At 56.5% G+C, this 69907-nt stretch overlaps 1 protein-coding gene across 3 annotated transcripts; it reads right to left on the bottom strand.

Moving 5' to 3' along the window:
* Positions 1 to 10078: 10078 nt before the first annotated feature.
* Positions 10079 to 47766, bottom strand: OLFM1 (olfactomedin 1). Of its 3 annotated transcripts, none has more exons than XM_038548867.1 (6): positions 47469 to 47766; positions 31951 to 32100; positions 26665 to 26820; positions 24510 to 24729; positions 17103 to 17209; positions 10079 to 11813 (listed from the first exon to the last, which is right to left on the bottom strand). In XM_038548867.1, exons 1-6 carry the CDS (start codon positions 47562 to 47564, stop codon positions 11139 to 11141), a joined length of 1404 nt encoding a protein of 467 aa, XP_038404795.1. In that variant the 5' UTR covers positions 47565 to 47766; the 3' UTR covers positions 10079 to 11138. The 3 variants fall into 3 exon arrangements, with proteins under 3 accessions (XP_038404795.1, XP_038404794.1, XP_038404796.1); XM_038548866.1 differs by lacking the exon at positions 47469 to 47766 and adding an exon at positions 33991 to 34212; XM_038548868.1 differs by lacking the exons at positions 10079 to 11813; positions 17103 to 17209; positions 24510 to 24729 and adding an exon at positions 24913 to 25241 and having other exon boundaries at positions 47469 to 47723.
* Between the last annotated feature and the right edge of the window lie 22141 nt (positions 47767 to 69907).

Raw genomic sequence — 69907 nt, 5'->3', positions numbered from 1 at the left:
CTGGATTCAGACCCTCGTCCCCTATGTGAGCCCCCCTTGCTCCTCCTCAATCCCACGGGGAACCTCCGGCTTTCAGGGTCTGCCTCCCACAGACGCCTCCCTCCCCCTCCTGCTGGGACAGCTGGGACCTGGGGGCTGGGATGTCGCTTCTGTAGTCTCCCTATGGCGAGCCCATCTCTCCAGGCAGGCAAGGCCTGTGTTCTTTCCCTGAAGCCCTGGCTACGCCCCGTGTGGAACCTGCCACCGCTGTGCTGTGCGTGGTCCTGCCCCAGTGGCCCCTCTGCACCCTGGTTCTGCTGGCCTGCTCGTCCCCTCCCACCCTTGACCAGGGCCACCCTGGCAGTGGGTCATGCCCTTGACCCAGTCACTCCGGGTGTCTCCTCCACTGAAATCCTCACTCCAGCCTCCAGAGTCATAACTCCTGAGATGGGGCCGTGTGACTCAATGCTCCGCACACCCCGTGCCGCAACCCGTGTGGCATCTGTGACCCCTCTTGGGTCACCTCACTCACACTGGCTCTGTGCCGTCTGGCTGGCCTCCTCACGGCCGTTGACTGGCTTGGCACCCAAGTGGTTAACCCCACAATCTGTTGCTCTGTTTGCTGTGGCTGCCTGGAAACAACAGAGCATCAGCAGAGCATCCCTGGGAGGAAGCAGGGGTGTGAGGCTTTGACTTCCTGGCCTCTGCGCTCAGCAGGCATCCAGTGCTCACCCCCATGATCCTCCCTCCTCGCTTCCAAGTCCCCACATCCTCATCCCCCACCTGTCCCCAATACTGACCTGCACTCCCTGCCCTGAGAACATAGGGACCAAGAGAAAGGAGCTCCCGTCCCCCTGGGACCCCACCTCCAGTCTGTCGGCCAAAGTTCTGCATTCCCAGGAGTGAGGTGCCTGGATCCCCAGATCCACCCAGGCTCATGTCTCCTTGAGTCACTCCCCCTCCAGCACTCTGGGGATTGTTCTCCTGCAACTGCTAGCTCTCTGACAGCCCCCCAACATGCTCTGGCGTCCCCCCTAGGCAGACCTGCCCTTAGCCTGTGCCTCTGCCCGGCTGCCCCTCCTTTCCCAGCAGAGCTTCTCAGAGAGGCAAAGTGCCAGGCACCAGTGGTGCTTCTTCATCCCACCTTCTCCAGTGACCTCCCGAGTGCACATCTGTCCTTCCCTCCCTCCCTCCGGGCTCCAGCCATACCAGCTAGCAAGCTCTTATACACACACACACAAACACACACACACACACACACACACACACACACACAGACACACACACCAGGCTTGCATCCATCCCAGGGACTTGGATCCCGCTGGGTGGTGCCTCCTGGGAGAAGCACGTTCTCTCCTACCCCTCACCACTTCTGCTGTCCTGCCTGACAGACCCTGGTTTCTGGCTGCCCACCCCCAACCTTGGAGGCCTGCAGAGGAAAGACTTCGCTGCCACCTTCACCACAGCATTCCCAGCTCCCCAGACAGCACCTGGCACGTAGTAGATGCCCTGGAGACACTGGGTGGAAGGGCTATTTGGTTAATCAGGAGCAGATACTTATGTCCCAGACCAAGCAAAGCATCAAAGCAGCTCCAGGGGAACTGGGCCCTTTGGCCATTTACAGGCTGAGCTGCCCCATTTCTGTGCAGACGCCTGGGTTCATGGGGCCTCTCTGCTCCCCAGGGCAGCAGGTGCCCACGAGTGGAACCCCGGAACATCAGGAGAGAGGAGCCTTAGATCTTTGAGCTTCGAGCTCTGGTAGCTCAGAAGGGGAGGTGAGTGTGAGAGCCATAGATTTGTCCAGGCTCAGCAAACCCCGCAGATGAGCCTGACCTGCAGCTCCAGGTCCGGGGGCATGCCCGCCTCTCCCTGCTCACGCTTGTGTGTCCACCAGGAGTCCTGGACAGATGCTCACAGGCAACCTTGACGAGTAACGTCATTGCAAGGCTGCAGCCCCAGTACCCTGTTACCTTGTCCTCCCATCAGGGAAACATCAAGACCAGACTGAGGAGACCCTCCACCATGTCCTAACATCAGGGAAACTTCTAGGCCAGACCAAGGAGACCCACCACCATGTCCTGCCATCAGAGAAACTTCTAGACCAGACTGAGGAGCCCCACCACAATGTCTTACCATCGGGGAAATTTCTAGAATCCTGAAGCTTTTGCCTGGTGTGTTTGTTACTGATGGCCCAAATATCCACACAACAGCTCTGCTCCCACTTTTCCCGCAGGAATGGCCCACCTCGGGGCAAACAAGCCTTCACGGCTAAGCTGAAATGAACAGTGTGACCTGAGCCTGCCCCAGACCCAGAGCCAGCAGAACTCCGTTTGGGATAGTCCCACCATAAAGGAAATCACATATTTCCAAGCAGGTGTCTGTCCTCCCGGCTTGAGCGATTGCCTTCAGGCACAGTGGTGACATCTGTGGAGGTGGAGGTCACGGGTCAGGGACACGGTCTGGAGCCAGGGCGGGGACGGGCAGGAGGGGCTCACGAGGTGAGAACTGGAAATAGAAGAATCCACCTCCCGGCGACGTACTGCAGACCTGAGCTGGTGCGGGTGCAGGTGTGTGGCCTGGGGGCCCCGCGGCCAGTGCATCCCAAGGGCCCGCGGCCTCCAGGAGCCCATGTGACAGAGCAGCGGCCGCCAGCAAGCGTCACTGAGAAGACCGAGGAGCCGCGCGGGGTAAGCCTGCTTGGAGAAACACAATTTATGGGTATTGTTCTCCAAACAACTGGTTGCATCTAATCAAATAATGTTTCTGTAACTCACCGCTAATTTGTTTTCACGATCAACCTTATGAATTCGTTGGCGTAGGATCTATTTTCTGACTCCCTGTATCTGTACACGTTCTCTCAATTCTTCCTTTCATTCCGGCTGCTCTGAATAATTCACACACACCAAATTGCTTCTAGCGCCTTCCTCCTAGACGTGGGAGCCAGAGGCTGTGTTGCCAGGCGGGCTGGGGGGCGGGGACAGAGGGAGCCCTGGCCTTCTCCGGCCTCCTCCAGCCTCCTCCTGCCTCTGCTGGTGCGGGGCCTAGGGCGAAGGCACAGAGGGTGTGGGGCAGGCCTCTGCTCCCCCAGAGGGACTTGCACTCCTGAGACCTTCTTGATCGTCCCGTGTCACCTCCTGGCTCTTGGTTTTGAGCAGCAGAGAGGCAAAGTGCAGGCTCCACCCCGAGGCCAGAGCTGGACCAGGTCCTGCTGCCCCATGGGACGGTGAGCCCCAGGGGAGGGGACAACTTCCTGGTTCCCAGAGCTAGCACATGGCGGGCACCCCCGAGGAGGTCTAGAGAGGTTTGCTCCAGTGGAATGGAGCATCGATGGTGGCCAGAGTTTGGTTTGCATCTCAAAGGCTCACGCCCAGCTTCAGCCAGGCTTCCTAGGCAGTAGAAGGTGCCCAGGCACCTGCCTAGGCAGGACTAGGTGCCCACTGTCATTCATTTACTGTGCAAACGTTTGCTGAGCACCCATCGTGTGTAGGCATGGAGCTGGGCCCCGGGGACGCACGGTGAGTCACCAACAGATTGAGGGACATGCTCCTGCAGGCTTGAGCTGATCTGCAGGTGGAGAAGTTGGCCCCTGTGAACACCTGGGAGGCAAACACACCAGGTAGAAGGAGCAGTCCACCCCAGGGTCCTGCCACGTGACGTCAGAGATGGCACCAGCAGATCCAACCTCTGCTGTGTTACTCTGGCTATCATTCTTTTTTTTTTTATTTTATTTATTTTACTTTATTTATTTATTTATTTATCTATTTATCTATCTATCTATTTATTTATTTATCATTCTGTGGCCACTGGGGCCGCTCCTTGAGTGCAGCAAGGTGAGGGGCGCTGCCAACCTTTCCCCGAGTTCGGCTGATGGCTCCGACCTGAGCGATGGGATGGCCACGGAGGTGGAGGCGTCCTGAACTCAGGGCACTCACCTGGAGCCCAGCACACTGTGCTCAGGGGTCAGGAGCGCCGAGGAGTAGCAAGCCAGGCCAGCGCCCCCGTCTCACCCCAGCATCCCCATCCCGAGGCCCTGAGCCCGTGTGTTGTGAGGGTGGGCTCGGGTGTCTGTCATGGTGGTCCCACCCGAATCCCTTTGTACGGCTTTGGAAGCTACATCCCTCCAGGGTCAGTGGAAGGGCCAGTGCCGGGGTGGGGATCTGAGCAGGTAACCCTAGCCTCCAGCATTTACCAGCTCCTCCTGGGTGCGCGGTGTGTCTGTGTCCCTTTGGCTTCTTTGTGAATATGCCCTGATTGCCATACTGGGGAGGCAGGGAACAGGAATGGGGTAGTTCTTATCAGAAAGATCACCTTTCAGACGACATTGAGCCTGTCCTTATGGAATTATTAATGGTTCGAAGAGGCTGCCTATGTCTTTCTGTTATTTTATGGTCTTTTTATGGGCAAAATGAGCTGCTGCTTTCATTAATGGAGAGGCGGAGGCTGGTGAACACCTTCTGTAACTGTCTCTGTCTCCTCGGCTGGGGCATCCCATGTAGGCCCTCAGTACAGAGCTGGGACCCCACGCGGTGCGACCCAGGCGGCATGACCCTGCCCCCCCTGCCCTCAGTCATTTCTGAGGCCTCGTGGTGCGTGGGCTGGGCCAGGAGCCGTAGAGCTGCAGGAAACTTTAATTGAATGTCTCCTTTCTGGGCCCTTCCCGAGTGAGCGTCCGCTCCTCCCATGACCCCGTGCAGCCACGGTTTTTCTTCTTTATTATGGCCTGCCACAGCCAATTTAACAGGGACAACGGGCGGCGGCCTAAGCCAGACAGGCAGCCAGGAGCTGATAGCAGAGCCTGTCCACTGATGAAAGAAAGGCGGTGGTGGTGGGGCTGGGCGGGGAGCGCTGCGGGGGACGTGGCCACCTCCATCTCCGTGCCTCGGGATGGCCGCTGAGGGCTGAGTGGCCGGCCAGCAAGGTCCTTGCAGCAGAAGCTGCTGGAGGGAGGGAGGGGAAAGAGGGGATGTCCCCTAGGGATGGTACCGAATTCGATAAGCAAAAATGAAACAATGAAGAGCAAGCAGGCACATCACTCTCTACGACCTGATTTTTGGGCCCATAGCAGGAAGGAGAAGATCAATAAGGAAATTACTGTTTTTTCACGGAGTCAGCTCCTGGAGCCTCCTATGCGGCCATAGCCCTCCCAGCCAGGCCTGGGTCCAGAAGGAAGAAAAACGTGGCCCAGGGTCAGGGAACTGCCAGCCCCAGAAACTCTGGCCGGTTAGGGGACCAACTTCTCCATGCACAGCTCTGTGTTTGTCAGATGCCCACCTTGGGTTAGCCACTGATGAACTGTGCTAATAGGTTCAGGCATTAACCAGTCTCCCCGGGCCTGTCTCTACCTGCTAAGTGAGGACAGCTATGCCTTTATGGTGGCGCAAGGGCTGCAGGGTCACCTGCCAGGACGCAGGCTTTGCCCAGCAGGAGTGGGATGTTGGGAAGGACCCAAGGGCTCCCAGCCCGGAGGTCACATGGAGCCTAAGTGCAGAGCGTCCTCCCCAGAAAGCGGGTGAACCAACCCTGAAGTCTCTGACGCCTAGTGCTCCTGCCAGCGGGGAAGGGGTGCCACAGAGCTGTGGCTGCCTCCTGAGCATGGGGACCGTCTGCCAGCATCAGAGGGGACATTGCTCTGCACCCCTCCCACAAGGCTGGTGTCAGCCGAGGAAGCTGAGACCCCTCCTCCACACCCAGTGGGGATGCACGTGGTGGAGTCAGGGTGGAGCCCTTCCCTGGCTGCGGTGGTACAGGGTGCATGTGGGCTGCGAGGCTCAGAGGACCAGGCGGGTGGGATGAAGTCTTTTGGGCAGAAGCCTCCCGGTGAAGTGGGCGGGACTAACTCCCACTGTGCCATGAAGACTAGTCCTGGGAAGGGCAGTGAAGTGAGCTTGCTAACCTGCTCTGTGACAAGTGTGTCTTTGTGTGTGTGCTCACGTGTACGTATGTGTGCACACCTGTGTTGTCGCATTGTGCACATGAGTACGCATGTGCACCTGAGGGGCAGCAGGGTGATGGGCACAGGGAGGAAAGTCCTGCTCTCCCATCTGCCAGCCTCCCCGCACAAGAGTGGAGCAGTGACGGACACCAGCCTCCCCTCCCTCTGCCGCCCTGCTCCGTGTCCAGCAGCAGTGACTCACCGGCACCCGGGGCTGGAGGACCAGCCAGATCCTCGTCAGGCACACCGTTCTGGCACCTTCCACTGCCTACTGTGTGATGAATAAGCTTCGAGTGACTCAACAGCCGGAGGACATGCTGTGTGTGCCTGTGGACACGCCCAGGGCCCAGTGGCCCCTGGGTTCAGGGCCAGCCTGCCACACGACAGTGGGTTCTGGTGGCCGTGTCCTCTCCCTGGGTTGGCTTCTGCAAAACGGAAGTAATGCAGCACCATGCAGGATGAGGGGTTTTCCCAAAGATCCCTCAGAAGATGGGATCTCACCTTGCTCTTCGAGTCCTGGCAAAATCTCTGGATTCAGGCCCCCTGCTTGGAACAGCAAATAATTGCTTCAGAGACATATCGCCCTGAAACCACTGTAATCCTTGCAGATCCACAGAAACTGGGGGAGGCAGAAATTCCACTCTGACTAAGGAATTGCCCCCGGTGACTTCACTGTCACTGCACACAAGTCTCTAGAAGGCCACAGAGCATGCGTCTACGTCCAAGAAATCTTGAACATTCACTTACAGGGAAACCCCACCCAAGCCATGGAGGCAAAACCCTTGGGCCTTTGCGTAGGATTTCCAGTGACAGCATCCAACGAGGCTCAGTAAGAAAAAAATCCAGAAATAGACCCAAGCGCATGAGACACTCAGCATAGGATTCAATGGGGGAAGATGGGGCCATTTATCTTTTTCTGAAACTGTGTGGATCACTCCAGAAATCCCAAAGCACCGAGGGTCTCAGTGTTAGAGGGGAGACCACACATGTCCCCAAGGAACATGAGTGTGTACCCTATAACTGTCCTGTGACTCAAAAGCCAAAAGCATTTAGAAGAAATTTGATAATTTTGACTACCGCAAAAAATCCTACCACAGCCCAAATTGAGACAGAGGATACTTGCCCCCTACAGAATCACAGGCACAGTGTAACCCCTGGCCCATGAACAGAGGTCCTCACCTTGAGGAGCGCCAACGACCCAGTAGGAAGGCCAAGCAGGAACCGAGAGGTCACCGGTGGATACTGCCAATGACCTTGAGACATCGGGGAAGGTGCTTCCCGACTCGTAACAGGGGAAATAACAATTCAAGCACAGGCTGGTGTTCAGGCACAAAGGACTGGACACAACCCCTAGCACTGCCTTGGGGACACGGGTTCCATGCGCTGTGCTACATCCGCACGAGGGGAGCCACGCAGCCGTGCAAAGAAGCGAGGCATAGTCCGTGCTCCAATGTTGCCTTCAGGAGGAGGTGCTATGTGAGGACAGCAAGAGGCGGGGGCATGTACAAGTAGGGTGCGGCCACCGTCGACGCCTCTCCTTGCTGTTGGCTTCAAAGGACTCCATGTGTTGCCTGTGAAAATAATGCCTAACGATGGACTCAGGAAAGCAAAACCTTGCTACAGGAAACCCTGTAGGACACAATCTACTCAGAAAAGTGAACAAGATTGTTCGGTGGAGGTGGTGTCCTTCGGTACCGCAGGTCTGGGCCACCAAGGAAGGGACACCTTAACTGATGGCGAGCGGGTGTGCCCTGACCGCTTCACAATGAGGAGGCTCTGCTGTGCGGGGGTCGGTGAGCTCAGCATCAGATGGACCGTCTGGCTCCTGGGTTCCTCGGGCTCCCGGGCAGCCACCCTCCAGCGCACCCGGGAATCCTGCCACGGCCATGTCCTCCTGGTCATGCTTCTTCAGTGGAAGGTGCCACATCTCTCTGGGCCACACCAACCAGGCAGCTGGGCAAGGAGCCAACCTGAATCCTCCCTCTCCAGCCTCTGGCAGTTGCCTCTGGGGCGCTCATTCCCCCACGAGCACTGAGGACCCACTCACTGTCCTCGGCTCAGCCCTACTCAAGCGTTCACTCGCCGCCTCCAGTGACCTGTGAGGGTCTGGAAGGCATGGATGCCTCTCAATGTCTTGTGGACGTGGACGCTGTTTCACAGGTTGGAATCTCAACTGCCCCAAGAGATGACTGGGTGCCCTAGAGCCCGAGTTCCCCGGTCTGGGGACAGGGGGTGGCACCTCTTCTACAGGTGGCGGGAAGTCAGAGGGGTGCGTTGGGGCAAGACGCATGCCCAGTTGGCACCTCACATGGTCTGTGCTCAAGCGACTGCTTGCGACCTTTAAATGGAATTCAGTCAATCGTTCCAACAGAGCAGCAATCTCCTGCCTGTCCTGTGTGCTCAGTGACCTGTAGTCACCACGGCCCCTCATTTTTGGCTCTGCTCAGGGGTGTGGCCTGGTGTCTACAGGGGACCCTGAGCTCCCCAAGGACCCAAGGTGACTGCCGCACCCATGGCAGTCACCTGCCTCCAGCTGGCCTGTGAGGGCGTGGGCAGGGAGAAGGGCTCCTCTCAGGGCCTCATGTGGGTTCTGCATGGGCACCAGGGGCCTAGGGGAGCCACAGTGGGTTCCATGGGCACATGTACACATGGGATCATCAGTCTCAGTCTTCCTCCAGGAGTGGACTTTAGGAAATGGGGAGAACCCCAGGCCCAGTCTCACTCAGAACTAAGTGTCTCATGCCCTGACCTCTAAATCCCTCCAAAGAACCATGGGTTTGATGCCAAGCCAGACTTTCATTTAAAAAAAAATTAAATTTATTTATTCATGAGAGATACAGAGAGAGAGGCAGAGACACAGGCAGAGGGAGAAGCAGGCTCCCTGCTGGGAACCTGATGCAGGACTCGATCCCTGAACCCCGGGATCACGCGCTGAGCCGAAAGCAGATGATCAACCACTGCGCCACCCAGGCGTCCCCCTTAAGCCAGACTTTTAATAATGAAAATTCATCCACAGCTACTCTGTCATCAGCCAATATATTCAGTTATTGGAACCCGGGAGATTTAGTGGCTGGCCGCTTGTTTTATTTGCTCTCCAGATGGAACCATTTCTCTTGTGTATTTAATATCCTGGAGGAGTATTTTCCCTAACAAATATTCCGTCCGAGACAGTAAATCCATTCCGGACCTCTGGGGTCATTATTTTGTTTGGGAACTCAGCACAGATTCCTTCTATCTCACATATGCTTTTCCCACCGTCATTAGGAGAAAGTGTGAAGAAGTCAGCCCACAGTGGCCACTGCGATTACAGGGCAGCCCTGCCCAACGTGCTTGGCCAGGTCCCCAGCACAGCAGGAAGGGCCAGTGGCCCCGTGGACTGGACTGTGCCTTCACTGAACCTCAGGGCTTTTATACAAACAACCAGCGGGGAGGAGTTTGGATGGCTCACTCCAAGTACAGTTGTGAAGACATAAAAGTATGAGCCTGTCTCTCCCTCCTAGAAGCTTTACCTGCAAGCTTGTCCTGCGGTGGCGTGGGGGTCGTCTTGCTCACGGCGCCGTGCAGCTGACGAGGTTCTGATCCAGGCCCAAGCCTCCCCCTACCTGCCCTCTTCTCCTGATGTCACGGCTCGGGGAGTCCCTGAGCACCCTGGCGGAAGGACACCGAGGCATCAGCAGCAACAAGAAAACAGGGAAGGATCTGGTGTGTGTGTGGGGGGGTGAGGCAAGACCCACCTCCTCATCCATAGGCACGGCCTGCAAGTTGGCCCAGGCCCCTTGGACGAGCAAGGTCCTCTGTGTCCTAGGTCCCAGAGAAGGCCGGCCGCTGACCTCTTGGACCAACCACAGCCCCACCGAGCCAGCCGGCCAGGGAGGGCCTGCTTTACCTCTGCTGACATTTTCTGCAGGTGGCTGTCCCAGACCCCATCCAGAGGTGCCCTGGGGGAGACCCCATGGCGGTGTGAGGTGGGGTCCCGGGGGTGTGGCCTCGGGTTTGATCCACCCCAGGGATGCGGAGCCCCAGGCTGGTCCTCTGGCCTCCGGGAGACGTGGGTCAGAGACCCAGTGGAGAACGTGTCCCAAACGTGGCCTCTCAGGAGACGCCCACCCGGACCCGGGCTCCGGAGGGCTCTGTCGTCTTTAAAACCTCAGAAACGACCAGCAAAGCGAAGACATCTCCTAATATCTTTATTGTTCCTTAGATAACGGGACGGTACAAAGTTCCCCTCGTTTTCACTGAGGATTGTACTTTCCGCGCGCTGTTGCCTTGGGCTCGTTCCTCTTTCAGCGGAAACTCGGTTTCCCTAGATAAGCCCTTCCTATCCGCAGTTACATTATTTAGATAATTTAACAAGAAGAGAGTAATTCCTTTATTATCCACATGAACTTGATAACCTCATTCTAAGGGTGAACACTGAAAAAAAAATTTTTTTTTTTTGTCTTTTTGGAAACAAAAACCATCCACGTATTAACCCCAAACTACGGCACGGCATTTACGACATTCATTGCATAAACTGAACACACAGAGCTACCACCTCAAGGAAACGACAGACAGACGTGGCACAGTATATCTACGGGGGACGCGAGCTCAAACAGGTGGGTGCTGCCGCCGTGCACGCCACGTCCAGCAGGCGCCAGACACGGGTCCGTGGGGACGCGGAGCCTCAGTGCAGCTCGGCTAAGACACAACACGCGGTCGAGAGACAGCAGCTGTGATGAGATGAGTCCCACTAGCCTATGGTGGCCCCTGCGGACGCCGAGCGCGGCCGGCCCGCGGGCCCTCGATGACACACAGCAGGCACGTCCACCAGAGCTGAGCGCGATCTAGGGGAATGTCCATGCGACCTAACAGTGGTTGTTCTCGGGCGAGAACGGGCCAACAGTCGTTGCCTTACTTTTGTAGGTTATTTGACCAGAATGGGGGCTGGGCCGGAGCGGCTGGGGGCTGGTGGGGGGACCAGGGATCTCTGGACTGCAGTTCCAGCTGCAAAGACGGGGCAGGGCGGGGGTGTGTGTGTGGGGGGGTCTCTTCCCAAGTGTGTCGCCCTCTCACTCGAACCGGAGGTGCACGGACATAACGCCACCACCACACGGTGCCGGAGCCCACGCTGCTGCTGCTTTTTCCAAAATTAGTATGATTAGTATCGTTAGGTTATCTCGGCAGCCGTTCCACAGGAATGTCCGTGTGAGTGAGGACCCAGACCCTCGGCCTCCCGGGCGGGAGACGGCTACAACTCGTCAGACCGGATGACGTGGAAGAGGGTGACGTTGTACAGGATCTGGTGGCCGTTGTTCCAAGCGTACAGGGCGCGGTCCTTGGGGTTGTAGTCCAACATGGAGATGTGGGAGTACTTGTTCTGGAAGGGGATGTCGATGTACTCGTAGGTCGAGGCGTTGGTCTGGTAGGCGTAGTGGACCTTGGTGCCTCCTGAGTAGCCGTTGGTGACATAGAGCGTCCCGCAGATGATGAAGGCCTCACCGGCACTGCGCTTGGGGTAGCTTGTGTTCCACGTCTGCAGCACCTGCAGGGACACGGGGTCCAGCTTGCTGATGACGATGTTGCCGGCATTCTGGTTGGTGGCGTAGACGGCCCACAGCCCGTTCTCGTCCACCATGAGGTCGATGTCCGAGTGACCGCCCCAGGCGTAGTGGTACATGTTGTTGTAGCCGGCATAGTCCAGGCTGCGCGTCTTGAGGATCGTCTCCGTCTTCAGGTCAAACCTGATGACGATGTGACTCTGGAACTTATTGAAGTAGATGGAGCCGTTGTACACCACCTGTCCCGTGCCAGACCAGGGGTGCGGGAGGCGGTGGGATGTGAAATTGTCCGTGGTCATGAAGTCGGTCATGGACTTGTACTCGCGGACAAAGCGGTTGTTGTGGTAGCCGTCCATGTACCAAACCTGTGGAGAGAGCAGCACACCCATTAGCGGCTCTGGGGGGAAGGCAGGGGGACATGTGCGGGGCTTCTCCCCCCGAGCCTCCCCTCTTCAGACTCCGTTTCATTAGCTCGGCAGCGGCCCGACCCCATGAGAAGAAGAAAGAACCAGGGGAAGATAACGAAGACAGGCAACGTCATGTCATGTCCTTCCCCTGAACCCGCAGGGCACTTGTCCAAGGGGATAGGACCGGCTCCCCTGCCTAGAATGGAGGGCCCAGTTTAGGGAAAGGATGAGGAGCACACTCTGTGAAGGGGGTCCAAGCCCTTGAGTCCACAGTTCAGGGAAGTGGGTGGCGAGAGAATCACCCCTGGGCCCCCTCTGCCTGTGCAGTGCCCAGGCAATGGGTTCCCTGCGCTCTCCCTGGCCAAGGGCACAGCAGGTGCTCACACTTATTTGGGGAAGGAAGGATCGTCATCAGTGTATGAACCCCAGAGCCAGCAAGACAGCGGTGCTGGAAGAGGAGAACACTCGCAGCCCCAGGCGGCTCCTGTGACATGGGGACCCATCGCCAAGGGCGCCAGGACAGGGCTTCTCATCCCACCAGGCTGTCACTGCGGCCCAGACTGGGTCGCCCCCGTCTGCGGGGCAGAAAGGCATTAACATGGCATGTGGGGCTCAGCACATGGCATCACTGTCACATTCAACCCCGGGGGCCTCCGCTCTAAGAGAAATGAGGGTTTTGTGCATGGCCCAGAGTGTCACAAGCCACCAAGATAACAAACCCAGGGGTGGCCCACGTTTGGGGTTACAGAGGAAGAGATTTCCGATTATTGCTTAAATGCCAGTTGACTTGAAAACTGTCTAGACTTTGTACAAAACGCTTTAGTCATTTTCAACCAATATGGGAGCAAATTAGAAAGCAATGCAGTTACTCAGAGGAAAATCTGCCGGGCTAACGCCATCCCCAGTGCATCTGTCTGGCAATAAGACAGCTGCTTTATCCATCAAGGCTCTGCTGGCTGCGGGAGAGATTACGGATGCCGGGCTTTCAGACACAGCATTACACATGCGTTAAAAATTAAAAAAAAAAAATCCTAACCTTGTTCCTGAGGCATCCATTTGGATGCTGAGAGGCAGATGCGCTTTTTGTTTTTAATGAGATTAAAAAAAAATGAAAAAAAACTAGGTCTCTTTTGAGGCTTTTATTACCCTTAGCCCCCGCAGACCAGCCCACGGTAATGCGGGTCTCGGATTAGAATGGGCGAGCGCAGTGCTGCCGGGGGGCTCCGGAGGCCCTGATCACACCCTCCTGTCTCTCCACTTGGCTTTCTCCTGAGACAGGGAGCTCACTGCTTCCTCCAAGACGGGGTTCCAACATTGTCCCCTCTAGCCCTCCCCTGACCCATGCCCGCAGGGACTGGCTCTCTCCCACTCAGCACAGAGAGCACTCCTGAATGTGTGCAAACACCTCCTCCCCCACGAGCAGGCCTGAGAACACAGGGGACCCCCAGGGTCTGGTGCCTCCCTCCTGGGGTGGGGGAGATGGGTGAAATGGGCACCGAATTGCTCAGGATTTGTAAACTGTCTCTTTTTCCCTGGAAATTAGCAAATTGGACATAGGGCACAAGGCTTCTGGAAAATGCAATTTAGGCTGGGAGGGGAAATCAGTACAAGGCCCTGAATGTTTAACAACCACAGCTGTTGGCCTGTGGCTGTAAGACACAAAAGAAGGCAGACCATCGCAGCCCTGAGGGACCCTGAGATAAGGGATCCCCTCCTTCCCAGTAGGCACCCCCTCTGGGTTCACTCCGATCTCTGGATTGGAATGCCTCGTTCTCCCCTCTCGTCCAAGTCCCAAGTTCACACAGAATCCCATCACCCCCAGGAGGCCTCACCCAACTCCCTGGCCTCGTCCAGAACCCCCATATCTAAACTCCTAGAGCTGGAACCTGGCAGCCCTCTGAGCCCCTGGGCACGCTCACTTCCTAGGACGATCGGATCGGACTCCAGAGATGGGGGCAGGCATGCGTGTTAAAGCTTCCTGGAGATGCCAATGTGCAGGCAAGGCTGGACCCTCTGGCTTGGTGCCTGAGCGGTGTTGCTGTTGGCCTGGGCCCCACTGCCCCGGTGATGCTGTCACATCCTGACTGGCCCCCAGGCCTGGTACTGCCTGATTGAACCTTCTAGAACTGTACTCCAGACCATCACTCCTCTATGAACCTGACCCCTCAGCTCCAGGCTCCTCCGTGCAGCATCCGGCTGCCTCTGCACCTGCCAGGCCAAGTCCCTGGCTCGGACACCCCCAGCCTGGTGCCTCTGTGCCCCACACTTGCTGCTCCCCCCTCCACTGATCAAGCTCACTCCTCGGAGGGCATTTCTTAAACCCCCCCTACACCCCCAGGCAGGAAGGTCTCAATTTTGTAGTGGGATGACTGGTCACCCCCAGAAGATATGTCCACATTCAGGAACCTGTAAATGTGACCCTTATTTAGAAAAGAGAGCTTTGCGGATGTCATGAAGGATCCCAGGATAGATTAGGGTGGGCCCTAAATCCAATGAGTGGTGTCTTAAGAGGAGTGACATAGGCACAGAGGGGCTGGCCTTTCTGGCAGCTGGCCTGGGACATCTACGGTGAAGCCAGCCAACGGGAGGGAAGGTGGTGTGGACTCCAGAAGGGTGGTCCACAGGCAGAGTCAGGGGAGGGGGTCTTCGGGGGGGGGCCACAGGCTGGCATCAGTGCCATCAGAAGCAGGTGGACCAGTCACCACTGAGAGAAGGCAGCTTCTGGACATGGTAGAGGGACACTAGAGTCCAGCATAGAGCCAGGCACACAGCTAGTGCTTAATAAAGGACTCAAGGAAGGAAGGGTGCAAAGGGAGCCTGAGCTAACCTAGTTGTGGCAGTTCAGTGAAAAGGCATCGGGAAGGTGTGGGGATGCGGCGGCTGTACCCACTCCTCGCGGCCTCCTAGGCGGGCACCCACCAGGAACCCTCTGCGTGGCGCTCCCTGCCCCCCGCCCTGCACCCCCTGCCTCTGACCACGCCCCTGAGGCAGCATGCCCCGAAGCTGACGTGGATTCTTGTTTCCCTTTGGAGCAAGTTACTGGTTTCCTAGGTGTGGAGGGAGAATGAAAAAGATCAAAACAAAACAGCTCTCTTCCAGATCAATGGCAGGGTCGGGGGACGCATCCCTCGCGGGCTGGGAGCGGGGATGTGGCTGTGCTGAGCACACGGCTCAGAATGGCCCAGGCCACAGGGCCGCAGGGCAGAGCTGCCAAAGGCCCCCGAAGCTCAGCGTCCCCGCCAGTGAGCTCCTCCCTTTCCCTTGCAGGCAGCTCCCAAGACAGCCTCCTCCCGCTGCCCCTTCTCCAAAGGCTCCATCCATCACCAGGGCCTCCTTTTCTGGAGGGCGATGGAGTCATCAAGCAGAGAACAGGTGTCTAATTATCAAGAGCATCCACCACCCCTCAACAGCTTTGTGAGCCGACATCCTCCCTGTCTGGGGCAGGCAAATAGCCTGCCTTCCAGGAGCCCCGATACTTGGGATCTGAAAAGAGATCTGAGCAGTGCTCTTTATGGCAGCAGGGCCAGAGGCCTGCGTGTGATGTTGGATGTGGACACAGCGCCTGGGCCCGGGTATGTGGGGCATGCGTGGTGGGCAGGCAGCCTGCAGGTGGTAGGGGGGCAGGGGGCGGTCTGGGGGTGCCCAGCCTGGAGCCTGGCACCTGCTGAAGATACTTGTTAATGAAACCACTGACCAGCCTTTCCCAGGACCGTGGGCATGATACTGGACTGGGGTTTTCTCATCAAACAGCAGAGGTAAAGGGTGACTGACCTCCACACCGGCAGGTGACTGGAGGGTCACTGGAGGCCCAACCTGGACAGGCAGGCAGAGGGCTCCGCTGAGGGCCAGGCACGCGCATTGGGGCACTACCACCAGCCTCTCTCATGTTAACTATCAATGTGCACACAGAAGGGCTTAGTTGTGCCAGCACAGAGCCCTGCTGCCTCACCATCGCCAAACCCGGAACAGAGCCGGGGTTCCCCGGGAGGGTGTGGACTGGAAGACCAACCGGGATAACAGCCCATTAGACGGTCACAGAACTAGCAAGCATCAGCTAACTGTCCCCACTTAGAACATAAAACAGAAACCACCCCATGAACACCTGTCTGCACTCGCACCCTGGCTTTGCAGTCCTGGGTCGGGCCCTCCAGTGTCCTCTGTCGCCCAGGCTGGAATGAGCTCCAGGGAGGCGCTGCGCTGCCTGCCTGCGCTGGGGGCAGGAGGGGAGATACACAGATCAGGGGCCTCCAGAGGGCCCGCGGCCACGGCCCCTCGCCCACCAACGTCCCAAGAGAAAGTGAGCTGCCACCTCAAGTCCGAAATGCAAGAGACATTGCTTCCTGTTGCCCAGCAGGCCTGGCAGTGGGGGAGGGGAGCTGCAGAGACCAGAAATCTGGGAGAGAGGAAGTGACCCTGACCCTTCCCTTCCCAGTAAGAGTCCTCCAGACAAGGCCCAGAAGTCCCACTCTGGATCCCACCCGGAAAAAGAGTAGAGTAGCTTTTTTTTTTTTTTTTTTTTTAAAGTGATCAGTTTATAAACATCCTGTAAGCCCCTGAAAACCAGGGGGTGGGTAGGAGTCACCCCAGACTGTGGCGAGTTCACCCGGGGCTTAGCCAGTGAGAGGGCGCATGGCCAGAGGACACATGGCCCAGATGGCGTCTCTGCACTCAGCCGGCTGGCCTTCCCCCACACCCCAGGGAGGCTCCCAGGAGGTCACACCCCAGGCCCTGCTTTTCTTTCCTTTTCTGAGTTTTTTACTCAGGGAGGAAATGTCTGGGGAAAAAAGAACACGGTCTCTTCCCTAAATCAAAGAGGAACACGGGTTTCCATCAGCCTTGAAAGGAGTAACAAATGAGACACAAATGAGATGCCTTTAAACTAAGAAAGGCTCCTAATGGGTGCTCCTCCTGGAGCACAGGTGGGGCTGGGAGTGTCTGGAAGGTTCCGGATGCAGAGCCAGACTCGGGCTCCCCTCCCCTGTTCTCCAGCTGGAGACGGTTTGCAGGGGTCCACCTGTCCTGACAATTACCATCTTTCCCATATCGGTTCCCACCCCTGTGGTCTGTGACCTCAGCCAGTACCTGAGCCCCTCCCTGAAGCTGCGGGGAACCAACCCCCAGGGGTGCCCAGCTGCGCTCAAGCCAACAAATGCTTGAGTGGGTGTCCGGGTACGTGGGCACTGAAGTGAGGGCCAGATATTCGGGGGATGGAGACCCAGGCCCAGGCCCGGTGCAGGAGGCACTTACCCTGTTATCACCTTCTGGAGCCAGAGGGTCTGTCATCCAGGACCCGAACCTTGAGCCAGAGGTCTTGACAGTCACAGGGTCGCTGATGCCCGTCAGCTTGCCACAGGCTGGAAGACAGTGCACAGCACAGGACAGTGAGTCCCCTGGCCGGACCCCGACCATCCACTGCAGGAAGATGTGGTGACACACGCAGCCCCAAAGGCCAGAGAAGCCCCCTCCCCACCCAAACAGAGCCACTGAGGCCAGGCTGGGCAGGGAAGGGGAGGAACAGCCGCCCTGCCACCCCTCCCACCCCCGGCCTCACGCCCTCTGTCCTGAGGGACTTGGGGGTGGAGGTGGAGGTGGAGGCGCTACAGCAGCACATGTGGAGGACCAGCCTCGCCAGGACACAGTTTCCTTCTCTGGGCAGTGGGCACAGCAGCCGCCCCAGCCTCTAAGGCTGCAGGACAGAGAGCATCCCTGGTCCCCAGGTTGTTAGGCTCCAGGCAGGGCTCCGGGCAGGGCTCCACCTGTTCCTGAGGCACCTCTTTGGGAGGTGCCCCCGGGCCTGCACCCTTCGGCCAGTTAGAACCGGAGTAGGGGAAAGACCAATTCCGCCCCTTTGCTGGAGACCCTGAGAGCGTCCCCTGCAGGGGGAGAAGGTCCCTTCTGCCTGGGGGAACCCTGCGGCCAGAAGGCAGGGACTCCCAAGGCACTGACGGACGAGCAGGGCAGCGGGACAGATGGGGCCTCGAATGCGGCCTCAGCCCCACCCAGCTCACAGACGCCGGCCCGGAGGGACTCAGGGCGACGCCACCACAGGGACACAGCCGAGGCCGGGATCCGGTGCTCCCTGCCCAGCGCCCTTCCCACAGCCCTGCCGGCCTGCTCGGTGCACCTGCCAGCCCGGCCCCTCCACTCCCGCCCGACACCAGCCTTGTGCACTGCCACTTAGGTCTTCCAGGATAAGTGAGCCCCAGCCTGGAGAGCCAAGGCGTTCCTGCACCACGGCAGCCGGATCAGCACGTGGACACAGTGCACTCAGCAAGGTCCCCGGAAGATCCGGGAGCTTTCAGAAGATTGTCAGTGACTTAACCCGGGGACACCGTTTAGCTGGGATAATCCCACAAAGCATAGGGTGGGCCGGGCCTCAGAAGCAGGTCTCTATGAACTTAAAGCATTAGCATCATCACACAGGACAGACCCCCGACACCCCAGCCCAGTGCCTGGGGTCCCCGTCTCCCCATCTCCTCGTGCTGGCGGGGGGACACAGATGCTGGAGGGAGGGACAAGAGCTGCCTGCAGGTGCAGGTAGGAGCGGGGCTGGCTTTGCACCCAAATCCCTGTCGGTGGCACCGCCCTGCTCACACGTGGCTGCTGTCTTCGGTCCACACCTATTTTTACCCGCCTATCCCTTCCCCACTTTCCAGATTTCCTGTCTGTGCCACTTTCAGGAGCAATCGTGTGCTCTCCCACATAAATACGGTCCCCTCACAGCCCGCGGTTTCCTGGCAGGACTCATGGCTCGTGGGGCTGGTGGCATGTCTGCAGGCGTGCCAGGTCCCTGCTAAGAATGCCAGCAAGCTCGCTGGGCTCCTGTCTGTGGGAGGACAAGGGGATGGAGGAAGGCTCAGGGGTCAGCAGCATCTACAGGGACAGGAAGACCAAGGAGGTGGTCAGGGCTGGTGACCCCTGCGCTCTCTTGGTTCCTATGACCTGGGGACTCCGGGCTGCCTCCGGGAGACAGCAGCTTCTCTGAACTTGGGGTGGGAATCGGGAGATGTTGACAGGGGCCACCTCCAGCCACCAGGGGCCAGCGGTCCTGCCGGCAGCCTGGAAGGAGGTGCCGTCACCCCCAGGGGTGTCATGGCTCAGGGAGCTTCGTGGGCCCGTGGGTTTTCCATCCAATAGCACGCGATGGGACCAGGTGCCACACAGTGTGATGCCAACTCAAGTCTGCGCAGCCACAGCCCCTGTGCTAGATGACTTCTCCGAAGGAGACCAGATGTCTGTCCTCCGCATCACACCTGGCAGGTGAAGATGGTGGGCCAGCACCCCAGCTCCACTCGGATGCCTGGCCCTTCCCACCTCCATGCCTTTGCCCAGCCTGTTCCTCCACCTGGCAGGCCCCTCCACCCACCCTCCCACCTATCCTGGATCGTTGGCCCAAACCCATGCCTCTGCCTTTGGAACACTGCCCACCTGGTCCTCACTGACTCATGCTGGCCACCACACATTTCCTGGGGCCTCAGACCCCTGCGTCCAGGTCTCGCTGCCCAAGGCCACAAGCTTGTTGCACTCTTACTATTTCCTCAAGGCTCTGCCTGCAGGATTGGCCATGAACGAGCGAGTGAATCATCTCCCAGGTACTTAGAGGTAAAATGATTCACGTCTCAGAAAACCCTCACGCGTCTGTCCTTCCCCACACACCTCGGCAGAGGGGATGGGAGGTGACGCAGGGTCACCCTCCTCCAACTCTGGCACAGATAGTTTCCTTTTTCCGTAAGCACAGGGCGTAGCTGTGGGGGGAGCTTCTAGAAGGGTGCCTGATGCTCAGTGGACATAGCGGCCGCTCTCCAGACCATGGGTTCAGAATAAAGATGTGGAGAACAGTCGGTGTCAGGGCTGCTTTGGACCGCCCGCCCCACTGCATCCTGCCCACTGGGGGCTTTGGGCCACCGCAGGGACACAGGTTGCAGGTCAGGTATGATCTGGAGGGGGAGGCTCTGAGGTAGCGCCAGCCCCCGGCCTTCCCAGGGCTGAAGTTTGCCCCTCACCCCGGTGCTCCTGGCGCCACGGGCAGAGCACCAGCCTCCCCAGCCCCTTGGAGGGATCAGAGTGTAAAGAAAAGGGTCTGGCTGGCCTGGGAGCCCCACTCTTCCAACCACTGGCTGCAGGCTCAGGTCTCCAGGGCCTACAGGGCTGCAGGCTGCCCCCACCCTGCTTGAGTCAGGGAGTTATTTTTGGTTCTCTGTCCAGACTGGTTCTGCCAAGACCTCAGGAGCTAACAGGATCTATAAAAGCCCCATGGCAGAGCCTCATGGAGGAGTCTTGGCACATTCAGTTCAGGAAAGTGTCCCTCTCCGTCACGAGGGCTCAGGATGTGCGTAAGGAGGGGAGGAGGCTGCACCCTGAGCAGGTGCAGCTTAAAGGAGGTGGAGCTCCAGGGCCAGCGCTCCCAGCTGGGAGGGCCTGGCAGCCCTTGAGAGCCCAGGACCAGAGCCCAGGACGGGTCTCAGTGGGGGGGACACCTTGCAAAGCCGGGATCCGGGACAAAGCAGTGCCCTGCAGATGAAATCATTCACCTCTTGCTATTCCTAGAAGGAATCCACTTCTGAACAACAGCTGGGACAGTCTCCACAGGGAGCCCTGAGCAGGCCCAGGGTGGCAAGCCCACCAAGGGACCAGGGCACAGATCAGAGTGAGGGGCCCAGAGCCCGGTAGCAGGCAGTCTGGGCTCTGGGCTTCTGTTCTCCCTTGGTCCCAGCTTTTATCCCTGGTGGACTGGGAACAGTGCAAAGCTGGGAGCTTGGGCAGACATACGTCCTTGCAGGTGCAACAACCCGAGGACGGAGCAGACCTCACGCAAGCTGTACACACGGACCCAGAGCCTGGGAGTGGCACCAGGAGACCCCTCACCAGGCACAACTCCGAGTGCTTCCTGGGAGGACTTCAGAAGGGGAAGCCTGCCCTGCCAGGATCCCTCTTGGGTCAACACGTGAGTGGCACATCAGGCGTGGGCTTGCTTCTTTCCCGTGGGGGCTTCCACAGGCGGAGGCATCCCAAACTCAGCTCTTGGATCCTCCACTGAATGCAAAACCCACTTGTGCTACTTATCATCACCCATGCCAGCCGCACCCTCCCCCAGCCCCTCCAGACCCCTGGGTGCAGGTCAGGGCCCATCCCTCTGCCTTCCTGAGCCTGCCGCATCTCGAGGGTTAGAGAAGAGGAAGGAGCCTTCAGACCTGCCTCCCCCAGGAAAGAGCACCCAGGATGTTGTGCCAAGGCAAAGCACCCTGCCCTGACACCTAAACTGGAGAGACGTCTACACGCTGGTGGTTATCAACGGGGATGCTGGGCTGGTGGGGAGGCTGAAGCCCACCGGGCTTCATTCACTTGTGTTCTCAGTGGAAAGGAGACTCCTAGAGGTTCTGATGCCGGGGCTCTGGGTGTCAGGGCACTTCCTTTCCACCCAGGATGGTGTAACTCAGCTAAAACTCAGCTCTTCCCCCACCCCACTGCCCCCATTGTACAGACAACAATATTGAGGCCTGAAGCTAACCAGGCACAGGAGATGCTCAGAGCATATTGGTGTATGAACAGCATCTTGCCTTGGATCCTGAGTCTCTGGCTCAGTCAGTTGGGCTTCTGGGTCATCTGCCTCGGCAGGTTCTCCATGGGGTGACAGTGAACTCTCATGCCCCAGCCTGGGGGACAGGGTCCCTAGGCAGCTCTGGCATTCTCCTGTCTGGAAACCAGGGGAGCTCAGGGGAGTGGTCAGAGGCTGCCTTCCTTGCAGAGGATGCCCAGAGATGCTGAGCCTCACCTCCAGTTTTAGAAATGGAGTTTCAGAGTCATTTCCGGCTGAGCATCTGGGAAAAACATTACGATCCCATAGAGAGAGGAATCTTTGCAAATAGAAACAGAAAACAAACAGAATCTTCTTTTTTCCCTGTGTATGTTTTGGGATCAGGAATTACCTGTCATGCTAACCTAAAGAGAAGGTGGCCACAGGGAGGGAACCCACTGAAAGCACTCTGGGGGGAGCTTCAGCGTCTACACTGGGGAGGAGACTTCAGATCTAGGAGCCAAGGCTCTGAGAGAGCGGGATGGGGGGTGGGGTGGGTGGGTGGGCAGGCTACCAGGAGGAGGCTACATCCTGCAGGAGCCCCAGCCCCTGGGACAGCTGTCGGTGCAGAGGGGAGGGGGCCCAGAGTGCAGGAGGCGGGCTCCTCTGCTCTATGCTCAGGGGACCTCCAAGCAAGCAAACAGGCTGCTAAGGTGCTGCCCATTTGGGAGATGAATGTGGTCCTCCAGTTACTGAGCTTGAATGGAGACTTCGGGAGAGGGAGGAGCTACTGTTCAATCTATTATCTGCCTACTTATCTACCACCACACCTACCCACCCACCTGTCTGTCCATCTATGGACCCATTATATCTACCTGCCCGCCTATCTGCCTGCCTATCACACTGCTGGGCACAGGGGATGTGCCAGGATGTGAGGCATCCCTGGACTCACACGGCGATCCCATGGCACGGGGACTCCTCTACCTTCACTGTACAGATAAACAGGTGGCTGCCACTGGAGACAGTCAGGGCCTGGGGAGAGTCCCACGGCTGCAGAGTGACGCTTCACTACCTTACGACATTGCCTGCTGTAGCTCCGGGCTCTCACGCTTTGGCATTCATCTGAATCCCCCAGGTGCTAGTTAAATGCAGATCCCTAGGCTCCTTGCAGATTCCAGCTCAGCAGGTCTACCTACAAGACCAGGTTTTTCTCCAGAAAGAAACACACAGGCAAGAAAACACGGCTGCATTCCGGTGGGAGAGCATGCAGCCCCTGGGAGTCAGCCTCTCTCTTTACTCCCAGACCAACCATCTCAGCGGCCCCAAGGGTAACTGTGTGAAAGCCCCAAGATCCTAAGCTGCAAGGAAAATGCATGCAGCTTCTAAAAATAGGCCAGGTACAGATGGAAAGGCTGCTCGTCCCAAGCGGGGTGGCATCCCCCTTGGAGAGGCCTGTGGCTTCTGGGTGTTTAAAACTTTCCACTCAGAATTTCTGCTTTGCTCCTTGACCGCCTACTGGGAAAGTGCAGAGGTCCCATCTCAGTTTCTCGCTGGTATACACAGTCTGTATCCCAGGGAGGGGATAAGATAACCAATAAACCCCCGCCCCTGGATTCTTCAGAGGCAGAGAGAGACCCCTGGGTGGGGGTGTTTGGAGGGTCTGGACCGAGAGAGGTGGTCAGCGTAGGCTAGTTCTAAGTAGAAACCCCAACCTGTGCCCAGTGGAAATAACTACATAACCCGTAGTCATAAGGATAGCCCCGTAACTGTGAACATTCTAAACATCCACACCGACCCCTGGCATGTCAGAACGGGAAGCGCTGTGGAGACTGCTCGGCCCCAACCCCTCCTGGGGGCCATCCCAGGTCCCCTGGCCCCTGACACGCCAGGACTGGGGCTCCATGAAGCACATCACTGGAAAAACGCAGTAGACAATCCCTTGTGTGACACAGCAGAAGTGCCCACGTTAAAGCAGATTAAACTTCTAACGCCTCTCATGGTCCTCCTCGGGTCTGGGGGACTTTCGAGTGTTTGCCTTTGCTGGGAGGCCTACAGTGGCGTTCAAGACCAGCTGGACATGCAGACCTGCTCCATCCAACGGGGGGGCTGGCCGACTACTTCCTTGCCCTTCAGATGTTCTCTCCCTTTCACCTCAGGCACCAGGGATTTTAAAAAGTATTTACTACTCTGGGACATTTTAAGTTTATAAGAAGGCATTTGGGGTGTGTGGTGGTGGGGGTAGGTGAGGGAATCAAGTTAGAATATCAGATAAAACCTAAGGGCAACTTCTTCATAAACGAAAATTACCCAAAAAATTACCCCAAGGTATCCTAAGAAATATACAGTATGAACATGAGCAACCATGGTGTCAAAAAACAGGAGGTGAGAAGTGCCAGCTAGTCCTCACATGAAAATCTAAGAATGGACTGGAGGTTGAAATGTGCCAGAAGTGGGCTCAGATGCCAACAAGTCAAGATTTGTGAAAGCAACCAACAGGGATGTTGATAAGGTGAGTGGGAATTCAAACACAGCCCAGAATCTGGCGGGGGGGGGGGCGTCCCCCAGAAAGCAACAACAGGGTGCAGGAGCCCATGGACTCAGAGGCTCCCTCCATCCAAGCTGTTGGGATGGACCAATGCTTTTACTCGCTGTGAATGGCCAGTCCTCTTACGGCGCCGTGACCAGATTTTCTTTCCTTGTGTATCCAAACTACGCATGATCTGCTATCTCGGGAGTTTCGTCAGCCCTTGTTCCCAACCTGGAGAGAATCCGAGATGTATGTTTCCAGCCCTATTAAACTTGTGTCCTAAACTCACCCACTACACACACAGACGCACGCACTCACGTGTGCAAGCGCACATACACACACATACAGATGGTATGTGGCGTCTAATGCTTTTTTTTTTCCAGATGTGTGACTTCATGGGGTCGGTGAGCTGCCCTTTGCACGGGGTGGGTCAGTGGCTGAGGGTGAGTGCCACCTACGCTCCTAAGCGGAAGCCCTACCCAGGAGCCCTAATCCGGCCAGGGCCTCCCAGAAGCCAGGCGGGCGCTGTCCAACTTCAGCACCACTCCCTATGCCTGCACGACAGCGGAGGTGGCAGGTGCAGCGCCATGGCCCCGCAGGGTTCTGGTCCTACCTAGTTTTTGCATGCATGCACGGAGCCTTTCTTCAAGATTGGACACTCTGCTCTGAAGTTCATCGTAGTCATAGGCGCCAATTTCCTCTTGCAGCTCGTTAAGCACTGACGTCAGATTCTGGACCTCCTCCTTAAATTGCAATACCAATTTGGCATCGGCCTTGTACTCTTCCAACACAGGTATCAAAGGCCTAAGTTCATCCATTTTCGCTTTTATCGCCTGCAAGGTTAAAATAAGCTGGGTTCAGTGCTCTGCGTGCAAAAACTTGCAACACCCTTCCTTGGCCTGGCTTCTCCCCGGGCGAGGGAGCATGTGTGTACACTCCTGTTTCATTTATGGGTTTATGTATTCTGGCCCAAGAGAGTTAGAAGAGCATATTAACCAGTCTTCAGAACACCAACATATTTGGGAAAGGTCTTTATTGTCAGTTTAGAATGCAACATCTTAAGGTTACATGCTTTTAGTCACACACACAAAGTTTCTTTTTTTTTTTTTCTTTTTCAAAAAATGCATTGACAAGGGTTTCAAACTATCCATGGAATGCATCTACAGTCGCATGCAAAAGAGGATCCTGGTTGTGTTCAAGGTTCCTTAGTGATATGGTGCTAAGTATTGGAAAATAATAGTAAAAATGCATGGTGCAAAAGCTCTCTGACCCTCTTTCATGGTTACATGGGAGTGGACTGCTTCTTCAGTCACTGCAGCATTGAAAAAACTCTTTTAAGTTAGCCCTGCAAGCAAGAAAATGAAATACCGTTGAAGAGCTACCTCACTAGCCTGCCTTAAACAGACAGCCATTCATAGACAAATATTTTCATGGTCACTTAAAAAAAAAAATCACACTTCATTGCCAGATTTAGTCCAAACCAACGGCTTTAACGGTTATAGAGATTCCCTCACAGTTCCTGGTGGAATTCATAATGCAATTAAAGCATGGTCAAATGCCAGGGGTTGCTTTTTTCTCCCCCGGGGCCATACGGCCCCAAATTTTGGAACTGGGAGAGACGCCTGCGTGGACAGTGCCTGCAAAGACGAGCTAGCCCATGGTGGCTAAAGATGCCCCCGTCTTCAGAGGAATTGGAATCTACCATGGCGAAGGGAATGCTGGCCTTTCAGGGAGAGACACAAACTCTTTGGTCAGGCGGGTCGAAATTTCTCTCCGAGATAATTCACGATGACGTGTCAGAAGCAAGGACAACATGTTCACCTGCCTCCAACGTGAGCAATCGGCTCATTGCTCCTCAAGAGGATCAGGCCTGCCATTATTTTATTTATAATATAGATTTATTACTTCGTTAGCCTGCCGTTTCGTCTATATAATGTATCGCTTTTAAAAGCGGATTAGTTCTTGCTTCATGCAGGGAGCACATCAAAGGAAAACATTAGCATAAAAAGGACAGGAAGACAGAGCATCAGCAATTTCTAGTCAAGCGGGGCTGTGTAATTTGACCTGTTCATTTATATCCGGCCTAGATTGCTAATTAACATGCATGTATACCTTAATTAAGGTGCATATAATTTTTCAATTTGATCATTTTGAAGCTGAGCAAACTAGAGGCATATATATATACATATTTCTATATATGTATATATAATTTTAGGTCAAACTCTGGCCTTAATGTCCAGAGTTACCCGGAGAGAAGAAAAACGAAAACAAAAACCACTTACCAGGAAGTGAGAAAGATGTTGGTGTCTCTCTCTTTCCTCCCTGCAAATCTACAGTGTGCCTTGTCATAGCTAAATTAGGTCAGATGTGAAAAATTGCCCTGAGTGATCCCTGCTCAGAAATGGCTCTAATCAATTAAGTTAATCCTTGGCTAATGTGATTTACCTACAGCAGCTGCAGAATGACAAGGACCAGTCGTGTCCCTTCCCAGCTCATTTGTGCACTGGCTTGAGAAGCCAGGTCCTGGGACCCCAGCCTGAGAAGCTAACGGGAGCTGAAAACCACTGCTCCATCCATCCATCCAACCATCCCTTTCATGGGCCCTTTTGCCAAACCAGGGCGAGGGCAGCCCGCCTCTCCGTTCCCAAGGATGGAGGCCGCGTTCAAGGCAAAGGGCAATTTCTGCAGGGCTCCTCCCCCACCCCGAGTTTCTATTTCTGGAGGGGAAGGGGATGGCAGGAAAGGACAAGGAGAGGGAGGATACATACCTTGAACTGCCTGGCCAGGTGTTGCTTATGGCTCTCCTCCACCTGTTTGAACTTGGACTCCAGCCCTTTCATTTGGTTCTCCATCTTCTCCACGTACTGCAAGTCCCTCTGAGTCCGCCTGTCCAGGACCTCTATGGACTGAGACATGTTTTGCACCTGCCAAAAAGGCAACAGGTTCAGGAAAGGAGCGGCAACAGGCGCCCACGCCTGCCGTCATATCTGCCTCTTAATACATGACAGTGACCTTTTTTTCCATGCGGCCGACGCACTGGGAACCAGAGGCGGCCCATGCATTATTTACCAGTTAATCACCAGCGTCGGGGAGTGTTATGACCAAGAACTCCCCAAACAGAGCAAATTGGTTTGGTAAACATTTCCTCTGCCATGTTCCAGAATGCTTGCTCTCACAGCCAGGGATGCAACAGGAGCCCCGGGTCCTCCCTGCTCACAGCTCCAGGTGTATATGGCTTTGGGTGACCTTTTTTTTTTCCCTCCTTAATTGTCCGGGGGATGGTATTGTGTCTCAGTCTCTTTATTCTGCAGGATGAAACGGGTTAGGTGGGCATAAAAACCAACAAGGATGAATAGTGCTGTCGGGCTCCCTGCACCCCCGGTGGAGGCTCCCTGTCCCCCTAAATCTCACTGGAGTCCTGCCATGAAGCTCGATCGCAGGAGCGTGGAGCCAGGCTACGAGGAAACTGCTCCCCCTGATTGTGCATCAACCCTTGTCCCCATCTTGCGCGCCATCCATCACGCCCCACGGTATCATAGGTAGATGACTGCTCTGCAAACACACACATTCAGAGCATAGAGTCAGGAATCAATCACCCAGCAAATGAAGAATCGCTGTTTTACATCTTTGCAGGCGGATCTGAATTGAGTCTCGCCTCAAGATGGAACTTTAATATTCAACAGGATTCCAGAGAGCTTAAAAGGAAAACAGTTTTCATGCAGCCACCTGCCAATGCATTTTATTTTTGGGAGACTGGCTGGTGCTTCTGAGCACATGCATTTGGGGCGGTGGGGAGGCGGATGGAACTCAGGATTGCGCGGTGGCGTTTGGGTCATTTCTCAGAACCTCATCCAATTACCAGGGACGAAGCAGCTACCCTCACAAGCACAAGCAAATCTCCATTTCTGGTTCCTCGCTGCCTTCGAAAATCCTCTCCCTTTCAGGAACAGAATCATTTGGGTGTGACACGTAGCTCAACTCGGTCAGTGAAAAGATGACAGTGCGGTTTCTACCACTTACGGTACATCCTCCACCCCCGCAAATAAAACAAAGTAAGAGCGCAACCGAAAGAAAGGCTTCTCAGTAGGAGAAAAACCGATATTACTCATTGCAGCATTTTTAAAATGCCTGGGATTTTTATGGCTCGTTATTTAAAAGTGACACACAAATCCAGTTTAAAAATCCAGGTATGTAAAATACAACACGTGGGTGACTCTGACGTGCTCTGATCCTGTCTCTTGAGTCGTTTTATGGGGACCTGGAAAATATTTGTTCTATTACTTTCTATCTCCCTGCCCCTCCCCCCCGCACCTGTCTGGTTCCGTCACAGCGAATGACCCGCAGGACTTCCTTTGAGAACATTTGTGACTTTTGGTTCCCTTCATATTTCAAAGCACAGCCCAGCCAAACGTCACCTCCTCCAGAGAGGCTTCCATGATGTGCCAAGCCAGAAGCAGCTGCATACCACTCGGAAAGAGCATCACCTTGTTGGCACAATGCCTGCCCAGCAGTGACCCACACATCTGTCTCAACCACGTTGCTGGACAGGAAACATGGAGCAGGAGGGGACTGGGGCTTTATTCACTCCTACAGCCGCAGCCCATGGCCTTGCCTAATGTGTTCAGTGCCTCCTGTAGCCACAAAGATGGGAGGAGGAACAGAAGTGGCCGCTCCAGTCAAGACCCTTTTCCCCTCCTGAGACAAAGGATTCTTGATGTGTTGGCAAAACCCGCAAGAGCAAGGGCTTCTGTGTGCCGAGCGGATGGGTCCGCGCCGGCTCCGTCTCAGCCTCCAACCGGGGCCTCACGCAGCGCTACGGGCTTCTTGTTTGCCAGAGAAGGAATGCTTTTAAGGCATTTCAAAGAAGATTAAATTTAAGATTTAGAAAACAAATGCTTAAGATGCCAAGCTATCCCGAATTCTTAATACAGAATGCAGATTTTCCTTAATGCTGTCCGTCCCAACTTAAGCGAGGACCCCCCTCTCTGGCTGCTCATAAAGCAGATGTTTGGGCCCAAGGGCACAACCAGTCCCAGGTGGGTGTCCTCCCTGGAGAAGACCCTGGCCCTGGCCATCCATCCTCTTTCCCGCAGGATGTGTCCCCAAGAAGCCAACTGACAAGCTCAAGGTCACACAGCTGCCAAGTGACCCCGTCCTCCCCAGGCTTTGCCAGTGTGGCAGCGGGTGCTACAGGAAGTGGGGAGGGGCAGCCACGTGCAGCACACACACCTGCCTCAGGGGAACAGACACTTGCTAATATTCACTGAACACCCTCGATGTTCCATCGTGGCGCTTATTCCATTCGATCTTTATAAAACCCTGGGAAGCAAACATTCTTTCGAGCCCCATTTTGTGCAAGAAGAGGAGACCAAGGCTCAGAGAAGGCAAGCACCTTGTCTACCATCACACGGCAGTCAGCCACGATCCAAAGCCCGGCTTGACTCCAAAGCCCACACTTCCAAAGTCAGGGCTGGTGGCTTCTTCAAAGAGAGCAGAACCCGTGGCCACCACAGGCCTTCTGCACTCGGCGGGGGTCTCGTGGCCCTTGGCCCTGGCCGCAGGTCAGTATTGGGGCGTCTATCAGGTCCTGGCCACCAGGCCCTCCCAGGGACTCTGGGCCAATTATAGCCAGACCCCTGGGTGTGCGGCCTGCGACTCCACGGGCGGAGTACCACATGCAGCCAGGCCGGAGAAGCCCAGAGCTACACCCCTGTGCTCAGCTGGGACCCCAGCCCCTCCGCTGAGGGGGCACACCCCCAGCTCCGTGCACCTGCAGGCAGGAAAAGGGGCAGCTGGCAGCCCTGCCCCCGCCACACAATCAGAGCAGGAAGCCGAGAGGCCTCCTTTACAACAAAAGGCTGCTGCCCTCTGAAAACACAGTGCCCACCGGGGTATAAAATGGGGCTTTAAATCTTTCAGCCCTGACACCACACAGTATGAAGCAGAAAGGAGGGCCCCAAAGGCTGCACTCCCAGGGGCTCTCAGAGCTTTCTGGAACCCAGAGGGCCCCTCCTCCAAGAGCTCCAGGGCCCCCCTACCCAACCAGTCTTCCGGATCTCCCACCCTCTGGCACCCACCCCTGCCTGGTCCCCGCCCAACTCCCCCCCAACCCGGAGGTCCCAGAGGCCCTTCCCAGCTCCACCTCCTTCCTCTGCAATTCTGAATAATTAAAGGCCCAATTAGGCTTCAGTCTAGTTTGGTGTTAATGAACGTTTGTGGAATCTGCTAAATGCGTTTTACTTTAATTCTTTCTAAACGACATACTGGGTGGGCTTGGGAGGGCAGAACAAAGACCACACTATCCCTTACAGGGTGGGCAGGTGCCATCGCCAGGCCCCCCCACACTCACCCCGGGAACCGCACAGAGCCGGAAGTGCCCAGGAATCACTTACCCATGCCTTCCCTCCACATTGGGGAAACTGAGGCCAAGACAGGGACCTGCTTTGCCTGCAGCTGTACGAGGGGTTGTGGTTGAGCTCAAGCTGAGCAGTTCTGACCTAGCACGGCACAGCAGTGCTGTCCTTCCACCAGCCGCTGGGCCATGACCTTCCCCAGTGAGGAGCCACAGCCCTGGCTTAGTGGTATGTGCGTGTGTGATGTGTATGTGGGGTGTGTGTATGTATGGGAGGGTGAGTGGGAGGTGTGTATGTGGCATGTGTGTGTGTGGGTGGTGTGCATGTGGTGCAGGTGCATGTGTGTTTGGGGTGTATGTGGGGTATATATGAGGTGTGTATGTGTGTGTATATATGTTGTATGTTGGGGTGTGTGGTATGTGCTATAATGGGGTATGTGTGGTATAAGGGTGCATGTGTATCTGGTGTGTATGTGTGGGGTGTGTGGGGTGTATATGAGGCATGTATAAGTGTGTATGTATGTTGTATGTGGGGTGTGTGGTATGTGCTTTGTACATGGGGAATGTGTTGTACATGGGGCATATGTGTATTTGGTGTGTATGTGTGTGGGTATGTGTGGTGTGTCTATAAGATGTGTATATATGTATATTGTGTGTGTGGGTATATGTGTGCTATGTACATTGGGTGTGTGTATATATGAGGTGTGTATGTGTGTGGGGGTGTGTGGTGTGTATATAAGATGTGTATGTATGTATATTGTGTATATGGGGTATATGTGTGCTGTGTACATGGGCTATGTGCTGTACACGGGATGTGTGTGTATCTGGTGTATACATGTGTGGGGGTGTGTGGTGTGTATATGAGGTGTGTGCACGTGTATGTATATTGTGTGCCAATGTGGGGCGTATGTGTGCTGTGTACATGGGGTGTGTGTGCTATGTGCTGTATGTGGGATATGTGTGTATCTGGTGTGTACATGTGGGGGTATGTGGAGTGTATATGAGGTGTGTTTGTACGTATATCGTGCGCATATGTGCATATGTGGGGCGTATGTGTGCTGTGTACATGGGATGTGTAGGTGGGTTTGTGCACAGCGTGTGTGTGGGTGTGCGGTGTCCATGTGAGAATGTGGGTGGTGAAACAGGGTGAAAGAACTTCACCAAGTTTACAGGATTCTTGTGAAGATTATTTGAAACAATGGATTTAAACCCTGTGCTTGAGCCAGCGGGCCGCAAAGGTGAGAACGCAGTGTGCACTTGCACCCAGTGTGCACTTGACCCACCTGCTCACGGGCAGCAGAAAGAGCCCATCGGGTGGAGCTCCAGGGATTCCCGGGGCGCACTCCCACCTGGCTGCTCGGCCACAGCTCCGAGCCCCCAGGTTTCCTGGGCGCCAGGGGAGGTGGGGAGATGGTGGCATGGCATGGTATGGGGGAGCAGCCCACGTCACCTCTCCCCACTCCCACGGGGCTCCTCAGGGGAGTGACCAGCAGGGTCCGCTCACCTCCCCTGGGGCCATCCCTGGGGGTCTCCACTAACCCCTCATTCACACAAATATTCTGGGTGTGGATACGCTAAGAGCGGGAGGCCTTGAAGTGGGGACAGACCCTGCAGACTAGCCAAACCCTGGAGCCAGGGTGGGCACACACACGGACGTACACGGATACACACGCACGCGCACACGCGCCCCACACAGACTCACCTTCTCCAGTAGCTGCCTGAGCTGTTTCGTGCGGGCGTCCCGTGAGCACATGGTCTGCTGCGGGGCGACCACTGTGCAGATACACCTGCCCTCGCTGTCTTGGGCAGAGCTGTACACCTGCCAGCTCTCCTCAGGGTTGGTGGGCAACACCTGCAGGGGGGGCAGGTGGGTGAGGGAGCGAGAGGGAGAGAAGTGAGATCACAAGGCAGCGCACCAGGCACGACAAGCAGGGAGGATGGGCAGAGTCTGAGCCCTGGCAGAGGACAGAAACGGTCCAGAGCCCCGGTGTAAGCACGGGGAGGGACGGGGCCCCCAAGAACAAAGGGGTCGCATCCCATCAGGATGCCTGGGGCTACAAGGAAATCAAACCGGCAAGACTCTGGACTTTTTTTTTTTTTTTTTTTTCAAATCCAGGGGATTTTTCAATTCCAGGGATGTTGGTGTTCTGGCAACTGACCAAATGGTTAGGGGAGGTAGACGGGATGGGGAGAGGCCGCAAGCTGGTAAGGAGTCGGGCTGGAGAGCAAGTGGCTGGTTGACTCACAGCAGCACGTAATTCAGAAATAAGATCTCCTCCCCAGAAGGCGAGCAGGGGTGGCTGGCGCAGCCTCGCACTGCCGTCCCTGCCGCTCAGGGATGGGGCGCCTGCGGTAACAGCTGGGGTCCCACAGCCCATTAGTCCAGAGCCCCAACGACCCCTGGCCCCGGCTGCCGTCCTGCAAGCAGCCTGGCAGAGGCTGCCCAAGGAGACGCCTGGCCTCCAACCCTGCGAGGGCTGCCACCCACGAGTCATTTGGTGGATGTCACCAAGTTTCTGGGGACATGTTGTGCCAGGTCACACCCAACCCCAGTCCTGGGGTATGCTCAAGGACCATGGAGAAATCACAGCCGTGCCCGGTCCATGTCACCTTGCAGCCCAGCTCAGGTCCCGAGTACGAGGTGCACAGGGGAGGACACCACTGCTACAAACATTCGCTGAGCCCAGACCCTCCCCCACAGCCTGCCCCGGCACCTCAGGTCACCTCCCTGCTATTTTTAGCACAGGGATGGGGAGGAGAATCTATAGTAGCTATACATTTATTTCATTCATTGCCAACCCCAGAGGCTCAGGACCCAGACGCAGGAACAAAGTCATTACGAGAGCCACCGGATGCCATCCTTGAAACCCACCCCCACCCAGGTGGGGTGAACATGACGAGGGTCTTAGGAGGGGTCACGTGGAGACCCCTCCCAGAGCACTCTGCCCTGGGCAGTGGAAACCAGGCAGGAGAGGAGCCTCCCGGACAGGGAGCCAGCCTGGGGCCCTTCCTCACATCCTCCTCCACTCAGGGGTGCTTCCCGCTTAGCCCCGCTCCAGCAGCTCCAGCCACCAGCAGAGTCAGCCCTGCCCACAGGCGCCCTGGCCACTCTCCCCCTCCCTCAAGGCCTTGACAAGGGAGGAAAAGCCACCTGGAAGGCAGGGCAGAGGGGTGACGGGTGACGAACGGAGTGGGGGCCAGCTCCAGAGCCGGTGCCTCCCAGGGCCCCGCCCCGGCCACTGCACCCTGAGGGGCTCGGTGTGGGGACTCGCAGCCGCCAGCTCCCCCACCCGTCTGCTGGCCCGCTCGGCCAGGCCAGGCTGCTCGGGCTTTGACAGTAGGGCGGCTCAGTTCCCGCGGCTGGACCAGCCCCGACAGGGTGGAGCGGCGCGTCCCCACCCCTTACTTGCTGAGTGACCTTGGACGAGTCCCCAAGTCCCCTGCCTCAGTTTCCTGACCTTTGTCAGCGACGGACTTTTATTAGTTGAAGGGGACTCCAAGCCTCCGAGTCCCCAGGCCCCGACCCCCGGAGGAAACCCGGCAGAGGAAGGAGGCGGCACCCCGGGGGGACCCGCGGAGAGCGCGGCGCAGGTCATCCCCGCCCGCGGGGGTTGGGGGGAGCCGCCGGGGACCCCAGCCGGTGCCCTCGGCCCTGCGCCCTGCCCTGCCCTGCCCAGCCCGGGTCGGGGTCGGGGGCGGGGGCGGCGGCGGGGGCGGCGGCGCGGGGGCGGCGGGGACTTACGCCTGTGCTGCGGTCGAGCGTCCCGCCGCTGGCCGCCGAGAGCTTGGTGGTGTTGAGGCCCACCAGCGAGGGCAGCGTCTGGGACATCCAGTTGGTGATCATGGCCATGGTGCTCAGCACAACCCCGATCTTGAGCAGCGGCACCGACATCGCGCCTCGAGTCGCTCCTGCGCCCGCGCGCGCCGGCGCCGGCTCCGCGCCCCCGGGCAGCCTTCAGGCGGCGGCCACCGCGGCGGGCAGGGGCTCCCGGCCGAGTCCCCGCGCCCCCTCGGCCCGCCGCCGCCCGCCCGCCGTGGCCACCGCCGCCCCGCGCGCCCCGGCCATGGCTGCGCCGCCCCAGGCGCGGGGGAGAGTGGCCGCCGCCCGCCGCCCGCCGCCCGCCGCCCGGTGTCCGCGGTGCCGCCGCCCCTCCGCGCCCCGCGCCCCGCGCCCGCCCCCTCCGCGCCCCGCGCCCCGCGCCCGCGCCCCGCGCTCCGGCTCCGGCTCCGGCTCCGGCTCTGAGCGCCTCGCGGGCTGCGCGCGGGGGCCGCGGCCGGGAGGCGGGGACACGGCCGGGCGGCGGCCGACGCAATCTGCCCAGGAAATGGGTGGATTTTTCCTCTGCGCTCCGGCTCCCCGCCGCCCCCTGGCTGCTGGCAGCGAGGCCTGCAAACCCCAGGCGAGGGGCTGACAGGGGTGTTGGGGCAGGAAAGCTGACCCCCCCCCCCCAGTCCTGCGGGCGCCTCGGCGGCCTCACAGTCCAGACTGGCTGCGCACCGAGCCAGGCCCGGGCCCTCCCCTGGGACCACCCCAACAGGAGCGCGGCCCAGCCCCCTGCCCCGGACCCATTGGGGGTGACTCCTGGCTCTGAACGCCAGCCCTGCTGACCCCCGAAGCCCAGTGGGAGGGGGTTCTCCAGCTCCAGCGCTGACCTCCAGGGAAAGGGGTGTAGAGGGGAGCGCTCCCTGGGAGGCCCCCGGGACAGGTGCTCTCCGGCCTCTGCGAGGAAAGGAGTCTGCCGGCACCCACCAGTGTGGGCTCCTGGGTGCGGGTGGAAGGGGGCTGTGCATGCAGGTGCAGGTTTGGGGCTCAGGCATGGGGACAGGAGAGCTAAAGGTGACCCGCCCATGAGGAGCATGGTCCTGGGTGAGGCCTTGGGGTCTGTGGTTGGGGGCCATGAGTGGAGGTCCCAAGTCCTGGTGCCCAGGTAGAGGGGCAGGGCAGCCTGGCACAGGTCCCCAGCCCTCTACAGCATCATTCCGGGGCACGAGCAAGTCTCCTCGGAACCCCGGGGCTGATGGGGTCGAACACCTTCAGAGGGCGTTAGCATCTGCAGGAGCCTTCTAGGGGATGCAAGGCACATCCTCCAGTCGTGCCCATGTGCCCATGAGGCCTTCCCAGCCATTGGGGAAGAGAAGAATTCCCCAGATCACTCAGTACACGCTCTTCCACCGGGTGAGAATCAGTCTCCCTTCCCCAGCGGCAGTTGCAAGGAGCCAGGCTTCCTGGGCCCACCGGAGGGCCTAGGGCTTCTCTCTGCTCCATCCCCTTCCAGAGAGGGGACTCGATTACAGCCAGGATGGTCCAGGCCAGAGCTTTGGGTGTGCTACCCCGCTGAAGGGTTTCCTGACGTTTCCCCCAATGAACACAAGGGAGTCCAAGCGTTGGGGAAGGGCGCCATCTCCCAGCGTGTGCCGGTACTGTAGGCACCACTGAGCACCCACGGGGTCCAGGTCACACCAGGCCACACGCCAGGGCCAGGTGCTGGAGGCAGCATCCACACAACTACCAACGCCCCGCCACCTTCCCCAGCCAGCACGCGGTGAGCAGATGCGGGGCCACACGTCCCGCCAGCGCAAATCCCTCACGCGCAAATCCCACTGTGGACAGTGGCCACTTACTTGGTGGGAACAATTTCAAAGCGAACCCAACCCAATCTACCAAACGCTCAAGGCCTCCATTTAGAAGCCACGGGTACTTGCTTATGACCTACGAGAGCAAGATGGACGAGTACAGGGTGCGGCAGACCCACCCCCAAACCAGGCCAAGACACGGGGGACAGCGCACTGTACACCCCCCAGACAGAAGCGACACCAACGCGGGGGCAGATGCCCAGCACTTGCCACCAAGTGCATGCCATGGCCAGAGAGAGGCATCGCCCGTGAGCCACTCAGCACCGAGAAGGCAGACTCAAGGCAGACAGCCTGCCACTGGCTGGGAGACCCCGGCCAGGGCATCAGCCCCTCTGTGCCTGTTTCTCCATCTGTAAAATGGGTTCAGTACAGTCATTGTCATCTCTCTCTCTGGGGTATTATGAAGATTCAATGGTTAGTGCAGGAGCAGGCTTGGCACCCAGTAAAGGGTACCCTGCTTTGCACAAGACACAACCTGCTCAAGAGGCCCCTCAGCCGAGCCACCAGGGCTCAAGTCCGTGCCAGAGATGGGATTTGTGTCCCCAGAGACCTCCCCCCCCACCCACTGAGAGCTGCTGCTATTGATACAGATGCACAAATGCTGGGGAGGTATTGCTGGACCCGACAACAATCCCCACTGAGCAGAGCCACATTCTAGGGCGATGAACTCCAGATGGGCAGATATAAAGAATTAAAAAAAAAAAACCAACCTGATTTTGAAGAACATCTGATTTCCCTTTATGTCACTAATGTCCCATAAGGATTTACAGTTGGTACTCGAAATCTGAAGAGTGCCAACTTGGCCGGGCTCCTCAACAGAGGAACCGAAGCCCAGGTAGTTGGAGACGATGGAGCTGATGCTCCATCCAAGGAACTGTCGAGAGGCAGGAAGACCCGAGGACCACTGAGTGGCTGGGGCCCCTCCCCGCCAGGACTCTCCTCGACCCTGGGTGTGGGCAGTTAGGTGCGGGGATGTGGGGCCCCAGAGCGGCAGTCCCATCGGGGAGCCAGCGGGGAGAGGTTCTGGCATCCCCTGGGCACGGCCAGGAGGCAGGCCTCGCAATGTGTGGCTCTGGGTTATTCCCACCGGGTCTGCCAAGTGTGGACTGTGCCTCGGGGCTCCTGCAGCTGCCAGGAGCCAAGCAGAGCCTGGGAGGTCAGAGAATTGGAGGTTCACACCCAGCCTGCCTTTCGGCCCCTCACCACCTCTTCCTTCCTTGTCCGTGTTTATAAAGAAGCAAACAGAAGCACCATTCACATCGCCCCCTCCAGGAGGGCCTGTGTAGACAGAACAGGGGTGTGGAGCAGGGACAGCCCGCTCCTGACCCACTGGCAGCTGTACCCCTGCTGCCGTGCCCTGCACCCCTTGCCGCTCTGCTCTGCACCCTTGCTGTGCTGCCCTGCACCCCTACCACTTTGACATGCACCCCTGCCCTGCTCCTTTGCTGCCCCCTCCTACTCCCCTGCCACCCTGTCCTTTACCCCTGCCCCTTGGCATGCACCCCTGCTGCCCTGCCCTGCACCCCTGCTGCCCTGCCCTGCACCTCTGCCACTCTGCCCTACACCATTGCTGCCCTATCCTGTACCCCTGCCTCCCTTTCCTGCACCCTTGCCCCCCTCCCCTGGACCCCTACCACCTACCCTTCACCCACCTCTCTTGCTCTGCTCTGCACCCATTGTCTGCCCTGCACCCCTGCTGCCCTGCCCTGCACCTGTCACCCAGCCCTGCACCACTGCCACCCTGCCCTGCACCCCTACCACTTTGGCATGTACCCCTGCTGCCCTGTCGTACACCCCTGCCACCTTGACATGCACCCTTGTAGCTCTGCCCTGCACCTCTGCCACCCTACCCTCCAACCCTGCCGCCCTATCTTACTCCCCTACTTGTCCTACCCTGTACCCCTATTGCCTTGGCATACATCCCTGTCTCTCTGCCCTGCATCTCCGCTGCCCTGTCCTGCATCCCTGCCCCCCAAGCCCTGCACCCCTGCCACCCTGTCCTGTACCCTACCGCCCCACCCTGTACCCCTGCCACCATGTCCTACTTCCCTGCCACCCTGCCCTGCACCTCTGTTGCCTTGGCATGCACTCCTGTTTCTCTGCCTTGCACCCCTGCTCTGATAAGCTGGAGGTTGGAGGTAAGTCATTTCCAGCTCCTCCAATCCCAAAGTCCTCTCCAATGACTGGAACCCATGAGTCAGTAAGAAATGCCTTTAATGCATTTGAAAGGGTCATCTGAGAAGGCTCGAGCAAGTGTAATTTGATTTAGAAGGCTATACAGTATTTCCAAAAGCAAACTATGAATTGTTGAAGAATGAGGCATTTGGATTAAAGGATCCTCGGCGTTGGCCAACCCCAAATGTTCCCAAGGAGGTGCTTAAATCCCCATTTCCACACAGCTTCCCCTGAAGCAAGGGCTCACTTATGTTCACAACTTGGAGTGGCCATGGTAATGCTAACCGAGCAGGCGCCGTGCCCCAGACACCCGCATGCTAGGTGCATGATGTGATGTCCCTTAACCCTTGCGGACGCCTGTGGGCCACGCGCTTGCTGTGTCAGGCTCAGAGAGACGACAAGACCTGTGCGAGGTCAAACCGGGAACAAGCCCTTCCCAGGACCAAGCTCAAAAGCGTGGTGCCCCTCCGCCTGTCGGATGGCACGGTGGCTCTCTGCTCCCGCTGCTGTGACAAAGCACCACCAGCTGACACCTCATAAACAAAAAACATCGGTGGCGCACAGGGGTGGAGGCTGGAGGTCTGAGAGCAAGGCGTGTCCTTGCCGCCGTGTCCTCAAAGGGCAGATGGCAACGGGGAAAGAGTGCTCCGAAGCCTCGTTACAGGGCACCAGGCCCGGCACAGCGGCACAGCACCTCCCGACAGGCTCCCCAGAGGCCCTGCCCCCCAATGCCGTCATGTCTCAGGGTTTAGATTGGGGGGACCTCCAGCCTTGACCTCGGAGGGGCCTGTACAAATTCAGCAGCATGTGAAAACAGGAATGCCAGCCTTGAGGGCCCTGAGCTTCAGAGCTTTCAGGAGGAGGGCTGATGGACGTGACATGCCCGTGAAGCACCCCCCTGCTTCGAGGGCACAGGCACACGTGGGGGGTCAGAGCACGGCCTGACAAAGCCTCACAACGGCCGCAGGGCCACCTGACCATCTCCATTCCACAGACCGAGCACAGGCCCATGGGACAGGGCCTTGCTTAGGGCTAAACAAAGGGACATCCCCAGAGAACAAAGTTTGGATGCCCTTTTGCGGTTAAACAACAGGCACATTTTCCTCATAGTATCTGCACATTGCTAGGGGCGGGGTGGAGGTGGGCAGAGAGCCGTGGGGGTGGAAGGGGGGGCTCCATGCGTGGCCATTGTGCTCCTCCTGGCACCCTTTGCTCTCATTTCCCTGCTGGGGAAGAACGGCCCTGCAGCAGCAGAGGGTCTGGTCTGGAGCCGGGCACCTTGAGAGGAGCCCACAGGTGACCTGAACCCCTCTCCCAGCAGCCACGGGCAGCCCGATCCAAGCATCCCCTTATGCTGCTCCCCTCCACAGCCTCTGGGTTGACCTGGATGGGCGGCGGTGGGCGGGGTTACTGCTGCTCACACCCATCCCTAAGGGGGCCTTCCTCCTGGCCAAGTCCCATGCATCCTTGCAGGGCCCTCGCTGGTGGAGGGTCTCCCGACACTGCTGCTGCGGGGCTGGGCCGCAGGGAAAGGCAAGGTGTGTGCTCTGCTCTGTGCCCGACCCCCGGGAGAGCATGTCTGGAGAGGGGCTCAGAAGATGCAGGCCAGAGCCCCAGCAGCTCACTGTGCACCTGCCCCAGACGTGCTCGGGCATCACTGGGTGCCACTGTGGTGGAAGTTCGTTAGCCCAGTTGTGGAGAGCTGGCCCGTGTGGTCCCGAACCAACTCCCAGGCCACTTCCTTCCACCATTCATGTAGGCTCAGGCTCCTTTGGAGGTGCTGGGATTCATGGTGTCTATTCTAGCCCCCCACCCCCAGAATAGGGGCTGCTTTCAAGGACAGAGGGCTCTGTGACCCGCAGCTATCACCGGCGCTGCTTCTTTCCTGAGCCACGACACCCCCTTCCAGCCCTTTGTCCTGATAGTCTGTCCATCCAGAGAGCTGACTGCCCGTGGCCCCTCCCCGTTCCCCCCCACACCCTCTGCTCCTGCTCTGGAACGTTCCATGCCGCTTTCATAAACATTGCCTCCGACGAGCTTATGTCCAGACTGGGAGGCCACGACTTCATGTCCTCTTAGTTGCCCCCTGGAAGGGAGTCCACATGTGGGAGTGAGGGGCCTGGATGAGAGAACTCGGCAGGCACGTTGCCCTGTGCGCTGAGCTCAGGGCTTCGTGGGGTGGGGGTCCCATGGATGTGACTGTTTCCTGCTGTCCGTTAAGGGATTAGGGACAGACTGGTTTTTACTGGATCAGTTGTTGATGCCGACACAAATTCGTGGACCCTGATGTGGATCAGAAATTGATGTTGGCTATGAAAATATCTGAGAGTAACCCTGGGACAACCAGGAAGTCACCGTCCGCTCAGAGCAGGACTTGGGTGCTCCCAGAGGCTCTTCCCTCCCAGAGCCCACGCTCTGCCCTCAGCCCATCAGGACCCTCGGCCTGCGGAGCCTGGACTCGGCCTCAGGAAGCTGCCCAGCCCGCTATCCGGGAAGGTGCACCATCTCTGGAGAAAAGGACTACCTCGATGCCATGCCCCCTGAGGCTGCAGGACGAGGCCGGGAGGCTGGGCTGCCGGGGGATCGGGAGCCTCAGAGCACGGGGCAGGCCAGGGGCTCAGGGACCCACACCTGAGAGCGGCAGATTGTTTCTGAAAGCCTGCCTCCGTTTCTTCTCCGAGTCCTGCTCTGCTGTCAGATGTAACGCCAACGCCCCGCTGTGCTGAGCAAACTATTTATAACGTGTATGAATACACCTCTGTTCTCTCTTCGACCCTCAGACACCCCAAGCGGGAGTAACTTGCTTTCCGGAGCCACCCGCGAGCACCGTCTTGCACACTGGAGAAGTCTCTGCCGGGAAGCCTGAGGTCCGGAACAGCATCCTATCTGCTCACCCGCCCCACGCACGGCGGGAGGGCACACTTCTAACCTGCACATCTGAGTGTGGACGCAGCCGGGGAGGGGGCTTCCCCTCATATCCCCCCAGGCCCGGCTCCCACAGCCACCCTCTCTCCTCCCGACCGACTGCTAGACTGTAGCAGTGGCCCGTCCGTGCATAAGGAGCCCACGGGCCCAATCCCTGTGGCGGAGATCAGAGCAAGCGGATTGGAAAGCTGGCATCTTTAAGCACTGCCTGAGAGCAAAGAAGGTGCCTTCACCCTCTGACATCTGGCAGTTGTTGTGAGATGTAACCTGGGTGCAAAGGAAGGGGGAGCCGGCATTTACAAGAAGCCCCCCCCCCCCGCCCCCCCGCAGAGCCTGGTCCCTTTTCCCCAGGGAGCGCTCCCTGAATGATGCTCAAAGCCACACAGGATGTGACTGGGGCTGCAGACGGGCATGCCAGGGGCGAGCAGCATGAGCTAAGTACGTCTGTGCATTCTTGCCTGCTTCTTGGACTCAGCTGTCACACAGACGCTGGGACGCCTGCGGGGGAGCAGAGCTGCTCCGTGAGCCCCAGAGAATGGAGGTGAGGAGCCCAGGTGTGCTGTCCAGACACACACACACACACCCTGCCATGGGGACTTGCTCCAGACTGCCCCCCTTCCTGGTAAGAGGAAGGAGACAATGTGGGGCCCCTGCCAAACGCTCCCTGGCGCTCTGCTGCTCCCCTTCAAAGGCTGCGTTTCCAGGTCAGAGCTGGTGGAGCGTGGGGCCCACCACTGGAGATGCAGCCAACCCAGACCCGCAGCGCTGCTCTGCAAAGGTCTGTAGTTCAATGACCTGGGCATCCAGACACGGTCCCGGTGGGCAGTGTGCCTCGGGGACGCTCAGCATCCGGGCTGGAGTTAACCACGTGCTTTATTTTTTATTTTATTTTTTAAAGATTTATTTATTTATTCATGAGAGACACAGAGAGGCAGAGACACAGGCAGAGGGAGAAGCAGGATCCCCACAGGGAGCCCAATATGGGACTTGATCCCAGAACTCTGGGATCACAACCTGAGCCAAAGGCAGGTCCCAACCATGTGCTCTAGAGTCTGGCGAGTTTCTCATGCACGTGCCCCTCTGAAAAGCAAAGGGACGGGCATCCTCCCGTCCCACTTGCTGTGCAGGTCAGAGCCGCCTGGACCATGGGACCTTCAGGAGAGGCCCGGCCCTGGCGAGGACCCTGTGGCTGCTGCTTTCAGAGTGTGAAGAGCATCTGAGCCCAAAGTTGGCTCCCCTCCCCGTCAGCCCGGCTTGCAGTTGTCATGTATCTAATTCACTTTAGCTAGTAATTAGTTTTGTATTACTTTACACGGTGATGTTAATACTGATTACAGGGCTTGATAACTTTAGTAATAAATACAACCCAAGGCGGAAAATTACCTTTCTTTTTATTGGAGAAGGCTGAAGTCAGTGGAAGGAGAAGCAAATTGCTTTCAGAGATGAAGCAGCTGCCAGGGAGGAGGATTTGCAGCAGCCCCCCCCCCCCCCCGCCCCCTGGTGTTACAGCATCTTCCTGCCCTGGAAGGTGGGGCCACCTGGGAGTGGGGAGCACTCCTCACCCCCTGCTCCTCTCTGGTGGGCCGGCCCCGGGGGAAGGGGCCTGCAGACCCACCTGCAAAGGAGGAGTAAATGCCGTGCGCTGTGAGCTGACGGGTTTAGGGGAAGACCGTAGTGCTCCTGAACCCCCAGCCCCACTATTGCTACCACCCCGGTGTCCAGGGCAGACGTGGGGGCAGGCCAGGAGCCAGGGCAGGTAGATGGGAGGTCTGCGGGGTCATCAGCCCAAGGTCAGTCTCCAATAGGTCACAGAACTGGGCTGTTTTATTCTCATTAAATTTGCTCAGGGGAGGGAGCACCTGGGGGGCTCAGTCGGTGAAACGTCTGCCTTCAGCTCAGGTCATGATCTCGGGGTCCTGGGATCGAGCCCCTGCATCGGGCTCCCTGCTCAGCGGGGAGTCTGCTTCTCCCTCTCTCTCTGCCCCACCCCCTGCTCTTTCTCTCTGTCAAATAAATAAATAAAATATTTTAAGAAATTAAGTATGCTTTAGGGGAGGGGGCACCTGGGTGGCTCAGTGGTTAAGCGTCTGCCTTCGGCTCAGGTTGTGATCCTGGGGTCTGGGGATCAAGTCTCGCATCGGGACCCCTACAGGGAGCCTGTTTCTCCCTCTGCCTGTGTCTCTGCCTCTCTCTCTCTCATGAATAAATACATAAAATCTTATAAAAAGAGTGTCTGCCTTCAGCTCGGTGTCATGATCTCGGGGTCCTGGGATCAAGTCCCGAGTTGGGTTCCCTGCTCATTGGGGGGGTCTGCTCCTCCCTCTGCCCCTCCCCCTGCTCCTTCTCTCTCTTTCAAATAAATAAATACAATCTTTAAAAAAAATAAGTTTGCTCAGGGGAGCAGTTGCATCTTCCTCTTTAGGACAAGCAGAATCTCAGGAGTAGAGAACAGATTTGGGGTAACAGGTCCTGGTGGGTTTCCTAGGGGCTTGCCCCACCAGCTGCTCCATGACACCTGCCCCGCCCGTCCACAGCACCCACCCACACTTCCCCAAGGGGAGTAGGGTTTGCTCACGTCTGGACTCGGGCTCCTGGACCAGCAGTGCCAACCATGGTGACACCTGGCCCTCAAGTGCACTCTGCTCATTGTTCACGGCTGGAAGCATGCGTGGAGGCCTGCGTCCTTAAGAAAGGCCAAGCTCTGCTAGGGACCGGAGCTCTGCTTCTCTGTTAGAATAAATCTGATTCCTCCTGGATTCCTCCTGCGTGGCCAGCCTGGACCCTTCTCCTCCCCGCTTCCCTCCTGCCCAGGCTCACTGCTGGCCCTGGGCAAGAGCAGGCAGGAGCGACCCCAGGACCCCCAGGACCACACACACGTCACCCTTTCCAACACCCACCCCCGCTCCAACCCCAGAGCCCCGGGTTCACAGTCTCCGGCCTCCTAAACAAACAATTACGGCAGAGCCTTGGGTCTTCCCACAAAGCATGTCAGCCCAGACACCAGACCACACGGCTCGGACACGCTCTGTACGTGAACCCAGGTCTGACTGTGCTAAAGCCAGCTGGTGTCCAAGAACAGCACACCACGGGGACGGTGAGTTAGCGACCCAGCAGGACAGGGGCAGGGGGGGTGGGGGGAGGGCTGCGACATCTTCCAGCGTCATCCAGTTTTTAAAAGGTGGAGGTCCAGGTTAGGAGGCTAGGAGCTTTTCTCAAGGTCACCCCAATGGTGCCTGGTGGTATTGGGGTACATGTAAGGGCAGCTGAGTCAAGGTCGTTGCTACAGAGCCCCACCCATTTCACAACTTCAAACGCAGGAGCATACTTCTACTGGTGGACCAGGTGGGCCTGGGGCCCGGGTAGCCTTCCCCGCACCCACTGCCCCCAAGACAGAGGGGTCAGCTTGCCCGCACCCACCTCCCCCAAGACAGAAGGGTCAGCTCCCCTGCATCCACCACCCCCAAGACAGAAGGGTCAGCTCCCCCCCACCTCCCCCAAGACAGAGAGGTCAGTTCCCCCAAACCCTACCTCCCCCAAGACAGAGAGGTTTGCTCCCCCAAACCCCACCTCCCCTAAGACAGAGGGGTCAGCTCCCTCAAACCCCACCTCCCCCAAGACAGAGAGATCAGCTTCCCTGCACCCACCGTCCCCAAGACAGAGGGGTCAGCTTCCCCACACCAACCTCTCCCAAGACAGAGGGGTCAACTCCTCACATCCCGCTGGGAAACTCCTATGATGCTTCTTTTTTTTTTTTTTTTCCTATGATGCTTCTCATGGAGCGTGAAGCACCAGCCTTTGATTGGAAATCAGAGAACAGGACCAAGTAAGACATCTTTCTGTCTGAGGACAAAGTTCCTCTGGGCCCACCAGCCTGGCACATAGTAGGCCATCCATCACCGGCCGGCATTTGATTGAGTGGCTCATCATCCGCGAGCTGTCGGGAGAACAGATGGCGCGGCCATGTGCTCCTCTCCCCCGCCCTCCGCCCGCATCCTTCAAGCAGCGCTGAGGAAGTGCAGGTACAAGCCGCACGTTTCTCACTTGTTTCCACCTCCATGCGTGCTGACCCATGAACACGGTGGCCCTAGAACCTTGTGTGTGGATCTCTGGCAGGGTCCCATGGGCAGGGGTGGGCAGGGTGCAGCTGTGGGAGAGACTTCTGCAAGGCGGGAGACAAACAGGGTGGGCAGGGGAGCCGACACCTCACGGCTCAGCCCCCGGTGCTTCGCTGTCTGCATGTTCACTCTCCGTGTTCAGGGGCATACGGAGCTTGCTCACGACACCGTGCAGTGTGGCTTCCTGGGGTTGAGTCACTTTGGGGTCAAGAAAGCAAGACTCCGGAGTGTGGATGGCCCCAAGCAGCTGTCAGGATTCAGAGCAGCCCGGCCCTGACCCTGTTCTACTCCCCACCTTTGAGAGTGCTACGAAAGGTGCCAGGCCCCTGGCCCAGCCCCGATGGGGCCACCTGGGCAGCCCAGGTAGTGGGCATCTCTGGAGCCAGTGGCTATTCTCTAACCTTCATAGACTTGGAACAACCAGAGTGATTTTAGCCGGTGGAGCCTTTGTTCTAAAATTCCACCACAATTCGGGACAATAGGCTTCCGACACAGGACTCTGGTAGCCTAACCTCCCTCTGAGGCAGGCCGGGGGTGGCGAGTGAGGGAGGGAGAGGCCATGCCTCTGGCTGCACTGAGGGACACGGTCCCCTGAGACATCCCGCAGCTGGATTTCAGAGAGGGGAGCCTCCCAAAGAAAACATCATTCCCCTTGCTGGCCCAGGGGCAGGCTGGGGGCCTGGGGAGCTGACCCAGGGCTGCAAGGGGACCTGGCTGCAACAGGAGGCGGAGGTGTGTGTACAGGGGCTGGCGGACCCTCGGGGGTGGGGGGCAGGCTAGGTGGACACTGAGACAAAGCTTCCAATTGAACTTGAACCAAAAGTTTCTTTCAAGAACAGGGGATCTTGAAAAAGATGCAAGGATGAGCCCTCTGGATGGAAAGCATCTGTCCTCTGGGTGCCTAGAATCGGGAGGGCCATTGAGGCCTGGGGGGCCCTCAGGGCAGCCACTGCCAGGCCCACGGATAACCAGCTATCTCTTCCCCACAATGTCTAAGTGAGGCACATGCTGCTAATTACCACCTGCCTGGCTCCTTTCTGCGTCTGTGTGTTCACATCTGTGGAGTGTGTGTGAGTGTGCACACATGTGAACGAGTGTGTGTGTGCATGTGCATATGTACAACTGTCCATCCACAGTACACAAGCCCCTTGGCCAGGCTCTCCCCGCAGCCAGGAAAACTTCCCGGTTCTCCCTGAGACCACGCAGGGAACTTCTCTAGGGGAGGTGGCAGTCTGGTGGCACCAGGGAAGGGGTCCCTGAGGGCAGGTGGGACAGCAAAACCCTCTAGACACTGCGCTTTCCCGGGCGGAACACAGCACGCCTATTCCAGAGCCTTCTCTCCTGGGATCCACCTCTTGCCCTCTCTCTTTGTTTTCTCTTTTATCCTGAGATGGAGGGAGACAGAGGGAGGGAGGGAGTGTCAGGGAAGCTGGGGCTTGGGGCCAAAGTGCAGGCTGCCCGTCCACCTCCCGGACCAGCCGGCGTCCCTCAGCTCTGAGCGTGGCACAGTGGCACCCTCGAAAGGGCATTTTAATGTCACTCCTGAGCAGCTTGGCTCCTGAAGCTGGCAGCCTCTTCCCAGCACCCCAGTGCCAAAGCAGCACCCCCATTCCAGTGCTCCCAGACGGCCCTTCTCCGCCTCCCAGACCAGCCAGCTCTGAAATGGATTTTTAAAATGGAGAATAGCAGCCGGAGACAGGCTTTCTATGGATACATTGTTCAGGGGATGGCAAGCCCGCTTGAAATGCCCAGCGGTCCCCACACACGCACACGGCGGCTTGCCACTCACACTTCACGCCGCGCATGTGGCCACAACCCCCCAAGCCTGCACACCGAGTCCACAATGCACCCAGCCCAGCACGCGCTGCCTGCCCTTCCCCGTCTGGCCTCGGAGGCACAATTGCCACCGCCGCCTGCTTGGGGAGCCCCAAGGGCGGCATCATACCCAAAGGCAGAGATGCAGGATGCTCTGGACAGGGGTGCGGCGGGTGGGGGGGGTGGGACTCAGATCTACCTCTGGAGATGCCAGGAGCTTGGACACCCTGCTCCCAATCCCCCCGGATGACAATAGCAGCGAAGGAGCCCCTGTGCTGCCCTTTGAACTTCTCAGGGGAGCTGAGCGGGAGGCTGGGGTCCTAGGAGAGGGGGCTCAGCCCCGCAGGCGCCGGCCAGGGCTGGGGGCCCAGGTGGGGAGGCGCAGCAGTCCCGGGGCACACCGCGCCCCTCCCTCCCGCCCAGCGCGGCAGGCACGCGGCCCCCTCCCCACCCGGCGGGCCGCTCCCGACTTCCAGGTCCCGTCCCCGCGCCAGGCTGGGCGGCCACCGCGCCCCCTCCTCCTCGCGGGGAGTAAAATGGCGTTGGATGCACGTACTTGAGTGAGTTCGGTGCCCATCAGGATGAGGAAGAGGAGGCTGAGGAGCTTCCGGGCCGGTTGCATGTCTCGCTGCCACGGCCGCCGTCCTGGCATGCGGAGCCCTGGTGCTGGCGCCGGCGCTGCGTGGACGCGGACGCGCTCCCGGCTCTCTGGCCCTGCGCCTTCAGCACCCGGAGCCTCTGCTCTGCATGGCGAGCGCGTCCTGCGCGCTGTCCCCACTGTCCCCGGGCGGGGCGCAGCCCTCCGCGGCCCCTCCTCCCGCCCTCCCCCCGCACCCGCGCGCCTGGGAGGGGGTGCCAAAAGTTTGCGAGAAAGGCTGCCGGGTGGCGCAGAGGGACCCGCGCGCCACGCTCACGCGCGGGAGTGGGGAGGGCGGCGGCGGGGAAGCAGGCTGGGACAGGATGTGACATCAAAAAGGCGGGGGAAATTTAACTGAGAGAAGAGTCCATCCTGGCTGTCCAGGGCTGCAGGGGGCCTGGCCCCCCAGGATGTGGGATGGGGAGGGCAGAGTGGGGGGCGGGGCAGGGCGGGGACTAGCGGCCGGGTGGGGGGAGGGTCTGACTTGCCGCTGGGGAGGTAGAGAGAGAGCAGCTGCACACGCCCTTAGGTGACACTGTTTAATGAGAGAGAGGGATGCTCAGACCCACGAAGGGTGTCTCAAGGCAGGGTGGGAGGTGGGGGTGCAGGCAGCACCAGCAAGCTGGTCATCTGGTCCTCCTTCCTGTCCTCCTGGGGTGGCCAGCATGGGGATGCCAAGGGAGCAGAATGCGTGCTGGGGCTGCTGTCCCCATGCAGGGTCTGAGGGTCAGGATCTGTCCTTGTGCACATGGTCTGCGTGCATACATGTGGAGCCGGTACACACAGGCCTGGAAGGGGTCCCCCGGGGTCTGCATTGTATCTTCCTTCCTGTCACCCCATACTGTCCTTTTACAATTTCTCCCAGCTGGAGATCTCTGTCTTAGACCAGGGCAGCTTCTCCTGGGGTTCACATTTCCCACGAGAACTACTCTTTCTGGGGTGAAACGTCCCCAAGCACCTGTTTTCTGGAAAGCTCTGATATGTGTTTTAACACCCATTTCTATCCCTGTCCCATTGTTTAGTATTTAGCCCCTGGAAAGTCGACCTTTCTAAAGAAGGCCCCAGGCCCAACAAATCGCAGAATGCAGAGGTGCCCGGGGTGATCCATACAGGTCCAACCCTCTCATGTCATAGATGGGGGAACTGGAGCCCTGGGGAGGGGTAACTAATATGTCACCCAGGGAGGTACAGAACAAGGATGGGATGCCGACTTCCAGGCTGTCCCCGGGTCACCCGCACTGGAGGAGGCATCCTCGGGCACGGGGCGAGGGGCTGGGCTCAAGTACCTTGAGAAGACAAGATGGTGGTGGGGCTGCCCTGGCCTCAGGTCCCTGAGTGGTTCCGCCTTGGAGGATCTCTGTTCTCTGGGGTGTGCCCTCCAGTGGGGTGGGCCCTGAGAGCCCGAGAGGAGCAGCCTTGGGAGAAAGGGGGAGAGCAGCCTCTTTCATTGGCCTGAGTGTTCTTATTTCCCATGGCCTCTCAGCACCTGGTAAGGACTGGGAGAGGCTTCAGGGGGTGGAGAGGGTGCTGTGCCAGAGCTGGGGGGCCGGAGTCTTGTCCTGACCCTCCTGGGGAGTGGCTCAGAGAGTCTCAACTGCTGTGGAATGGGAATGAATGATGCCACCATCAGGCCCTTGTAGGCAGTTGAGATGACCAAATGCAGGACTGGTCACAAACATTTTGCAAACTCAAAAGGCCCAGGAGGGGGCTGCTGAAGATTCAGGGAGCATGTCCAATGCCCCGAGTGTCCCCGCAGCCTCCACATCGATGCTCCGGGGCTGCTCCCAGCCTGCATGTGTGCAGAAGAGGGCAGAGGCTCAGAGGAGACAAGACAGCGTGGTCGTGAGTCAGGGATGCGAGCCCCTGCTTGGGGGCTTTTTTTTTTTTTTTGTAAAACGGGTAAGTTAGGCTCTGCCGATTTCCTCAAGTAGATTGAGACCTGAGATCCGAAATTGTACAACAATATGACCCAGTGATCCTCCCTTTGGGGTGAACCCAAGGGAACGGAGAGCTGAGTCTGGAACAGAGAGGTCTGTATGCCCCTGCACGTGGCATCCTCATCCACAGTAGCCAAGAAACGAAACAACTCATGTGTCCCTGGACAGAAGACAGATAAGCCATGTGTTGTGTTCATATGCGGGAATATTACTCAGCTTTAAAGAGGGAGGGCATCCTGACACAGGCCTGTGGATGAACCTAGAGGACAGCATGCTGAGAGACCTAAGCCAGACCCAGAAGCACAGACCTCGTAGAATCCACTCCCAACAGGCCCAAGGGGGGTCAGGGCCATTGAGACGGAAGGCAGAGTCGAGGCTACCAGGGGCAGGGGGACCTGGGTGGGTGTAGGGAGTAATGACTCATGGGGACAGAATCTGTGTGTGGGGTGGTGAACAAGTTCTGGACCTGGAAAGAGGTAATGGCTACACAACATGGCGAAAGTGATCAAAGTCACTGAACTGAGCACTTAAAAATGGTGAAAATGTTATGGTCAACATACACAGGCACGTCATTTTTTAAAATAACGTAATATACTAAAAACCATCGTATTGTACGCTTGAATGGGCGAATTGTGTGATATGTACTTTATATCTTAGTAGAGCAGGTCTTTTAAAATTATACACTTGTTTTTGTGTTGCTTCAAGAAAATAAAATGCAAAGAACATAACAGCAAGAGCAACAGAAGCCTAGTACCCAGAATAGCCAGTGTCGTCACTGGGGTGGTGGGGGGGGGGCGGGTGGGTGCCATGCAGACGTTGGTCTTTGCAGGTGCACCTGGGAAATAGAATGCGCAAGTGTCAGACCGTGTGCCCTAAGACCAGCTCCCAAGTCTCGACCTGCGACGTGGACACGTTGGCCTCGCGGGCCCTGCCCTCAGAGCCCCCTTCTGCCGGCTGGGTGCAGCCAGCGGGCCACCACGTGGGAGGCACCCGGGACCATGCCTGGCACACACGCACATCCTCAACGGCTAAGAAGCAAGCGGGAGAGATGAGCAGGCACCAGTGCAAAAAGGATGAGGTCATCCCCCACATGCTTCACAGCCGGGAAGCATAGATCGGACTTGAACTTGACAGGAGGATGGGAAACCAAAGTGAGGCAGAAGAAATTGGGAACTAGAAGCTCATTCACCCCCACCGTGCAAATACCTTCTCCCAGAGAACCTTGCTACTCAGGAGAAAGAGAAATCCCTGTGCACCGTGTGCTGTTGAGCTGGACGTGTGTCCAGTCCGCGTTTCCATTCGGCCCCCATTGGGCACACCCTGGTCCCTCTTCCTCTGGCCTCCCCTCCTGGCTCAGTGTTTTTAGTGCTGATATTATTTTTACATTGTCAGGGTTTGTAATATTTAGATGGACTCCTGCATCAAAATCCCCTAGAGAGCTTGTCCTATGTCTGGATTTAAGTGGTACCCATGCCTGCACCCCCACCCCCCCACCCCCACCCTGTGCCACCAGCAGGTTCCCCCCTAGGCTCTCTGCTTTGATTCGCCCCTTTTGGGCTGGCTGAAGTCAGGGGCAAGGTGGCCACAGCCAGCACCCCTCGCTGCCACACCTCTCTGCGCACCAATGTAGATTCTTGTCTTTCTTCTTACTCCACCGGCTTTCCCCTGGGGACATGGGGAGGACCTCAAAGCTGTGGCTGCACGCGGAGGTAGGATGGCGCCTGGCTCTGAGGCTCTTGCCTGTCTAGGACCCTCACACCAGCCCAGAGCCCCCAAGCTGTGCCGGGACGTGGCCCAGCGGCTGTGGTGCCACTTTGCTCTTCAGCTGGTGTGGTGGGGCTTGGGGTGCCTCCTCAATGCTGTCCCCCCACCCCATGGAACTCCCACCAATGAGCTTCCGGGGAAGAAGCCAGGGTTCCTGCTGAGACCCCTCTGGAAGGCAAATCAATATGCTTCAATGCTCCTTTAAGACAAGCCTCCTTCCCCTGCCAGCCTCATTACAATGTGACAGAGTGGTTGCCTAGGCAACGGCACTAACTCTCTCCTCTCCTCTCTGCAAATTTCCTAGCAAATGGGGCTGCTCCCACGCAAGGTGTCCGCTGCCTGTGCTCAGAGCCCGGCAGGCTGCCCGGCTTCTCTCTCATCCAGGCGCCAAGCCCAGCCGAGTGCCCCACCTTCCCCTCCCAGCCTCTCTGGGCCTCGATGACCTCAGTTAAACTGACTCCAGGGAAAGACAGGTATCGATGGAGAGCCCACTTATGTGACAGGCCGACCATAGAGGGCCTCCCGGAGGTGTAGGCACCAAGCCGGGGGTGACGATGACAGGCTCTCACCACCACCCAAGGCCAACTTCCCTCATCAGTTGCAAGTCTTTGGGGAAGGAAAGGGCCACCCGGCTTTGCTGGCTTTCTGCAGGGCCACCCGGCTTTGCTCCTGGACTCAGTGTCCTGTCCCTGCAGAGATGCTCAGCCATGGCAGGGACCACACTGCCACCACTGTTCTTCACCCTGCAGTCCATCTGGCCTATGCTAAGGGCTTAAACGTATCTGTCATGGAATCCCCGGGACCTCGATGTGATGCTCCTGCCCCATCCCTCTCTTGCACCAGCTTCCCTCCTGCTTGTCCAGCCAGTGGGGGTGTGTGGGGGGAGAGGGCACCATGGAGCTGCCAGGGGCCACCCTGGAACCACTCTATGTCTCTAGGAAAGGGCTAAAGAGAGACCTTCCAGCAGGGAGTGTCTGCGCCTCAGGGATGGACGAGCATGTACACAGGGCAGCATCGTTTCTGGCGCTTGCTCAGAGGGCATTTGCAAGAAGTGCAGGCAGGGTCTACACAGCCTCTGGCCTCTTCCCTCCAGCTGCTCCAGCTTCCCTCCAGCTCCACCCACAGATAAAGTTGGTTTACTTTCTCTCGGGTCTGCATGGAGTGACTTTATTTTTCTGTTGTCCCTCACACAATGAGCAAGACCTCCAGAAAATGCTGAGTGGACGTGGGGACAACAGGGTCCTTGCCCTGCACCCAGTCTTAACGGGGACAGCATTCACTGCAGTGGCGGGATGTTACCATAGATCTTGGTGTTGATCGAGAGAACAGGGAGTGCTGCAATAAGAACAGAAGCAGTGATTTGGGGTTTCGTGGCTGGGATTTGGGGAGCTGCCACACTGCGTTCCGCCGAGGAGTACGAGTCAGCAGTCTTTGTCAGCAAAGTGGTGACATGTTAGGAAAGGTACACAAGTTGTTCCCAAAAGTGATGACCAGGGACAGAATGACATTTCTCAGCCCGCTGGTCTCTGAGTGTGCTGCGTCACAGCCTGGAGAAAATACCTTTTGCAGAGTGTCCGGTTTTCAGGGAGAACCCAAGGGGCTACAGTTCCGTATTCGGCCTTGTGCGCTCTCCTACTTCTGTGGTTCAGATCCTGTCCCCCAAACAGGATGAAGCTTTGGTCCTCAAATCGAGCCTCGCATGCTCAGAGGTTCTCCGTGGGCTCACAGAGCGGGCCTTTATTCTTCGTTGGCTGAGAGTTTTATTATGATTGGAAGTTTAATTCTGTCCAAGGCTTTTCCTGTATCTACTGACATGAGCATCTGGGTTTTTTTCTCCTTTATGCTGTTAATATGGGTCAGTTACATGAACTGATGTTCAAATGTGAAATCATCCTTGCATTCTGAGAGAAACCTGCTTGGTCGTAACGGATCAGCCCTTCAACATGTTGAGTTGTTCATATGCATCGACATCCATGAGGAATATTGTTTTCAGATGCTGTTTTTGCTTTTCTTGTGGTGTGTTTGTCTGGTTTGGTAGCATGATCATGCTGGCCTCATACAAGTTGGGGATCTCCCCCTTTTCCTCTGTTACATGAAAGGGTTTGTGAAACTTGATGCTATTTCTTCTTTGGCAGTTTGAGGGAATTTGCCAGTGAGACCATCAGGGCCTCGAATTTTCTGAGTGGGGAGCTTTGTTTGTTTCTAATTTAAAAACTCATTTTAAAAACACCAGCTATAGAGATACACAGACTTTCTCATTCCTCTAGTGCAAATTTTTGCAAATTGTGTTTTCTAGGGAATTTGTTCCATTTAATCAGAAGGAATTTGTCAGGTGCATCAGTGTAAAGTTATTAATGATATCCTTTTATCAAATTGTTAATGTTGAGTGTATTGGCATGGAGATTTCGTAATATTTTCTTGTGTTTTTAAGATCTGAAATAGCAGGATGCCTGGATGGCTCAGTCAGTTGAGCATCCAACTCTCAATTTTGGCTCAGGTTATGACCTCAGGGTTGTAAGATCAAGCCTTGCATTGGGATCCTCACTCAGCAGGGAGTCTGCTTGAGATTCACTCTCTCTCTCTCTCAAATAAATAAATCTTTAAAAAAAATCTGAAATAAGCAATTTTTTTCATTCCTGATATTGATCATTTGTTTTTTTTTCTCATTTTCTTTCTGGGTCAGTCTAGCTATGGTTTTAATAAACTTTAATAAACTTTGATCTTTTAAAAAAGTCAGCTTTCGAGGGGCACCTGAGTGGCTCAGTTGGCTAAGCGTCTGCCTTCAGCTCAGGTCATGATCTCGGGGTCCTGGGATCGAGCCCCATGTCAGGCTCCCTGCTCAGTGGGGAGTCTGCTTCTCCCTCTTGCTCTCCCTCTGTGCTCTCTCTCTCTCAAAAAAAAAATTATTTTTATTTTTATTTATTTATTTTTTTTAAGAATCAGCTTTTGGCTTTGTTGTCAACTTTCCTATATTCTGTTGGTTCCCTGTTTCTCTGACATCTTTTCAATATTTTCTTCATTTTACTTACTCTGAGTTGATTTTTCTCTCCTTCTTTTTACTTTTTATAGCTCTTGAGATAGAAACTTGGTGATTAATTTTGGACCTTTATTCATTTCTGACAGGAGCCACTTAAAGCTATGGATTTCCTTCTATGCCTGACTCTAACTGCACCCCATAAATTGTCACCTGTTGTGTTTCTGTTATCCTCTCTGTGTGAAATATTTTCTGGTTTCCATTGTGAAGTCCTCCTCGAGCATGGATTACTTAGATGTTGTCGGCATCATTTGGGAGTTTCAGAGATCTCTTATTGTTGATTTCTAATTTAATTCTGCTGTGGCCAGAGAGCACACTCTGATTTCGATTCTTTTACATTTGGCTTATTTGCTCTGTGCAGCAGAATGTGGTCTGTCTGGTGAGCAGACTGCGTGCACTTAGGAAGAATGTACATTTTTCAGTTGTTGGGTTTAGTGTTCAATATCAATTTTGTCAAGCTGATGGATGATGTTGTTCAGGTCCTCTATGTTTCTATTGACTTTTCTTGCCAGCCCTTTTTTTTTTCTTTTTTTTTTTTGACTGTGGACTAGTTTCTCTTCTTTCTGTTCTATCAATGTTTCATGTATTCTGAGACTCTGTGCTTGTTTCCTCTTTCTGGCAAGTGGACCCTCTTATCTTTATGAAATGTCCATCTTTATCTTTGATAACTTCCTGTGTCTTGGAAGTCTATTGTATTTGATGTGAATAAAACTACTTTAACTTCTTATCCTTACCATCTACATGGGGTATAAGTTCCATCCATACACCATCCATTTGTTTTGTCTTCATATTTAAGCTGCTTTTCTTGTAAACTGTATTGAGTCAGGTCTCACTTTTCATTTTATCCATTCTGATAACCTCTGCCTTTTTAAAGTCTTTTTTAAAGATTTTATTTATTTATTCATGAAAGACACAGAGAGAGAAGGGCAGAGACATAGGCAGAGAGAGAAGCAGGCTCCATGCAGAGAGTCTGACATGGGACTTGATCCCCGGACTCTAGGATCATGTCCTAGGCCAAAGGAGATGCTCAACGGCTGAGCCACCCAGGCATCCCTAACCTCTGCCTCTTTAATTGGTGTGTTTGTTCTATTAACATTTAGGTGTGTTATTTTATATTTATTTTCAGGATTTCTGAAATCCTGGTTTTTTAGATATGTTGTTGTTCTACTTTCTTACCTTCTTTTGGATTATGTGACTATTGTTAAAAATAATTCCATTATAATTTCCCTCTTGACTTTCAAGTTACACATCTTTGTGTTGTTATTTAGGGGGATTACTCTAGGGATACAACATATGCCCCCCCATTTTTCAGTCTACCTGGGTTACTGGTCTGTTCACACCTTCATCCTTTATGTAATCATCATCAAATGTATTACTTCACATGCATGATAAACCCCCAAGACAATATCTGTATTTTGCTTTAACCAGTCTTGTGTGTTTCCAAGAAGTTAAGGGGAAAATACTCATTTTCTATTTACCTGTATACTTGCCACTTCTGACGCTCTTCGTTCATTCTTGAAGACCTACTTTTCCATGCAGCATCATTTTCCTCTGCCCAAGGGAACTCCTTTGCTGTTGCTTGTGCTGTAGGATCCTAGAGGAGGATTCTCTTAGTTGTACTTGATGGGAAATGTCTTTACTCTTCATTGTTGAGGCTACTTTCGCTGGACATAGAATTCTTAGCTGAGAAGCACTTTCAGATTGCTAAGGTGCCATTTATTTCTGTAGTGCTTTTTCTTTCTTCTTCATATTGGGTGATTTCTATCCTCTAGTGTATATTCTAGTTCACTGAGTCTCTCCTCAATCATGTCCAATCTGCTATTTAAGCCCATCAGGTAAATCTTTTCATTCATGATATTTTATTTTTCCTAGTATTTCCATTTGGATGCTTTTTACATTTACTGCTTGATTTCCTATCTTTCCATTGATTGTGAAGATGTTTTCCGTTCGTTCATGGAACATAGTTGCAAATGGCTGCCTTGTCTAGAAATTCCAACGTTGGGTTTATCTCAGGGTCGTTTTCCTTGCAAATGTATCGCTTTCCTGACTACTCATTGTTGAACAGTTTTGGAACTTGCCTTGTGGTGAGACTCTGGATTCTGTGACATCTCTCCAACCTACTCGTATAGACGCAGACTGCGCACTCTGTCACACCTGTGGGTGGCAGGAGTACAAGTCTCAGCCTACTTACCCTCTGCCTGGAGCTTGAGGCTTCGGGGTCTATCCAGAGTGCTAGTATTTATAGTTGCTTTTGGGGACAAGATTGGTTGATTAGTTTGTCTAAACTGGGAATAGAACCCTGGAAGCCATTTGTTACTTGTAGATGTGTTTACCAGCCAGAGGCGCAGGGAGGAGAGGTTGTCATGTCTCCAGATGCAGCCCATCCTAGTCCCTTATATGGAACAGGCCAGCCTTCACCTTCTCCCTGTCGTCTGGTATTTTGTCATTGGCCACTACGAACAACTAGGTGGCACTTTGAATATTCTATCTGGGGACTCCTTCAGTAGCTCATGGAGTTTGCTAAGTTTATTTATTTCTGATACTCCATGAAACCACAGGCAGCAGTGGTGGCAGACTTGTACCCTGGCATAACAAAGAATGTGTGGCATCCACTGACTACCTACACTCTGGCTGTCAGGGCTCTATGGCCCACTAGTCTCTCACATGCCTTCTGCCCTCTCTATGCTTCTCCAGCCTCCTCTTGCTGCCTGGAATCAGAGCCAACCTCATATGTGTTAGGTTTGGGTGATGGCAGCCCCATCTATGAACCACACTCTGCCCCATACCTACCATGCATAAGGTTACTCCAACTTGGTGCGACCCTGAGATAAACCCAACGTTGGAATTTCTAGACAAGGCAGCCATTTGCAACTATGTTCCATGAACGAACGGAAAACATCTTCACAATCAATGGCACAAATCTTCCATTTTAGTGGGGCTCAGAAAGGACAGTTTGCTTCCATTCCAGTGTCAGCTGGGGTGGCCCGAAGGCTGGGGAAGACTCGAATGTTATGGACTCCCCTGAGCACTCGTCACTCACATGTGGGCCATTGACACTGGCTGTCTGCTGGAGCTCCTGCACGTGGCCTCCCCATGTGGCTTCTTGGCTTCCTCCCAGTATGGCGGCAGGGTGCCAAGGGAGGCCATCCAAGAGAACAAGGTGGAAGTAAGGACATGGCATTTTTGTGACTTGGCATCACTTCTTCTGTACCCTATTGGTTAAGGTGGCACAAAGTTTGCCCAGGTTCAAGGAGAGGGGACACAGGCCTCACCATGAGATGATTGTGAGGCCACCATAATAGTATAGAAAGAATGGAGGAGATGGGATATAACATCCTGACCACATTTGGTAAATCAATCTGCCACAGGGACTATCTGATGAGTGAGTGAATGTTAATAATTATTAATGAATAAGCAACTCTTCTGTCTTCTGATTTATAGAGCTCAGAATGGATTGTGAAAAATAGTCATTTTTCTAAACAAGTAATCTGTTTGCAGCTTGAAGGTATCCCTCAAGTTTCCTATTCTTTAGCCATTAATAGCAACCACTTATTACATAAAACAATGCTTCCATAGTAATTATAGTGCCAGGCCCCTCTAAAGTGTTTTATAGGCCTTGACTCATTTAGTTTTGTACCTGCCAGTTGTATCTGAGATCGTTGAACACCAAGATGTGACATCTGAAAACCAGGTGAAAGGCACCCATAGGTAACTGGGTATCCACATTTTCCACACCAGTGTCCGGTTCACCATGTTCCTCTTTCCCTCACTGTCCTGAGTGTCTGGGCCGCGGGTGGTCTGATGACTCAAAGCATGTAGGACTCAGTGCACCAGGCCTAGCGTGGGAGCAGAGGAAGTTTCAAGGGCAGGCCTGACTTAAATTTGCTGCATGAGGTGAGAGCTCAAGGTAGGCAGAACCAGGTTCTCCAGAAGGCAGAGCAGGGGTGTCGGGTGAGAGGGGCATTTAGCTGAAAATATCTGGGTGATTCTTCCCAGCTCTATAACCCACTTTGAACCAGAACCAGAGAGGCCTGGCTCTACTGGGGTCGGCTGTGAGCAGGCGCATCACAAACTGTGAGAGGTGGGCCATTTCCATGTGCTCGGTGTTGGGCCAGTGCCTGGGATCTGGCGCAGGTGCTGGCAGAGGCTTGCTGAGTCAACAACCCCCCATCGGGCGGGGGACACCTGTGATGGTTCCACAGGATCCTTTAACACTGCAGGTGCTGGTTCTGTGAGGATCGGGAGCATGAGCTCATCTGTCTCATCCTGCCTGTCCTGAGACTAAGACCAAGACAGAGGTCCTCACCACGGTCACCTGAACCGCTGTGGTGCACTGAGCCCCTTCCCGTTCCCCGCCCCTGTCTGGGGCCACCTGGAAGGGTCTCCTGACCGCACTGGTTTGCACATCTTGCTTATTACTTCCAAACGGCTCCCTACTCTCTGTGTGCCCAAGATAAGGGTGACCCCCCACACCCCGACCTTACCCTGGCCCTTCTGTCCTGTGGTAAGTGAGAAACCCTGCCTTCCTCTGCAAGCGACTGACCCTGTGACCTGGGCTCTATCAACAAATGTGCCTGTGGAAGCGGTCTTCTGGCGGCCACGCTCGGAGGCTCACGCTTGCATTGCCCACAGCACTGTGGTGGCTGCTCTGGCACAGGGGGCTTCCTGCACTCTGGTCGTGTTGGGGCGGAGTAGGAATGGGAACAGAATTAGCATGAGCCCCCCACGATTCCACCCAGGCCCGAGGTCAGCTGAGGTGGAGCCTGCCCCATGTCCCTTGTACAGACAGCTGCCAGACTGGCTCCAAAACCGGGTTCCCAGGTCCGCTTCCGGGGAGGGGCGGCCAGCTTCATCATAGACTGTGTTTGGTCACAGAGGAAGAGCACTGATTGAACAGCTGAATCCTCCCAGCAGGTGTGGGTCCACTTACCGCCATTTGCTGTAATGTGGAGTATTTATTCTTTGAGCGAAGGGCGCTTTCTCTAACCCACACCCATTGGGGAGCCACTGCATCTGTAGGTCAGAGGGTTTTTCTTTTTGTCCTGTCCTTCGGAGCCTCCTGCCCCTCAAACAGCAGAGAAAATAGATGTGTGAACCATCCACCAGGTGAATTTGGGAGTGTAGAGAGAGGAGGGGAAATAAAGATATTCCTTACCCTTGAAGCTGATTCTACAGAGTGTGACATGGAGCCAGGAGCTGTGCAAATGTGGGGTGGACCATGGTGCGGAGTTAGGGACTCAAGGGTCTCGCTCAAACTGGTGTAGCAGGCTGATGGTGCCGCCGCTCAGGGGGCATCTGTGTTTGGGCACCTTGCCCTGGCCAGCACGGGTGCTCATGAGGCATCCGCCTTACGCTGCTCACACCAGTTCGTCACCTCACTGCAGACGCACCACACACCCCATCCAGAGCAGGGACGCCACACACAGGGCCGTGTCATTTACACAGGGCTGACCGTCCCTGCTCCAAACTCTGGGGGCCTCCATCCTGCCTTTAGAATCTGTTCCCTCTGCCCTCCCTTTCCTGAGCAGAAGATGGATGGCACCAGGGAGGAGGGAGAGGAGGGACACGGCACCTCCGATGTACGAGGAGGGGGTGCAGGTGTCTGCATCGGACCCAAACAGCCACACCCCTCAAGCACGTGCATCCTTATTTCTGAGAGCTGCTGTCCTGCCACCCAAGGTGTCCCGCCATACCTCCTCGACATCCCACGGGTGGGCTCTGAGCCAGCCGCGGTGTCGCAGATTGATATTTCTGATATGATTACTGATAATTTTCTTGGCATTGAAAAGTCATTCAATTGTCCTGTTGTGTTAACTCTTTTTCATGCACTTTTCCTGTTTTCTGTTGGGTTCTTGGTCCTTTCCCAATGGATTTGTAAGAGGACTTAAATGCAAGGATATTAACCCTTTGTGGTATGTTGAAGACCCCTTGTTCTAGGTTCCCCACGCCACGTGTGACTTTCCTGCCTTGGGAAAAGATCACATTTCAGGGACAGCGTGCTTATGCATCTTTTCCTTCACGACTCCCAGTTTTTAGGACCTCTGTGCTCTAAGATCGTAGTTAGAGACATGGCTGCACCCTCGAGGTGACTGTGCAATCCCCAGCCCATGTGTTCATCCATGCGTAGGGCAGGCCCTGGCCCCTGCCCCTGAGGATTTCCCCATGCTGCATCCGACCTGCAGAGAACCTCGGTCTGTGCCGCCTGTGCTCGGACACCAGACCTGGGTGGCCAGGCACCTCTGCAGTCATGCAGCATGCAAGGGTCCCCGGGGCCCTCTGGCCAGGTACCAGGTCTCTCTTTGATCATCTCCAAACCTGCCTGTCCCACATTCCAGGCCCTCAAGTGACCCTAAAAAGCTCTGTTCAAAAGAGAGCATGGACTTCTCAGAAACGACCCGTAGGAAGGTTCTAGGCCCCAGGGCAGCAGAGGAGGATCTGGTTTGGACAGGAGCACCTCTTGGCTGCCTTGGTGACTATCTACCCCCCATCACTGCCCCAGGGTCCTGCAGAGGGAGAGGGATGTATCTCTGTGTGGTTGTGGGTGCACCTGCCATCTGAAAAAGGGGCTACAGGTGTGGGTAACACTCTCAAGCACATACACAAGTCGTTGCCTATGTTTTACATGGTGAGAAGAAGCAGCGCGGAGGTGCTAGGGAGGAACATGGCCTGGGAGTCAGGTTGACCCTGGAGCATCTTAAAGGGATGAAAGCAAGTGGCATGTGGAGGACACCAGGGTTTCCGTCAACAGGACACAGCCTGCCCCATCCTTCAGGAGTCGTTACACACCGACCCCGCTCTGCCATCATTTCCCTTTTAATCTGTTACCAGACCTAGAGCGTACAGGCTGGGAGAAAGGGACCCACACGTCTCTGTGGCAGACTTTCTCGGAGGAATTTGTTATGAATAATTAATGCTGAGTTTTTGAGTTTTATGTAATGAAAATATTTTGGGCCTGTCTTCTTTTTATAATTTTGCATGTTGGTTATGTGATGGAATTTAAAAGGCATGCGTATTCGTATTCCCCCTTTCAATGTTTTTTTTTAAATCATACTCAAAATAAAATTCTGTACCACAAATGAAAGGAAATAACTTGGTGCTTCTCATCTATAAAGGAGGAATGCTAACTAGCATTTCATGCATGCGTCCTTCCTGTCAGCCAGGGGACGCATACTTCCTGCGGAAAGCAGGTGCCCAGCACAATTTTGGATGATGGTTGGACAGGCATGGAACCCGAAACATACTGCCCAGAAACCCCGGAGCCCTGCATAGCCCATGAACCCTCACTTCTGTTTTGATGGGATTTTTATTAGAAATCCAAGCAAAGGAGGGAGCAGGTGAATTGGGTGGAAGATGGGATCTCTACTTTCCATGTAAGAGGTCAACAAGGGGTCCAGATGCCCCTGGAACTGGCTGTCTGCGTGAAGGGCCCCCAGTCCCGAGCACACAGGGCCAAGCCTGGAAGGGGATGATCTTCCCCGCCCTGGGGACTGCCAAGAGCTCCTCATAAGCTGTGCACTTTGCACGTGTCTCAGACCCTCACCTCTGTGCGGATGGAGGCTGACAAGGGGTCTTCCTCTTTCCAGAGTGTTTCCGGTCCTGGGAGAAACTAGGTCTGGGTGATCTGGTTGCCTCATTGGTGAGTAGGAGCTGACACTGAATGGGATACTTTGCCCCCAGAGGGTGAGTGTCTAGGCACCTTGGCAGCACATCTGCAAGCTGACCTGTCCCATGTGTCCGGGCCATTTTCAAGCACTTCTGTGTCACCTACCTCCAGCATCTGGAGAGAGAGTTGGGTTCTCACTCCTCTGTGTCTCGGTGCCCCTCCAAGGATCCCCCAGCTTGACCCAGGAGGCTGGTCGTCCTGGTCAACGTGACGATGCCTGGACCAAGCGTGTGCCACAGGGGCCGACAGGCCTGGCCAGCCACGGCCAGCAGCTTCCACATGCTGACAGGTGGTGACCTGCAGCACGTTGGATGTGGGCGTGTCCAGAGCCTGCCTGGACACTGAGACACGCAGCCGTGTGTCCTGCATTCCCTGCACTTTGCCTCGGGCTGCCACCCGGGGAGGCAGAATTGGGAGGGGCGGTGGGATGGGCTACAGGGTGTGCGGGGACTTGCATATCCTCAGGCACTTTTCTAGAACCCTCCAAGCTTAGCTCTGAGTTGTGAGTCTGGGGTGGGGGTGGTGAAGTCACTGTCAGCTCCCAGCTCTTTTTGTTCCCTGTAGGAACTGGAACCCGCAGGTGGCCTTGAGGTGGCTCCACTGTGTACATTGGCCAGGTGCCCACCCTGGTGCGTCTGCGTCCCCTCCTCCACCCTGGGGCTCCCAGAGGAAGTTGGGAATGGGGAGACTCTACAGACCCTGTGGGTTGACCCCAGTCACCTCACAGAGACCTGTGATCCGTGCACAAAGGATAACAGGAAGATGCACCCCCAGGACTCTCCTGATGGGAATAGGTGTTTACCAGGCTGAAAAGATGACACATTTCTTGTTTGGCTAATGAATCCCCAGGAGAGATTACATATAAATATATCTTTCAGGTGAGACCTGGCTTAATTGTGACCACTGGGCTTTGCCCGGGATGGAGACGGGCCAGGCCGGGGGCCCACAGCTCATGGGCAGGTCGTTCCCTCTCCTTGCACATTTCCCAGAGGCCACATCCTAGGGGCCACGCAGCAGTTTCTGGGAGAGCCCGGGTCGGATCTTCTCATCTCAGCCCTTGAGAGGGTGAGTCACAAGAGAAGGTGTGTGGAGGAGCCAGAGATCTTCAGAGGGATGCAGTGTCCACAGATTGGACTGGGGACGGGAAGAGGCTGAGGGGTCATGGGAATTGTGACCTGTGGGCCCATCAGAAATTGGCTTTGTACAAACTGAAAATTCAATCATAATAGAGTGATACAGATTTTTTTTTTACAAACAAAGCATTTTTCAAAAGGACACAGCTTGCAGGTGCACCCACTAGGTCGATGATGAGACACTTTGGGCACAAAACAACTGTAGTAAGATGGACACACCGAGGGCCAAATATGTGGGGATTTATGAGCTCAGAACCAAGCTCAAGCTCAGGAAGGCCATCCTGGTCCTTCTGGACATGGCCCAGGGAGAGCCAAGCATCCCTCTGCCCTTTCCTGTGGGGACTGAGCCTCAGTCGGAGTACAGCTGGGGGGTGACCACACCCCGTGCTGCCCAGTGGGATACAGACCAACACAGGCCATGCTGGACCCCCAGGAGGAAGGCTGATGGGTCTGTGAGAATAGGCGGGGCTGACACCATCTCACTCCCCAGGAAGAGACACTGAGACGTTGTGTGCCCCCCTCTTAGGCAATGCGGAAGAAAGTGCCCACCTGCCCACCCAGGGCTCTTGTCAGGCTCTGGGTCAGAGGACGGTCCAGGAGGACAGGGATAGAGGAGCACGAGATGTAGTCAGCAGACTCTGGTCTGCGGTGGGAGGGTGGTACAGAGGACAAGTGATCCCATTCCTCCAACCAAAGAGAAAGGCAAGAACACCACCCAGCATGAGGAGGGGACCCTGACTGTCCTGAGGTGGCCTGAGCAGCAGAGGCTAGTACCCCACCCGGGTCTGGGGAGGCTCTTTGGCATCGAGTATCCTGAGGGCATTAATCCCATTCTGGGGGCCCCACCCTCCGGACCTTGTCAATCCCTGACCACTTCCCAGGGTCCCACCTCCTCATGCTGGGGGTCTGGGCTTCAACATATGAATTAAGACTTGGGGGCGGGATGCAAACAGTCTGTCTAGATCACCTACATGTTGAAGGAGCTCCCAGAAACCCGCCGACAAACTGCAGCGTATGCAGGCTTTGGATTCGAAGTCAAATATATGCACAGCAGAGAAATTTCAGAAACAACGGGAAATGAGAGCACCAGCCATCAGAGGACCATGGGGCTAGGGCCCCGGCCATGCACTGAGCCTCTGGGAGTCGGCCCTCCCTCCCTGTGGCCCCACCACACCAGCAGACACCAGCGCTCCCGTCCCCTTCCAGGCAGCTCGGCTTCGGGTCTCAAATCCCCACCGCTCGAGGGTCAGCTTCCTCAATTCAGAGCTACTTGGTGAGGTAAGGCTAACAGAAGGCCCAGAACAGTGCTAGGCACAGACGAGGGGCACGTAGAGGACTGGCCACTGTGACTGCAGCAAAGACCACACATATGGACCATGCGTGGGCCCCTCTGGTTGCCACCTTCTTGTGCCCTCCCCTGCCTGACCCATGGGCCCCTAGGCAGGTGCCATCTGCACAGAGTGGCCTGGGGCAGGAAGGAATCTGCGAGGCTCAGAATCTCAGAACTCTGAGAGCTGGTCCCCAGACCCCTTCACCCTGCAACTAGAACCCCATCCATGGCATGCTCCTCCTCCCCCAGGGGGCCTTCTTCCTTCCATGGGGGCACGGTACTTCCCAGCCCCAGGCGTCCACACGATGACTGGTGCAGAGACATGACAAGGCGTCTGAAGGGTCTCCTTCACAGGAGGCTGCAGTCGGCTGCCTGGGCCTCCAAAGATTGGCCGGCCTCAGAAGCACGTGGGATCCTCAGCCCCGAGGCTGAGAGAAGACAGGCATGGCTCGGACCCAGGGCGAGGATTCAAGAACATACATGTGCACATATGTATACAAGTATCTGTGCGTGTGCGCATGAGTAAGTGCAAGCACTATGTGTACACATACCTCTCCTGGGGAGAGAGGGGAGGGTGCCGGATGCCACTCCAGCCCTAAACTTTTGTTTCCTGGTAGCACTGCCATGGAGGGGTTGGCTCTGGCACTGGGATCAGCTTGAGATCCTCTGGTCCTTCTCACCCCATCCTTGCCCATGGCCAGTGGGCAGACTCCCAGGTGATACATAATATGCAGGAAAAATGCACCAAGCTCTTAGCCGCGGGGGCCCCTTCCCACCTTCCTTCCCCTAGAAGCCCCCAGGCTAGTCCCTGGCCAGCCGAGGAGAATCCTGTGATGACTATCTAGGCAGGGACTTAGGTTGTCCAAGGTGGGCACCCCAAATACTCATTCCTGGGGGAGCCTTCCCCAGACACAGGGGATGGGGTGCACCTGGCTTTGGGGCACCACCCGCTCTGGGGATAGGTAATATCCCCCCACCATCCCTGCCAGCCACATCTCTCCCCACCTTGACTGCAGCCGTGAGTGGGCTGGGCACTGGCAACGCTGATTAATTCTGGACACTGCGGTGCAGCCGTGAGCCGGAGCCAGGCACGTGGGAGCAGACTAGTTTGCAAATCAAGGTCAACAAATTCATCTATCGATCAAAGAACGTGCCTTTGACTTTCCCTCCCGTCAAAATCCTTCCTTTCTCCGTCCTAAAAGGTCTGCCGGGTCTCTGGGGACAAGTGGATTCCCCTCTGCCTGCTGCCCTCGCCTACCCCGGGCTCACTCCCCTGGCCCCTGCCCGAGCCGCTGGCCGTCCCTGCTCCGGCCTGGCTGTGACGGCCTGAAGCTCAGGCGTGAGTGCTCTCCCCTCTTCTGCTCTGTCTGCATGCCTGCCTCCCAGGGCCCTGCTCCTGATCCTGGGTCCTCCTCAGACCCCAGCCACTGGCTGTTCATCATGTCAGCTTGAGCCTCACCCCTGCAGAGCCACAGGCCACTCTCGGTGGTGACCACTGGCCAGTCCCACACATGGTGGTGCTCATCCCTGCACGATTCATTCATTTATTCACGGCCGTGCTCCTGGGACAAGGTAAGATTGAGGGTCGCCATTGGGCCGGAGGCTGGGGCCCAGCTCAGAGCATGTGACATGGGCCATTCTGAGCTCCTCTGACCCAACTATCCTCACCCTCGAATTGGTTAATTGCAAAATAAAAAGTCAATAATTTCCCATTTTAGGGAAGAAGAGTCCAGGAGAAGGCATTGAATGCCCGGGCAGAAGTGAGGACTGCTATTAGCAAAACAAAAAAAAAACAGGTAGAGAACAGCAAGTGTTGGTGGGCTGTGGGGCGCCCGGAGCCCTGCGTGTGAGCAGGTGCTCCCAGTGCAGCTGCCACGGGGAACAGCCCAAGCCTCCCTCAGAGCCTCAGAATGAAAGCCATCACATGGGCCTGTCATCATGTCTGGGCATGTCCCCGAGAGGATCGTAACAGCTTCTCGAACAGATCCTGGCATGTCCAAGTTCACAGCAGCAGGATTCATGACAGCGAAAGGGTGGGTGCCCCCCGGCGTCCTGCGATGGGTGATGCATGGACCACACACGTCCACCGGACTTGTATGAGGTTCGGCAAGTCCACAAACAGGATGGGACCCGCCCTTGCTCCTGGTCATTCCCACGGCGGCTCCACGGAGGGTGCGAGTGTATCCAGGATGAGCATGCGGGGTGAGGGTGGATGCTGGGGGGACACCCGGCACCTTTGTCCAAGGTCACCTTCCTTTCACACACTTTGAGCAGGCCCCGGAGAGAGGCTAACGCATGAGCAGCCCAGTTCCCAGAAGGCCTGTCCTCTTTTACAAGAACCTAGCTCCCCTGCAGCCTGGATGTTACCCCAAGAAGTGACATGAGAGGCCCTCATCTTCCTCGTCCACTGGCTCAGCGAACACCAGGGCTGTTGCTTACCACTCTGCATCTGAGAATTCAATGGAGTAGTGGCCTCTGAGTGGGTGTCCATTCCCACCCACTTGGCTTTTGCAGGAAGGTGTTGGAAAAGAGAATCAGGGACCTTGCATTATGTCTTCCAGAAGCTTCTGGCAGAACGGTAGAAGTTGCTTTGAGCTGGGCCTGGCTGTCCGCACAAGGAGGCAGATTGGCTTTAGTAGCTGGAATAAGTGTTCTCGGAGCAAAAGCTCCCTAATATGAGGGAGGTGCAGGGGGACAGGGGCCTCGGGGAGCCCCAGAGCCGGCGTGAGCTGTGGGCGGAGGTCACCATGCTCGCCTAGAGAGGGTTGGACTCGGCAGAGGCAGCATCCGCACTTGTGCCAGGCCCTGGTGGGGGTGAGGGCACGGGTTTGCTGGTCGCAGGGCAGGAGCCGCTGAGTCCAAGATGGATCAGCCTCGCGGTCTGGGCTCTGACACCTCTGTGCCTCCCCTCCCTGCGCAGGCTGCGCAGCGAGAGCTCAGGCTGGGAGCAGAGAAGGGGTTCTAGGGCATATCCTCCCCTTCACCCAGACCCTGTCCTGGGTAGCAATCTGGAACCTCTGAGGCTCACGGCCCCTCGTCCTTGGGCACTTGGGCCATTCGCACTGCAAGGTAGATGCTATAAGGGACAGCTTCCCACCTGGATGTGCGAGCATGTCCACTGTCATTGCCACGGCCAGCCTGGGAGCAGGACCACTGGACAGGCCCTTGCACAATTTTCCCGCCAAACAGGCTCCTGCTTCTGTGGGAGAAGGGAAGTGCCAGACCAGGGAATCCTCGCTGGGATCCCATCCCCAGGGCAGTGGCCCCAGCAGGGGCATCGGGCAAGTCTGCGGTGCCCTGCATGCCCGGGGCATGTGGATCCTGTGGCTAGGCCCTCAGATCTGGCCTCCTGCGTTCTCCGGGCCCTGAGCACTCCTGCTCTGGAGACTGCTGGGGACGAGGTCCAGGCTCGAGACTCATTGTTCCTCTGGTTGCCATATCTCAAGTGCCCGTGCAGCAGAGTCTGCAGAGTGCTCTGGAAACCGCTAGGGAAGCATGGCAAGCAGCACCCAGGCTGGGCGTTCAGGGGTGTCTTCCAAGCACATGGGAAGTTTCTGGGCCAGACAAGGGCCTGGGCACAAGGCAGGAGGCTGCACAGCTGTGGCCCACGGGCCACCCCCAGAGCCACCCTCAGAGCCACCCTCTGGCTTCTCCCACCTGTGAGGGACTTCTGGGTCCCAGGTCCTCAGGGCTCCACCCGGCCACCTCCCTGGGCAGGAGCAGGGGTGCCCAGTTCCAGATCTGCTCCTCTCCTAACCTTTGTCCAAACTCGCCCAGCCTCCCTCTCTCCCTGTAGGGGCCAAGCAGCTGTCACACAGGGTGTGTGTGTGTGGGGGGTCCGTGGGGTGTGCTACCTTTCCTACATCCGGCCCAGCTCGCCGGGAATGCGGGTGACTGGCCCCCAGGAGGGGTGGGCGCATGTTTCACAGCCCAAGGGTAAGCCAGGGGGGTTCCACTGGGAGAGCAGGTGGTTGAGGGCTTCTCGGAGGGGGGCTTCTCGGAGGGATGTCTGCAGACATCTGGGACTTTCCCTCACAATCTTCTGGAGACAATATTCGTGCCGAGCTGGATTTCATGGTGGAACGTCAGGCACGCTGTGGGGTTGGAGCGCAGAATTTTTACTTGGAAAAGATCCTGTGGTAGCTCTCAAAGCATAGCCAGCTGCCTCTGAACCCACTTGCCCCTGGCAAAGCCACTCCAGGCGACCTTCTCCTCAAAGATGACATGGACGGGAAGCATCTCATTTCAGGGTCATGCAGGGAGTATGCAAGATGCAGCGGCTGCAGCCCACAGTCACATTTAAATGCGGTTTGCTCAGATCCTGTCGTGTTGAGTGCCAGGGCTGGTGGACACCCGCTGCTGCTCCCCTTGCGGCACAGGGGGTGCCCGCAAGCGTGTGGAGGACACACAGGACCTGATGGCTGGGACGTGGCAGGAAGCCTTCCTGGATGAGGCTGCTTGCTGTGGAAGGTTGGCCGGAGCCCATCACAGTGCGGCCCAGAGAAGCTCCCCTGGGCCCCACGCGCTGGGATTTCGGGGCCGTGCAGCAGCAACAACCCCACATGTCCCGAGCCTGTCCATGTGGCCCTGGGCAGGGTCAGGCTGGCCTCCTTGGAAGAAAGTAACCATGTGCTACCCGTGCTTGCAGGAGTGAGGGCCAAGCAACTAGACATTATTTGGGAATCTTCTGCAAATGTGTCTCCTTTTTCCCCATTTATTGATCGGTTCCGTCATTTCTCAGGTCAGTGTGGCCTCATGCATATTTATCTTATGCTTTGCGATATAACCAGATACTGCTCAGCTGCAGACATCGCCTGCGAAGCTCAAGACAGAGCAAGACTTGCTGCCGGGGCCCAGGTCCGGGGACTGACGCCACCTCTAGCCCCCACGGCTGCGGTTCACACAGACTCCAGCCCCTCTGCACCATCCCTCTCATTTCCACGATGAGGGGCAGGGGTTCCTTCTGTCCCTGACCCGAGGCCCCCACACCCTGAGCCCCTCCCAGGAGCGCCCTCTCCCTGGCTCACCCTCCCTGCCAGGACCCGGCCCTGGAGCCCCCGGGTGCGATGCTCCTCGGGTCCCTCCAGGCCTGCAGCAGCTGCTCAGGAGAATGCACATTGGCTTCGTGAAGATGGCGCAGCACACATTTGTTGGAAATTCTGGGAACAAATGTCCTTCACAGTTCTTTAAAAATGCAAAGCCAGTGTCAGGGAAGGAGGTGCCAGCAAACAGCATCTCTGTGCTTGCTTTGAAGCATGTAGGTCAATATTTCCATTTCAAAAAGGCAGTCGCCAGCTGCTGCTGTTATTAAGCAGGGTGTGGAGAGCAGGTCGCAGGCCCTGACTGTGGCCAGCGAGGGGAGAGATGCTCCCCCTGGAAGCACAGGGAGGAACATGAGGCCCCAGTTAGCAAAGGCAGCCAGGAAACTGTCTGCAAACAGGAGGGACATGGACAGGTCAGGCTCCAGCCTGGAAAGTGCACCCAGAGCTGCTTTCTG

Source organism: Canis lupus, chromosome 9 (genome assembly GCF_011100685.1).
Source record: "Canis lupus familiaris isolate Mischka breed German Shepherd chromosome 9, alternate assembly UU_Cfam_GSD_1.0, whole genome shotgun sequence".
Taxonomy (NCBI): domain Eukaryota; kingdom Metazoa; phylum Chordata; class Mammalia; order Carnivora; family Canidae; genus Canis; species Canis lupus.
Note: the sequence above shows the minus strand (reverse complement) of the source record. Positions and strands in the feature narration are given on the sequence as shown.

What these genes read in the sequence shown, in the direction of transcription:
- OLFM1 (XM_038548866.1), bottom strand. Translation starts at nt 34,140, where the DNA reads ATGTCGGTGCCGCTGCTCAAGATCGGGGTTGTGCTGAGCACCATGGCC. An exon ending in CGCTCGACCGCAGCACAGGC is followed by an intron (nt 32,101 to 33,990) that starts GTAAGTCCCCGC and finishes CCCCCCCTGCAG; the next exon opens with GTGTTGCCCACCAACCCTGA. An exon ending in TGCATGCATGCAAAAACTAG is followed by an intron (nt 17,210 to 24,509) that starts GTAGGACCAGAA and finishes ACTGTCTTCCAG; the next exon opens with CCTGTGGCAAGCTGACGGGC.